The sequence below is a fragment of the Grus americana genome, chromosome 17, assembly GCF_028858705.1.
Source record: "Grus americana isolate bGruAme1 chromosome 17, bGruAme1.mat, whole genome shotgun sequence".
NCBI classification, from domain to species: Eukaryota; Metazoa; Chordata; class Aves; order Gruiformes; family Gruidae; genus Grus; species Grus americana.
This window is the reverse complement of record NC_072868.1, coordinates 5,393,659-5,465,747: the sequence shown is the minus strand read 5'-3', so window position 1 is coordinate 5,465,747 and position 72,089 is coordinate 5,393,659. Positions and strand designations below refer to the sequence as shown.

At 42.5% G+C, this 72,089-nt stretch overlaps 1 long non-coding RNA gene across 1 annotated transcript; it reads right to left on the bottom strand.

Moving 5' to 3' along the window:
• Positions 1 to 11,921: 11,921 nt before the first annotated feature.
• On the bottom strand, positions 11,922 to 37,589 carry LOC129214268 (uncharacterized). The gene is made up of 5 exons (XR_008579645.1): positions 37,063 to 37,589; positions 32,741 to 32,858; positions 20,203 to 20,300; positions 18,770 to 18,910; positions 11,922 to 12,010 (listed from the first exon to the last, which is right to left on the bottom strand). It is a non-coding gene; the product is annotated as an uncharacterized LOC129214268 (long non-coding RNA).
• Positions 37,590 to 72,089: the final 34,500 nt, after the last annotated feature.

Below are 72,089 nucleotides of genomic sequence, written 5' to 3'. Positions count from 1 at the left end.
CTAAATTCACATACACAAACTCAAACTATTTACATCCACACATAACCTACCCATGCTATTAAAGAGAAAAAGCTTCCTCTCAGTTGGAGGAGAACCTGCTGTCGACAAACTCCTTCTCCTCTGAACCATAACCTTTGACTCGTCCCGTGGAGGAGAAGGGAGAAATGCAATCAGGTGCAGAATGCCGATACGTCCCTCTGGGGTGACAGACATCCAATTTCCAAGCAACCATTAAAAGGTCCATATGGAATTTCATGTTTAATATGAAACAACAAGAAACAGGAAAACCCAACGGCGAGCACATGCCGTGTGTTACTTCTGCCTGCGAGCTTGGGCCAGTGTCTGAGCCGTTCCAGGCGCTCTCTTCTGCACTGAGCGCGAGCTGAGGGGACGTTCAGCACGCTTGGGGTGCTCTTACACTTTATTATTATTATTTTAACTAAGAAACTAGCTGCTTGGTCCATTTGAGGAGGGTACGGCTTTGAGACAGATGTGGAAATAATCTGAAGACATGAGGGTCAGGCAGTGGAACATTTCCAACATTGTATGAAACGTTAAGCAAGTGAACAGAAAACATTTATTATTCCATCTTGTAGTCCACAGCAAACTTGGATTTCTGAGGCTTATCTTCATATCCACATTAAAACTGAAGACTGATTCTGCTTTCCTCCGTATTTTTCTGCAGATCAAAAAAAGTTCAAATCTAGACTCTCCCCCATTCATATCAAAAAGTTGTTTTCCCCACCTCTGGCATCAGCTCAGCAGCCAAGAGGCCAACATGCAATGCCAGATACGCTGTTGGACTACGGGGAACTGCCGCAGCCCGTGGACCTCTGGAAATGAAGACGAAATGAGGCTCAGTTGTGTGCAGCACATTGATAAGATTTTGGCCCCCATTTCAGCATGACCCAATAGGTTTAAATTGCTTCATTTCTCAGCCAGCCAAGAGCAAATGGGTGGTAGATGCGATATGGCTGTTCACTGGAAATCACTCTTGATTGATTTAGCTTCTCCTCCTCGGTAGTGTATGGGCTCGGGCACATAAATTACATAGAAAACACCTTTCACGGTTGTGTATAGTGTGTATATATATATGTTGTCACCCCATCAGAGGAGAAGCTTTTATGAAGTATTAGCTCTACGTGTATACAGAACAGAAACCATCATTTTTTAGTTGCTTGACAAAAATAAAGTCACATTTCAAAATAATGATTCTGAGTTAGAATAAAGTAGAGCCAGGTAACTTTTATCGTTTTTTTAGTTAAAGAAAAAAACAGCCATAAAAACAACAAGTGAATTTTCAGGAGGTTTTTTGTTTGTTTTTTGAAAACTAGCAAGAGCTGTGAAATTCAAAAAGTTTTCAGTTCTCATTAACAAGATTTCAGCAATCTGGGTTTTGCTTTTGCCTTTTTGAAAGAAGTTACAAAGATGTTTCATTTTCATTTTACCATGTTTACAGAAAAAAAATTCTACTGTGTAGCACTGCTACATTGTTATTTCTGGGGGATGAGTAACAAGATATTGGAGAATTATTCATTAGAATCATTTGGGTGATTTATTTACTTTCTTGTGATTGGAACAAGGACCTAATTTCAGGCTGTAACACCCTCAGTTTCTACCCACAGACGGATGCAGTATTGAGAACAGTCACTGGAACCTAGATTAAAGACAACAAAGATTAAAATCAGGGAATAAAGCTCAAGTCAAGGGGTGTTTTTGTCTCGGGTTCGTGCAGCACACGACAACGGGGTCCTGACTCCAGACTGCATTTCCCAAGGGACACAGCACCGACAATCGTACGGGTACACAACAGCAGAAACTGCTCGAGCAACATGCCTCAAAGTTATTTTCCATCCTTAAGCTCAAAACTACCACGAGTGGGAAGATTTCTTCTTCTCCTTACCCAAGCCAGCTCCCACTGAAGGCAATGGAGATTTTTTTTTCTTCCCCCCCCAAGGTCAGGATAGGTTTACAAGATTCAGATCTGTTATAACATTTTAATGTTCCTTCAGTTCTGAAATCTGCTGTGCTTGTCTGGTTACTGTAAGGTAAATAGCGCGTAAGTGCTGACTGCAGAAACCCTGGCCAAAGTTACCATCACAATAAACATCTGCTAATTAATAGTTACTAGCAAAATTCCACTGTTCATATCAGTTGGGTAAAAGAAGAATGGAAATTTATCTATTTTAAACATAATATATTACTTGCGCAATGCAATACGAACTCCTACAGCATAAAGACTATCCTTGTAAACCACTGCCAGAAATCCCTACCAGTCTTGCAGTATCCCAATCAACGCCTCCCCAATTTTCCCAACCAAAGCTATGCACTCAGCAAAGCACACCTGCCATAAATCTCGAAGCATTACCAGCTTTCACCGCAAACTGGCAACATTACGGCTGGGGGATGATGTATGGGGATGTCACCAACTCCCTCTTGGTAGGCACATACCCCTTTCCCCCTTTCCCCCGTTGCAGGCATTTTTTATCTGCTTCGGTGACTCAGCCACTAAACATCTCCTGGCCATCAAGCTGAATGACAGCGGGCCAGCGGCGCCTTTCTCCCGCGGTCGGCAGTGAGCGCTCAGCGGCCGATGTTTATGGGAGGGTGGAGGAGGGAGCGGGGAGCTGGGCGTAATTAACGGGACAATTGAATGGGTTATGCCTCTCTGATTTCAATTAACCTCTGAACTTCCCAGTGACAAGATCTCATGGTTACCAACTAACTTCAGCAAAAACCAGATGTTATAACTGGTTAATCCAAGAATCTCAAACAGCGTATAGTTGGGATTTGATGATAGTCTCTTCTGAGATCACTTAATGCTCATCAAAAGAAAAAGGAATAACATTTCCGACTTCTTTAATACCACTATTATGTTGGAATTGGGGTCTGATTATTGTATCGGAGCTGGGGTCTGATTCTGTTCCCACTTCAAATCAACTGCAGAATTCATTAATGGGAGGAAAATTAAGTCAAAAGACCCAGAGAAATATATTAATGACATTAAGGACACAGGCATTCAAAGCTTGCAAAACAGATTTGTGTATACAGAGAGATAAATAAAAGAAAGACTGAGATAAGCACAGACTTGACATCAGAGAATAAAGCAATCTAGATATGTTAAGAATAGAGTTTTCCATGATTTACTAATGTATTCGAAAGAGCACTTTTTAGTTTTAAAATCAGCACAGAGTTTTAGAGATTCAGTACAAGAGGTTCTTTTAAAATCCTGTATGAACTACAAAGATTTCTAGCTTGCAATAAAGCTACAACTGAAAAATCAAAATTGATCAAAAGAATGCAAATTTTAAAAATGAAAATATCTTTTGAATTCTTCTACCTTTATAATTCAGAACTAGAGAGAGAAATTCTGGGTTTGTTGGCCTTTGTTTTCAATACAATTCTGTCACTTAAAATACTGACCATCTCTGATTAGAGAAATAGAAAAGAGGAAATAGATTTAATTCTGCTATCGTTTATAGGGCCGCAATGGCTGAAGAGGATAAACTGTTATCACTTTGTGTATTGGCTTAAATGAATTTGTTCCTAATCTTTAAGCAGCTATAAATGAGAGCCAAATCTGAATTTATGATAGCAGACCGTGCATTTTCATGTAGCTGCAGTTACAGCACGAGGCATGAGAGACACTGAAGGGTGTTGAAGCAAAACCAAAGGCTACGGTGCAAAAAAGATTATAAATATCAGAAGATGTGACCAGACTCATAACATTTTAAACAGATGCGCTATCCTATAAGCAATTTCAAGACAATTTGCAGACAAAATCGGGGTTGATGATACGGCTAATAAATCTCTCTCTATAAATGCATTAATAAAAATATCAGTTTAAAAAAATATGAAGAAAGATTACAAATTTGTTAAAAAAATCTACTGACTGAAAAGCACAGACTATTGTCAACCACTTTTAGGACTTTTTAATGCAATTCTTCATAGTTTAAGTAGTACAATTAGTCAAATTAATCATAACCCTGCAAATTCTTTATTCATAACAGTAAATAATTGTATTTATTAAGTAACTTCCTGCAATGTAAATCTCACAATCTAGACTGATATTATCAAGTGTTTTTCTCAGTGGATATTTAAGGCATCTGCAGTAAATAAGAGCAAAAAGTCAAAGCTTCTTGAAAGCATAGCATCCCACTTTTCAATATTTAAGCAATTTCAGTGGATGCATTTAAGAAATTCCTTTTAGACACCTGAAGATGCCCACGTTACAGCAGACTGCAGGAATGCCCTTCAATTCCTCAGACATTACTAGCCCTATCTAATAAAGCCTAATGTCCCAATGATAGAAGCATCTGGCTCTTCTCTCCTAATCAATAATATTCAGCAAAAGTCCCTTCTTCCAGCAGCAGCATAAATTATCAGATATATGCAAATAGACTTGCTAATGTTAATTGCCAGGGCTGATTGGTGATTAATTTTTTGATTATGATCAATCATTCCGCAGGAATCTTAATAAGACATTCAAGGTAATCTGCAAATTGATAATAATTAGGGATCCCAACCGGTACCGCATCCACATCCAACTATAAAACACTCCTGTGATTGAGCGTGTTCCTGTGAACGACGTTCCCCCCCTTTGAAGAAGAGAAAAGGGAACGATCAAAGCCTCCGGAGCCTGATGGGACCATGCTGTCCCATGTAACAAGAAGTTCCTTTTTTGTCATTTCTATGGTAAGATGGGTTAGGGCATCCTCTAACACAGTGTCCTTCCTATGGTAGGAAATGAAATGGGGGTTCATTTACACGACAATGCTTTAGAAACATTACCCCAGTTCACAGCCTTCCAGCCAGGGAAAATAAGCGATTCGCAGGAGCACAGGATCCCGAAGAAACCAACCTCTGCCGAGCCAAGGAACATCTCAGAGCAGCCCTGCCAGGCCCACAGGGAACACAGTCAACAGCGTGATACAATAAGAATTTCAGGCCACGTAAATTTAAAGAGCGCCAAACAGGAGGTTCGCGTGATGTCTTTTTTTCTAGTGCAGACCAGGCAATAGCATTAAATTTCTAACAATAACTTAGAAGAGAAACGCTTTCCCTGCTTTTCCCTGTGTTTGTATACTTTAGGGTGAAAGTTCAGACGTTGTTGTAAATACAGCGGCTCAAAAAGTAACATGATTTATAATATTTTCTTTAAAAATGAATTCTCTCACAAACATAAATATCCTTACACAACATTTTAAACCCAAACACTAACAATTGGAACCGGAAAGTACAAGTGCCTGGAAGGGGACGCCAAGTTTACCAAACAAGCCCTAGAGACAACCCTGCGGTTCCCCAAACACCGCTACCCGCTTGGGCTGTGCCAGGGAGTTTGTCGAGCCGCAGGCAACTCAGGCAACTTCTGAGCTCGGGCCAGCAATGCTGCTTGCACGTCCCAGCGTGGCATTTCACGCACACATTCGAGCGCTGGCCCTTGCAGAGCGAGCGTTGGACTTTGCTCTACGTTCAAAACGGACGGACAGACCTTGACACCTGCTGAGAAGAGCTGAACAGTCATCGCCCGCCGTCAAGCATGAGTGACGCGCACAAAGTGAGGAACATGGAGGAAAGTAAATTAAGAGCACGTTGTATCTCAGTCCTGGCCCGTCACGTTCAACTAATATCCAAGCTTTTGAAATTCCTGTCTTCACCGCCTAATTCTGATTTGCACAAAATATTCCTTTGTACGCGTCAAGAATGGTGTAAAGGAGTTTGAATGTAAATGAAAATAAATCCCTGAGGTCTACGACTCTTTCAGTTCTTTCAGTGTTGCCAAATGTACCATTTTATGATGAGGTCCAAGGTATTTGCTCTTTTACTTGAAGAGCTTGCAGTTAGTAGAGTGCAAGTAGCTCAGCTTTTCTTTTTATTAGAAGGACAGAGTAGGATTAGCCCCTACTTTTACGTTAAATTTTCTGAAGAGAAGTTAGGTTTCAGTCAAACGTTATTTTGCACCAGAGATTTCTTCTTCCCGAATACGTCAGCTTTTCAACAAGAAACTAAAATCATGGTTTTTTTACTAAAAGTCCAGCTTTAAATGCAAGCTTTTAGTTTCAATAAGGAAAAAAATAAGAGAAAAACCCCCTCAACCTAAAGGAGTGCATGCTTTCGTTCTTTCCTATATAGTAAACAAGAAATGCTTTAAAATGACACGGGTATACATGGAGTTTATAACTATAGAATGCCTTTTAACTAGGCATTTTTAAAAGCCTAGTTCCATTGCTTGTTTAATCTCATTATTTCTCAGCCAGTTACAAGAATTTTAAACATTTATAGAGGGAATTTAGTGGCCACAGCAAGCACAGAGCATCACAAGGAGGAACAAATACATCTGCCTTAGACAAAACAGCCCAACTCTTTTCTGGTTGTCCCAGATCAAGAACTACTCATCTGTTGTCAGGGGAGCAATTCTAGTGTTAAACCGATGTCTTCAATAAACAAATTAGGTCCATACTTTTTAAGTTAACATTCCGTTATGATTTTTTTTTAATTTTTTTAAATTCTGCGTATTTTCTTAACCCAAATGAATTAACAAACGTTTAAGTTATCTTTGCAGCTGAGATTCCTCACTGCTGCCTTTATAAATCTCGCTCGGGAAAACTGAAATGCTAACACGTTTCTTGGATTTGGTCTGTCATTCCTCTCTAGCTCCTCGCACTTTTACAATTCACAAGGTCATGAGTACAAAATGTGCTTGTTAACTTACACAAGAATAAAGCTGTCAGATGGGCTGAGGCCTCCTTGTGTACCAGTTTAGTGAAATATGATTATCCAAGCTGTAAAATGGATAAACCTATTAAATTAATAAATCTGCTGCCCTGTAGCCTACCACTGATGTCATTGCCTTACCTACAAGGAACCCTTTCTTAAATTAATACTTGATAAAGGAATAAATCTTTTAAAGACATACACTAAAGCTTTGCATTGAAGAGTTATCTTTTGTGTTACAAACTGAAAGTATTTTTTACTGCAGTGGATGTAAGTGAGAGAAAATGAATTCCAGGAAAAAAAAAAAGAAATCTTAGAAAAATGTTATTACCCAGCTACCACTGTAGGCTGCTTCTTATCTGTACACAACTAATCACCTCCCCGTTTCTTTTTTTATTCTAATGTGCGAGTGGATTTTAGCGCTCATGAAAGTGAAGGATAATTAGTAGGGTAGTGGATAAAGTGGAAGGGCACTGCCTTATCAAAGGCAGACTGGGTCAGCTACGCATGGGCAAAAGAAATCATGATTCACTTCTTTCGGCTGCTTTGATTTATTACTCTAAAGGTCCAACAACGAAGTTTCACATCAGGGGAGAGAGAAGGAAAAAGAGTTTCAAAGGGTTCATCCTTCTTGACTTTTTAGAAAGGCTTTAGCATACTGTGTTTGCTAGAGCACAATATCACTGCTCCTTCTTATTATTATTAATAATCTATTACACAGATACCCTCACAGGAACAAAAACGCACTCTGCAAGGCACTGACCAAATATATGGCACGACAAAAATTTCTGCCCCTAAGATCTTACAGTCTAAAATATAAAAACCAAAAAGTGGAAGGGAAACGAGCACAGACATACGAAAGGAATCGCTTTAAGATCACATGGCAAACGACCAGCAGAAATACGAAACAGAAAACAGATTCCCTAGCTCCGCACCAGTACCTACAGATAAACGTATACTTCAATAATGTTACAAACGAGACAAAAATAAAATCCCAGCTCATCCAAAGGCTTCCAACAATGTGCTCAAAACTCAATAGTGAATTTGTAAAAGGAAACAGGAAATGAAAACTAAAGAGGGCTGACATGATTACGGGGTGTTAATAAGAAAAGACATAAGCCAGGGGCCTTGATGTACAACTAGACAACAAGAGGTTACGTTTGGAGTCAGGGCTATGCTAATTTGCAAACTTGGGTCCATTTCATTAAGTGAGCCGAGAGACAGGCTGTCTCAGTCCAGCAGAGAGGGATCTCATTATCCATGTAGGGAGCAAGAGATAAGAATCTTTTAATAATTGCTGGGAATTTTTTTTTATGATGATATGGAATGCCAATTTATGCCTCTCCACTCAATGCGGATAAAAACCAGCCCCCCTTCTGGCTGTGGCCATTAGGACAGGGAGGGAAAGCAGAGACTAATATGCTTGCCCGGGAGACCAATGCTGCAAAACTCCATTAAATGCACTTCACAGTGGAAACATGTTTGTTTACAGTGAATGAAAAACTTTGGCAACCCTTTTTACTTAATTATTAATAAGCACAGCTGTAGGATTTAGGGCTCAATCCAAACCCCAGTAGAGTCAATGGACAAGACTCCTACTGACAAGTACCCTTTAGATCAAATCCTTTTCTAATCTCTTGTTAAGGAATGGTTCTGAATTGATACCTCTGCAAAAAGCTAAAGAACGTGTATTACTTTGGCACAAGCATTGTTCACACTCCCTTCCCCTTGTCCCTCTCTCCCAAACACATCCAGTGCAGCCATGAGAAAGGAGCTTTCTAGAAGCCAGAGGTTTGTACGGTTATTCCCCGTGATAAGTGTCGCACCTACGTCGGGCTAAGCACACCACAGACTTTGTGACAGAGACAAGCTTAGTACATAAGGGCCTAATTCTGACTGACTTGCATCTTTCACGTGACCGTACCAAACACAATTCTGGCCACCTCTAAAAGCATTAGCATAAAAAAAAGCAAGGGTAAAGCTAGGCAAAGGTCTCATGCTCATGTTTTACTGCATGATATTCGCTATAGGCTGAGATACAGATGCAATGACTTCCTGAAATCACGCTGATAGCACTAAACTTTTAAGACTCAAGCTTTCTCTCTGCCCAAGCTCATGCTGCAAGGAAAGGAGGAAGCAAAACTGTTTCCACAACCAAATCTGCTCATTTGCTTGAAGTCACTGGGTTGGACTGTACATTAGTGTTGGAAAACACTGTCCAGGGAACTCTGAAGCTGTGCTTATCTCTAAAGCTGGCTGCAGGATTTGTTTTTATGCACCGGGTCAGCCTAAGGACTAGGTACAACTTATCTAGCTCCTCAGCAGGAACAAAACTCTAAGGCACTCTTCAGCTGACCCTGCCTCTTTTCCCAGTTTCTAGTTGTTCATGACCAATTTTTAATTTTCCATATGCCCGTTAACTATTTGAAATGATTTGGCAAACATCTTTTGTAAAAGGCGCTCACAGTCTCCACTTTGCAGGCAAGATTGGAGCAAGGAGGACTGGCAAAACGGAGCTGGCTTTTCTGGATAAAAAGCTCATGTTCTGGCTCCTTAATTAGATGGGTAAAATTTAAGAATCAGCTATATGGGCACAGGTGCTCCCCCAGGATTACAGAAGTGCTTTCTGTGAACATTTTCTGGTATTTACCTTTAAGGAAAAAACTCTGTCTCCACAGATATTCCTGCCTGTAAATCCATTCCTTGGAGCACTACTGGGAAGCAAAGTCCACATGGCCCTGGGCAGCAGAGCTGGGAGCGGTGCCGTGATGTTTACTGCGGTGCTGTGATGTTTGCCACAGTGCCGCGATGTTTACCGTGGTACAGAAACAGCCCAAAACTGTGACTCAGGGTACAGGCCACTGGATCAGGAATGGAACGACCGGAAGGAAGGAAGCACAGAGTAAGTATGCTTGGCAACTGCTGAGTGAACGGAAGGTGTCCCATCCCTGACTCAAGATCAGTGCTGCTGCAGTACAGCCCCTCCTCTTCCTCACAGCTGGAAGAAAAGAGCACGAGGTTTATAGAGAACATCTCACATCCATACCGAAGCAGGCGCCAGATACACACGGTTCCTAAGCAGCTGCTGTTCAGTCCTCCTCTAAATTAACAGTGCCCACATTGATGGGTGACAGAGACTCATACTAATGAATGTTTCTTCCTGGGCTGCTGCAGAATAGGTTTCTTTTCAGAAGCAGTTGATTCTACAAAAAGCAGAGAGACAAAATGAAGCGGATGGCAGAAGGAAGGCTCAGATGACCCAGGTCCCTGAGGAACCCCAAGATGTGCTAGCTGGGAGCATGGCACAGGCCGCTGCTCTTCAGGAGCCAGGAGGGAGCGTAGAGGGATTAGCCACGTGTTTGCTCTTAACCTTGCAAGGACAGTGCTTCAAACTGTCCTCCTTGTAAAGCTCTGGTAGAAGTTACAGTCTCAATTCTCCACTCTTCCCTCCCCCTTCATCACCACTATCCCAGCCCTCAGAGATATGAAGAAATATGAGCAAAGGCTACAGTAGATCATGTCAAACCAATATTAAAGGCCCCTAATGGAGCTTAGATTAGACCAGCCTTCTCAAACGTCTGGATGTTGCCTGCAAACTGAGAATCCCGATCACTGGGAAGGGTCAAATACCAACCTCATGCTTACAAAATGTCCTGAGTTCTCGGTGTCTTGAGACTTATCCTATAAAATGATGTTTGCAGTCCTCTCTTGTTAATGTTTTTAACTAAATAGAAAAGCATCTGTATAAACAATATCATTTGAGGTTCTCTTACTCTATGCTTCAAACCAGAGTTGAGTACCCATATAACATAGTTTCAGGCTTTGAACACAATTCAGTCAATGCTCATCAAGTCAATACGCAAATTCTATCAGTTTTGTAGCTTTGGGTTCCCCACATCTATGTACTTGCTGTATTGCATCATATTTCATCCCAGACAGCTGTGGGATGATGTACATCAGCCTTCACTTTTAAAAGTTGCCCTGTCTCCCAATCCTCCTAACTAAGGAAATTCCAAGCTTTACTTTCTAATCAAAGACCTCATCATGTTAAACATATGGTGATCTTTTCAACTGGATAAATGATGTCCACTAGGGGCTTGTATGAGACCACTAAATTTATTTTTGCTTTTGAATTAAATCACCAAATTTCAGCCTAGGTATTTAAAGATAAAAAACTAAAATTCAAAATCAGACACTCCCAAAGCTTCATGCTGGGTGCTCAGCTCTCGTCTCTCTCCTGTCCACAAGTTCCTGTTATCAAGTTGGAAAAGATATACCCAAGCTCCTTCGGTCTTAATTTATTTGCATTATACTGAGATAAAAGTCCAGCTACAATATAATTAGAATTTAGTGGGGTAATAGGCTCCAGATTTTTTAAAACTTATTTTCTATTAAAAGGAGACCTCTCTGCTTATTTCTCATAATTACAATATGAATTTAAGGTACTGTAAAATTAATAGAACACCAACTCTAGAGACTGAAGTCTCCTACGCAGGCAGGCAGGCAGACAGCCTGTCCCTGCGGTGCCCTCCAGCTGTGACCGTAACCCTACACATGATAACAACTGCTTTACCTCTAGGCAAACTCATTCATTGACCCTTTAAGATGGATGTTAAAAGACCAAGTGAAGCTAATAATGTGTAATGGTTTTTTGTGAGCTGGATCCTTGACCATACAGGACAGATTTTAAATTACCCACCTCCTTACATGCCACAAAAAAAGCCATAGAAAATCCACCCTCTGCTGCTGCTGATAGATAGATACATAAATAGATAAATAGATATACATAAACAGAGAGGGAGATTTGCAAGCTGGAAAGTGCAGATATGGGTAAAGCCCCCTTTAGCCTATGATGGGTCTGATTTGATTTCATGTTTTAGGAGGTTTTGGTAAACATGAGTAGTAAACCCAATCTTCACTGTCCCCTCTTCTTGCAAGGTACCAAGGGCCAAGGAGGGGCCTTTTACCCTGGTGCTGGTGTCCAAGCAGGAATGGGCAGACTGGACCATGGTCTGGAGACCTCACAGCCCACCGTCCTACACCCTTGAGGTCCTGCAAAGGATTTTGGAGCTCTTCCATTTGCAAGTTCTCATTCCAGATGTTAATTTGGCAACAGCAGCACCAAGAGGCCTGGCCAGGAGAGCTGCAGCCATAGCTTGGTCTCTATCAGGGAGGATGTCTGTCCTCTGGCTTGCCTGCATTGTGCATCCAGATCCACTTCGGAAAAAATCTTCTCTTTTCTCTGCCCTCGTTGCACAAATAGGTGTGGTTGTAGCTGGAAGGCAGTGGCTGTGTGCTACGAATACAGGAAAGAGGAGACGGAAAGCAGACTCCCGTTAGTGGCTCCTGAAGACTGAGACATTACGTCCAGCCGCATACCTGTGATATGTACAAGTAAAACAGATTTACGTACACACGCATATTTGCTCAAGTGTAGGATATGATATAATTATACCCAATTAAATAATTTTTCCTAAGATGCTTTTTAGAAATCAAGTTGTTATCTATTCATCAGACTGTCAGTAAACACACCTCTCTCACATACAACCTGTTTAACTTCTGCTCAGGTTACATTACTCATACGCACTCCTTGTGGTAATTAATGTTACCTCTATCAGTTCCTAGCTTGTCAAAACATCTGCAAACAAATAAAAATATTAATAATTGAGGGAATTACACATTTGAGACTAAGTCATGAGGGTTGGTTTGTTTTTTACTCAACTACTTCTATATTCACATACATCTTCTAGAGCTGAGTATGGAGTTACTACGACCCCAGTCCTGGTACTGCTCATTCACGCAGGCACCTTCAGGCAAGGGGCCAGATCCCATCCAGAATTGAGAAGTTCAACTTTACAAAGTACAAGTTTTGCTCTGCTGGGTGTGCATTCAAATCTGATTGCTGTTCTTACACTTCACAGATGCAAATCTACATATATGTGCTCATTTTGGTTTATAAACATACTTATTTTTGCCTATATATACATACTCACGTGTCCTGTAAGTGCATACAAGCAAGCCCTGGCCCTGTAGCCTGGCTGATTACAGTTCTGTGGGTTATGTTAGTTCTGGCTAAGTTTTCAGAAGCTACGTCTACAGTTTTTCCTTGCATCAGGCTGTTCTTTCAGAGGCAGTTAGGGTTGCAGTCATAGCTGAATAATGATGTATTTCCTGGGTCCAGAAGCATCAAGTGGACTGATGGTAAGTGCATTTTGTGATGTTCAGGGCAATGGTACCACTAAAAATCCAGTGTATAAAACTGGAACGCTATCTTAGCCCCTCTGCAACCTGGGCTGTTCCTCAACATCTATCAGCTAGACCCATTTTAATCCTTCACAAACAGCTTCTGCCTTTGTCCTAAATAAGTCATGGAGCTTAAACAATGTTATTTAACCTCCCGTGCCCTCTCCCCATATTTCTACCAAACACCTGTAAATTCATTTCAAAAAGCCACACGTTACCCAACCAATGCTGCCTAAGAAAAGCATTCAGGAGTGTTTATGGGGCAGCTGAAGTGTAATGATTTAGTAGATGTTTATAAATGTTTATACTGCACAGATTAACATTCCCCAGGGGGCCTGTAATGAAGAGAGTGCTCCAACTGGAATCAAACCAGACAGCCTAGGCTGAATGAGCATGAATGAATCCTGCTGGCCTACCCTCACGGGCTGTTTACTCAGTTTGAACGGATTTCCTCTATCCATGCTCCTTCAGCATTTTGGTTTGGGAGAGGCAGAAGAGTCGTCTGGTCTCAGAAGGAGAACAGTTTGGAAACAAGCTAGAAAATCCAGCCCATCACTTGGATCATAGCAATTACTCACAAATTGCACGAGACAAAAGAACAAAGAGCCCAACCCTTCTGCTGTGGAAGTCAAGGCTGAAACTCCCTTTGACTTCAAAGGAAGCTGAGTCTCAGTCGTAGAACAGTTTTCAAACGTCGCACCCAAGTGTAAACACTGAAAATCATGTTGAAGCAACCAAGTCCTGATATTGGACTAGGATCAGGGTCTCGGCATTTACAACTTAGAAGTCTCATGGTAGGTCACTATATTTGATAAAACATAACTTCAGATACTGTGACGCTGTGCCGGAGGTTCACAGCAATGGCTGGTGAGCTGCTTTTTCTAGAGGAAACACTGAGCAATAGTGGTGGACAGCTTCACTGAATATCTAGCTGAAGGTGATGGACATCTTCCATTCAGAGTAAACGAGGGAATAATTTCAATCTGTTCAGTGATGGCTCAAAGAGTAAAAATGTTTGCTACTGGTACTGGGATGCATGTAATGGGTTTCAAATTGCCATAGGTTTAACAACATGAACACTAAACCCAGAAAAGTAAGGCTGGGAACTGGTGGATGAAGCTGTCCCTGCCTTCACACCTCAGAAGCAATGAGCAAGCAGGTTTTAAAGGATGCTAACAGCAGTGATGACCCTGGGAAGTATGAGAGAAAGATCATTTCTTTTGGGCATGGTGCCAGGTGAAGAAGATCAGCCTGTGAAATCAGAAGTAAGGAAACAAACCCCTCTGGATTTCTGCTGTGGCCAGGAGAGCAAGACTTTTTATAAATGATGCATGTATATATATTCAGAAAATGAATCACCACAAAGGGACCAGGAAAGGGTGGGAAGAAAATAGAAAGGATCGTGGCATGGCCATAGCCAGCATGGGCCAATAAAGGTGGCCAGAAACCAAGATTTCTCATTTCTCCAAAATTATTCTACCTCTGGGTCCGATAGCTACATGTCTGCATAGGACTGACAGCAGCATCATGCACTACAGGTGTTCTCAAAATAAAATATGAAATATTCCTTGCAAACTCTTAAACCACAGCACTGAAGGCAGTCACACTGAAAAAGCCTGCTGTGATTCTGCAGCCTCTCTAATGGATCAGGCAGATGTAGAGGGCTCAATACATAAAAGCGTTTTTTTTCAATGGGTTTCTGAGATGTTTCTAAAGGCTCAAAAATAAGTTTGCTTTGAATCTTGGATAGAGACACTGGACAAAAGTAATTTTGTCTGCAGTGGTTTATTTGCCCATCTCATGAAGCTGTCTGAGCTAGTTACAGTGTTTGGCAAACACTCCTGCTGCAAGTTCTACGCTGTAACCCCACTTGGGTCTTTAGACCAGTGGAAAAGACAGATACTTGAAATCTTCTAGAGTGCTGTAACCATCAGGTAATTAGCTGTAGCAGACTTACAAAGTAGGAAAGGCTCATGAGAGCTCTGAAATGAAAGCACAAAATGCCTCCTGGAACTAATTTTAGAGAGGCTTGAAGTATTTAATCCTGCAAATTATTGCAAGTGAGGAAACATCAAGGTACTGCTGGATCTTAATAGCGGCAAACCAGCAGGAATGGTTCACCCTCAGCTGCCTCCTGCTGATGCGTAAGCAATCAGACGTGCTTTACACCACTGACAAGGTGCAGGGGCTGCTATGTTTTGTTCCCAGTGACTTGGAAAGTGGCCTGGAATTGTTCCCCTCTTCCTTGTGTCTGCAAAGGATCCTTTATCAGCAAAGCCAATGCAGCCCTACTTTGCAAACAGCAGAGAATAAAGAAGAGGAGAATAAACACTGGGGGTACGGACAGCACCCCACCACTGCATCATGCTAGACCCCAGTTCCATGGATGCTCTCCATCCTTCAGAGGGCAGGGAAGGGTTTGTAGAGGGGTACAAGGAGGCGGAGTGCTTTACTTTTTCATAACAAGGGTCTGTCTCATTTGGAAAGATGCCTTTCTGATTCCTTGCCCTGCTCACGAGTCCTCATTAATGACGTTGAGGAGATTGGATTTATCCTTTCATCCCTCTAGGAGTTAGTTTCTCCATGTGTCATGTGGGGAAGGTAAACGTCAACCTTGTGAGGGCTGTTTTTAGGATTAGGAAATGGCAGGTACAGGACTAGAAACCAACTTCCTAGGTTCTTAAGCCTCACCTGCTCTCATACAGATCTTCAGATCTGCAACCCCCTTTTTATCTTCATCGGACACCATGTGAGGGAACTAGGGAACTCCATGTTTCCTCCCACTGGGAAGCCACTCAAGAATCCTGTTGCTGTGGTGGCTAAAAAACTTCATTTATTTTCCAGACTGAATTTATTCATAGGCAATTAATACTCATTTGTTCTTGTGCCAAAATATTCTTTTATCTTTAATAAGTAGTCTGTCTAGCTCTGTGAAAGCTATATACTTGATTGCTACAGAACCTAGGAGTTTCCTCTTCCACAAGCTGTAGGAAGACGGTATTTATAACAGAACGTACTGTAATACTCCATGCAAATTTTGCAGGAGCCCATCCCGGTGTGCGCAAGAACCTATGTACTAATTTCAGAACTATTTCCACTAGCAGCTTTCCCAGCTGGAAAGCTTTTCTCATCTTTTAAAAATGAAAGAGAGGCAATAACCTACTGTTTAACATTGCCTTGAAAACTGCTTCCCAAATAGTATAGCTGCAATGTATCTTCCTCTCCAAAACCCACCAGGCACCAAGAAGCATCTCATCTACAGAGATAAGGATTAAGATCCTGCACAGGTGTTTGAACAACAAGCATTTTGGAACTCAGATTTTGTCTCTTTTTAGGCACAGGTATCCTTTTGCACATGCACCATTTATATCTGCAAAACTCAGCGATCGAAACGTCAGAACTGAAGTTAACCGTAAAACCTTATTCATCTGCATGATGAGTCACCCTTTAAATATAGGATTATGTCTTGTTTTCCACCAGATTCCACCTCAGGATGGACAGTGCTTCACTTAATAAGCAGATATTCAATATTTTGTTACAGCTTCATTATTCAGCATGTGGCTTGAGGCCTTATTTAGCACATACTATTCAAAACCTGCTCGGAAGACACAATTGCTAATTTTCTTGTGAGTTTTTCTAGGGCTCTTATCAGTATGGCATATGAGTGCTTCACAACGTTATTTTCTTTTAACAACACCCTGTAAGACGACAGGATATTATTATTCCTGTTTAACAGATGGGAAACTGAAACACAAAGAGATTCAGGTCAAAACATTCTGCTAACATTGGGTACCCAAACTGAGATGTCTGGGAATTGATTTCTCAGAATGTTTAACGTTGTACAGCATCATATGTCAGGAGAAATACCACTGACAATGTATTCTGCAAATGGGAACACAGAAAACAAAATAAAATTAATAGCCAGTTGGGAAAAATTTAGTTTAAATTGACTTCTCTAAGAGTGGATGAGAGTTTTGCAGTATTCAGATGCCTGAGCCATGAGATCCTCCATTTTCTTCTCAATCCTCTGCCTCTTTCTACACTTCTCCCAGCTTCCATACCAAATACAGGCAAAGTCCATCAGACACCAGCCGCCTCCTCTACCCAGCCGTGACTCATCTCCTGAGCTGCTCCACCTTCTGAACTGAAGGAGAGCAGGGTCCTCGGCTAAATATAGTGCATGGTCATGTAATTAAAGGCTACACCAAGCACATGTACAAAAGGAAGCCAAATAAACACTATGCAGGAAACCTTAATTTAATGATTTCCCGACACCCTTTTTTAAATAACAAGCTTTTCAAGGAGAACACTGTCTCCATTCTATATACATATATATCAATATAAATTTTTATATATAACCTACATATAAACTTATATATACAAGATAAATGTGATATATCGGATAAAAATGTTCTAAGTGTAACAATATAAATTCATATATATTTATACTCTTGCTCCTGAGTCATATCAGCTGAAATTTTCCACAAACTGGAAAAGGTACCTGGCATAGAATATTAAAAGCCCAAATGATTCAAGTTTTCAAGATGAAATTAGAGGTGATCAAAATCTGCCTATAGGTTTCAGTTCAGCATTTTGCCTGTGTCTTTCTATTTCAGGGAATCAGGATATACATGCTTGGGTGAATCAGGACTGCTTCTATTTTGTAACGTTCACTGCTGAAGGGATACATAGAAGCAGCACTCCAAACTTCCAGTATGCAGGAAATTCAGTTATTCATTTCATTCTGAATTGGGAGAACACCTATGCCTCCCTTGCCTCAAACTTTCAAATTCCTCTTGAAATTTTATTTGTGTTGCATTTAAATTGTTCTAAATAAATCAACCAGAGCTGATACCAACATGGGAAATTTCAATGTGAATGTTCAGAGTTAGAGTTACAAGGAAATAAAGAAGCAATCCTAGCTACAGGTACATCATCAGCTATTTCTAAAATGCCATTCTAGTAACACATAAATTTTGTAATTAAAAACTTATTAAATGTGCTATGTGTTATTTTCAATATAGCGATACCAGGGAAGGTATCCTGGTTTTCCAGATACTTGTACTGCCTCTCCCACTTAGACATAGCGGAACCCTGTTCTCCCCTCATCCACAGGCCTGCCTTGTTTCATACGTTTGTGAAAAAGGACCCAAATCTGAACATTTTTAATCAAAAAGAAACAACACTAACTAGTGAAACAAGGAGCGGCAGTCCTGAGTTTCCCGTACAGCTGCAGGCAGAGCCGTGCCGAGCCAGCACTCCTGCAGCTCCGAGCACAGGTAACGCACTTGTGGGCAGACACAGGGTACTTTTAAGAGGTAAAACCAGGGACTGGGCAAACCGGGCATTAAATGCGATGGAAAGCTGCACAGTTTGGCTGTTTCACCGACTGATAGTTTGTTCTTTTGTGTTTTCTTCTCAAGGGGGTGAGTAGAGTGCAAAATGTAACTTGACTCAGATGCCTTTGGAGGATACCCTGGGGCTTGCTGAGAACCTGGACTTCTCCGAGTTCACAAAGGACGGGTCAGGAGAACTGCATGAGGGCTGTTTGATGAAAAAAAGAATGTATGGCAGGACCTTCTATTTTGAAGGGAGGTGAGAAATCGGAATCAAATACTCAGTGAGAATGGCTCTTTCCGTAATGCTCAGGCAGTGGAAACCGCTCAGCCCAGCAGCTGCCAGCAGCCAGCGAGGAATTCCCCTGTCATGAGGGCCGTGACTCACGCGTGCCCCTGCTGCTTCTCTCCCTCAGATGTAGGGGCCATACTTGTGGTCTGGGATGCGTCAGGAGAAAGGACCTGGCACAGCTTACCTCTGTTGCACAACCTCTCTGTTCCTGCCCGGAGGCACGTTCCACCCAGGGCAGGGAGCCGCTGCAGGTGACATGAGCTAGAAAATCCTTTTGCAGCTGATATTTCTTCTCTCTCTTCATTTTCCTTATTCCTCTGCTCCTCTGGAATAATCAGAGTAACTCGGTCAGCTCCTGAGCAATCACGATACTGCCTGCTGTACAAGTCAGCGGGATTTTTAGCATCGGTTTCAGCAGTGTAAAAAGAGGCTCCGCGCACAGCAGCACTGAAACAGGTATTGAGGTCCCTCATCAGTTTTGCTCAATATATTAACAACAGAGCTGCTGCCATCGCACCGTGAGCAGTTTGCAACATTTGTACTTTGGGTATTTACTACTGTGCTTTTCACGAGCCCTTTTAATGCCTCCAGGGGTAATTTATGGGGACAGAATAGCATGACAAAGGCAGATCCCACTTAATTTAATCTCTGGATGATGAAAATCGCATGAGAAGAGCAGGTTTCACCTTGTTTCCTCTCCATAAATGGCCTTCAGAAGGTAGTAAAAGCCATGTAAAAGCAAACATAAACACTGTACAAACACCAAGATATTCAGGTTTGTTTGGGTTTTACCCAAACACTGCATGGAGATTTTCAGGTTTCTTCAGGTTTCGGTTCTGTTTTGCTAACTCATTCCATAAAAACATTGCAGGTTTTAGTTACTGTTAACATAACTAACTAGATACATGTACTAAAATTTCTTTTAACTAATTTTACTGAAGGAGAGGATTACTTTATAAAAACAGTTCTTAGTATTACTCTTGTTACTTTTCAGATTGATGAGTAATGTGTGTGACTGTGGTAGTTCTTTTTTCTTTTTTTTTTTTTTTCCTTATTCTTTTTTCTTTTTTTTGGCAGCTCTTACTGCTCCTGCTCCAGAGCATGAAGCAGACTGATCTGGACACCCAGGATGGACCAATTTTCCAGCAACTGACATGCTGGTTATTTATTTTATAAAATAAGCAAATTAGTGAAGCATGACTAACAGACTTTTTGATCCAATGAACACTCATCAGTACAGTTGCATTAAGAATCGTAACCTTTTGGTGCTGAGAGTAATAGCAATGACCTGGGACATTTCACCAAGTTTCCTTCCTCGGGCTGGGCAGTGTAATTTTGGAGGTATCTGTCACACACAAAAGCTTTACATCGTTTGAATGACATTTCTGAAAGGAGTAGCGTTTGCCTATATAAGGCAAATTAAAGAGGTTTCTTTGCCCTGTCTTTTCTCATTAACTGATATTCTGACTCCCTAATTTCCAGATAAAGTCATAGACCGTAAGATATAATGTTTGTCTACTTCAGTTCGACTATATTTCATGTTTTGCCTCATGAGACCCAATTTATTACAGTGAAGGATGTAATATAAGAATATATTTTAAACAACCACAAGTGTACCTGCTTGGCTGCTCGTTTTTCACAAAGTCATTCCAGGAAGCATTTAAAAGTCAGAAGACTGCCCCAGAATTTGTTTGAATAATCCAGGCTCCGTGATTCTGCAAGACAGGATAGAAAGTTAACTTGAGATGTTTCCTCTGCTGCTAGTCACACCAAAATGCCATAAAGGCAGCTGGATCTTTAACACACTATTTTCATACAGTGTTATGGAGAGAAATCCCAATCTAGACCTTCATCCAGCAAAAAACCTGCTCACATGCTCAGCTTGCTTTAATGTTACCTCTGTGTAATCAGAGGAAATAATCCACAGCATATAAAGCTGCAAACATGTTCAAGTCTCTGCAAAATCACAGCTACCCCAGACCTGAGCTTTGGAAAGTTGCAGGATTATTCATAATTTCACCAGCCTGATTCATCAGAAGGGACGTGGAACCATTTCGAGTCACATTTAAAGCTGTTTATGAGTACTGGGAAAAGTTGTCCCCTGAACAAAATGTAGCTTTCTCTCAGCTTCTCTTTCTGGGGTTTAAGGAGAATTAAACCGTTCTGAAACTTGCTGGGAAAAGGCGGGAGCAGGGGGATAAAGAAGGACAATTTATCTTGAAATTACATTGCTCTTCAGAGTAAACCACAGAGAGCTGTAATGGGACAAGTAATTTTTTTACATGGTATAATTAATTAGAACCCATAAAACCCAATTAAACAGCACTTTTGAGACTATCAAGTGGTGCATGTTTGAAACTGCAAATATGACAGTATAAGTACGTTTTTATAGCTGGGCACACTCCTCAGGATTATTTTCAGTGCTCTACTAAAATGGGAAATGGCACCAAGTTTGGCCCCTGCTAATAAATCATTCGGAAACAGGCTATATTAATAATCTTTATGGGGGTAGGATGGAAGCCAGATGGGGCAGGGAGGGGAGTGTGAAGGTGGCATAATATATTGGCCTGGAAAACATAATCCGGGTCAAAGCAGGAATTTAATCTTGGTGTGTATTGGCGAGGGCTTGGAATACACAAGGAGAGGTGCTGGGCTGAAAGGGGACTCGCCCTGAGAGCTCAGGAGGAGCATTTCCAAGGTAAGGAAGGTAACGTCCTACACGGTACGCACCGGCCCGTCGGCGTGAAAAGGAAGCAAAGAGCAACGCTCCAGCGGATTGAACAGCCCCTAGCAAGGCAGGGGCCTTGTCCGCTTTGCCTGTAAATAAGAAATGGTGCTGGGGAGCTCCCCTCGCCCCCCTTTTCGCAGCTGTAACACCCAGCCTTGCCTTACTGCCCTAGGAGGGGTCCTCGCGTGTGTGTGCACACGACAGGCTCGATGCATGTGTACGCGCTTGATATCCAATCTAGTGTGAGTAAAAGCTCGCTTTGCCCTTGTTTATTTACGTGAGGCCCCATTTATGTTTAACTTGGCAGAGCCGAGGCCTGCGCCCTGTGCCAAGCACTAATTCCTTGACTGCCCTGACAGGCCCTGGCGTGCACACCTGAAAGTCATTAGCGCTCGGACCCATTTTGTTCTCACATTTCGAGGCAGTGACCCGCAGCCACGTACAGCTTCAGCAGACACTTTATCATCTCCCCTGTCATCGGCTTTGAGCTCGGCAGCCCGGGCACTGCCAGACCACAGTAAGCAAGGAACTAATGAGGGCTCAGGAGAAGCCTCTATCTTAGCAAGCAGCTCCCCTCTTCCGCATGGAGGGCAACCGATACTCAGCGGAGGCCTTCCTTCTTCTTGAATTATGAGTTTGTTTGGGTTTGGAATATTTTATCCTTCAGAAAATAGCAATGCGATGTGATAAGTAAACAACCCGTGACAGCTGAGCTTCGGTGACAGAACCAGACAGATTAAATTCTAAGAGCCCCATTCAACTGTACAATGCTACTCGTGCAAGCAGTTCCCAAAAAGGATAGCCTTATCTTATCAGTCGCTCAGAAAATTCCTCCAGAGTCACCTATCGACACAGGAAGAAAATTTAATCTAGAAATGCAGAAAAAAATACTTTCAGACGAGGTTTGGAAAGAGAAACGTGGTGAACAGCTGGTCTGGATCGAAAGCGTTGCAGTGAAGACTCGCACCACCTACGAGAAGAACACGGGGAGAACCTAAGAGTACAGAGGAGATAAGAGCTTTCTGCAGAAATGCTATTGCGCTATATGTTATGCTCTCTGAAGGTTTGCAGAGTGCCATCACATTCTTTATTATGTATGGGGAGGCTATCCATCTCTTTTCAAGAGTCCATTTACTAAATACAGAATTTTATAAATATTTGCATTTTGTAAGTGTTATGTCATTTCACCTGCACTGAGACCCTTAAGCTTTCTCCCCTAGGTAAGTTATTTTAAGATCTCAGTCTCCTCAGCAGCTCTAAATACTGCCATTTTCATTTGCTAGAGACATTTCTTTTCCTTCTATTCTCTCCATGTGTAATTTTCCTCTTGTTAAAATCAATAGGAACTAAGATTCTGACAAGCTAACAGCCAGTCCTAGACCACAAACAGGTTTTGGACTAGGTTCTCATGACCTTGCAAAGGAAGGAATGGGAGACTGAAACCACTAGAGAAATCCAGATTTCTGTGAGGGGGAACAGCATTATGGTTTTTTCTACGGCAGTCTCAAGGCTATGCAATTCACAGTCATCACTTACTAAACATTTAAAAAACAAAACAAAAAGTACAAACAAACAAAAACTCATTTTGGATTCTTCTTGGAGGCTTTTTTTCATGACTCTTGAGCCCTGCGCTCACACATGGTAATTTAGCACAAGACCTTACAGTCAGAATACAACCATGGACCTAATAAAATGTGTATATATGCTTTCGGACATTACAAAAGCAGTAAATATATTATATAGACCCTAATATTGACTTTTTTCCTAAGTCTATATAGTTCACACGCAGCTTCTCAACAAGCTGTAGTACTTCAGGTCAGTCATTTCTTTGCTCTTTAAACTGTTGGGCTTTTGAACGTTCTTCATTCTTGTGGCATCCCTGTGAAATTAGCTAGGGCAATACTACCCATTTGAAAGATGAGACACTGGTGCACAAAGTCTTAATGGTTAGAAATTAAAACAGACCTGAACACATAAAAGCTGGGATGATTTAAGGTTAAGTATGTGAGGTCCTTGCTCCAAGAGCACATAATATTAGGTTTTCTCCTAAGAGATTTTCTTTTTCTTAATCCAAAAAAGAAAAGGGTGCTCTGCATTGTATAAGGAGAGATGAAGAACCTTCCTCCCCAATTTAAGCAACATCCATGGCAAAAATAATCTGGCTGGGCATTGCAGAACGGGACATTTGGTAGAGATTCATGCAGGCACATACAGGGTCATTGCATGGTGAAGGAAGGACAGAAAAATTACTTTAATCTTAAATCCTGGTTCAGATGTTTCAAGAAAACAGCAATTTTTAAGGTGATTGGAAAGCTGGGACTGCAGCAGACTGGTGGTTTAGTTAGTTAGGGGGTAAAAGAATATCAGCAGCCATCAACAGCATGGCAAATGCCATTTGTATAGACATGTGTCATTCCTGTACTGCAGCCAAGTGAAACTACAAACACTATTAAAAGTATAAAGAGGCTTTAATTTACATTCCTGCTAAGGCATCTTTATGTTGCCAGAATATTGCAAGTGGGCTTAGTATAAATGAGAATCTGGCCTTAATATTCTCAGACGGAAAAGTGAAATACACAGACACATTGACTCGGATTTGTATTCTCTCTTCTGTTAACCCAAGGTACCTGCACGGATCAAAACTGGAAGAATGAATATGAGTCTTCATGTACCTACATTGCATACGAGCTTCAGTGAGCACAAACAAGCAAGCGAGTCATTTTACGTGACAGTAAAAATGGCCCTATACAGCATCGCATCCCCCAACACCATGGCAATGTCCAGCTAGAAGCACTGCTTGCATCATCTCACCCCTGCCATCAGAGCCATCACGATGCTAAACTCAGAAGTTCAACTCCAACATCCACCTAAACACAAGCCACCCAGGAACCTCCAATACCTTTTAACAAACTTCAGACTAAAAGCCCTGAAAACAACCAGTGCCTTGGGAGAAAGCTGGGTCCTTCACTGGAGAGAGGCACAACAATAAAGCAAATTGCAGCGATCCCTGCCAATGTGCCTGGGGGCAATGTGCCCCAGCCAAGAGTTTGAAGAAGCATCTACCCACCCTGACCATCAGCCCATTTCTAGCTGTGGCCAGTTCCAGATGCTTCTGAGGAAGATGGAAGAACAAACAAAGCCAGAAGCCAAGTTATGCATGAAAGGGGGGGGAGGAAAAAAACAAAACAAACTAAACAAAAAACCCTTCTCATGCCCATGAAGAAGCCCTTAAGCAAAGGGATGAGACTCAGGGTTCAGAGCAGACTGTGAAGAGAGCTTTCCATCAAAAAACAAACAAACAAAAACATTATATAAAAGACACACGAGAGAAAAGGCAACTCCAAACACATGTAAGCAAACTGAGTAAAAACCCGAGGCCTCTGAAATCAATAGTGAAACTCTCATAAAATTTATTTGGGCCAAGATTTTGAAGTCAACATATTTAAGTGGTTTTCTACATTTATTTCTAAATAAGAGAACTGTAGTTCTTGAAATGTCTTCTTGGGATGTGTTAATTTTGATAGGAAAATGAAAGGTGCTAATTTGTCCCTGTCACTGTATAATATTAAACAGTTAAATGTGGTCTGAGTTTGGAAACAGTATATGGCAGACATCCTTAAAAAATTCACTCAAAATGTATTGAAAGAATAATCTTTTCCAAATCTGTCAACAAGATCCTAGCCACTGTTCCTGGCAAGAAAACTAGCTTAATTTGGTAAAACAATCACTTTCGCTCTCACAAACATTATATAACAAGTGGGGTCATGGAAATAAAAATGGGAACATTAAAAAGACCCTTGATAGATCCTCCGCAGTGTGCTGCTGTGTTACCGTTGGGTATTTCCAAGGAACCACACAGGTTTTAAAAGTACAAGTAAGCACGGGGGGTGGGAGGGAGATTAGACTGCAAGCAAGGGCTGAGGCACTGCAAATTCAATTCACCGCGTGGTTTTGCTGTGAATGCTTTTCCAGGTCTCACACCATTACATAGGATGTAACATCATAATGATGTCAACTCTTGGACCAAGGAATGAGCTGATTTAAGTTTTATGAGGGGAAGGATGAATACTTTCAAAGGAATGGTGAGTCGAATAATACAGAACTGGTAGGATCACAGTTCAGGGAACTCACAGTTACGCTTTGAACTATTTTTAGCAAGGTACTGCAAGTTCAGGGATAGTTAGTATAGAGAGGGCCTGCACAGCTCAAGTGAAGCACAGCCTCTCAAAGCATTGACAATTTTCTATCAAATTTTCCAGAGAGAGAATCAAAATCTCTCTTCCCTTTCACTGAAGGTGACTGTTGTAGCGAGGCTGCTGCTTGCAAACGGCCGTGCATGTGTGTGAATGAGCATCAGAGCCTGTGCAAAGGAGCCTTCCCTCTCAGTCCTCCACCCTGGGACGAAGGGCAAACACCCACCTTACACTTGAAGCAGCACAAGCCCAAATTTGCTTTCTTTGGGATCCAACAAGCCACAGTGTAGCGGGGAGGGGAGAGGGCTGCAGCAGGATCCAGGCTTCCTCCATCCCTGCCCCATGTACAGCACGACGCAGTCCCTCCTCATCGCACGCCATCTCTCCTGAGGGTGCTGTCACTTTGTTTTGCCCACCCAAGGGGGTACTTGATCGAATCAGTTTTAGCCCCAGCACTTTCAATCTGCAGGGAAACACAAAACCCCCTCAAATTCAGGTATAAGAGAAACTGTAGGTAGGTAGGTAGGTTTTCCATCAAAGCTGTTGCTGTTCCTGCAGTGGAGCATATCAATAAAGACCTTCCCCCCAACTCCCTTTGGAAAGTCACTGCAGATGCTAGTTTCTGCCAGCTCTTGTTATGTTTTTCCTTCTTTTAATGCATACTTCAGAATATCCAGTTATTGCCGATCACCAGGAATACACAAGGAATGGGTTGCTTTATAAGCTTTACCACAATTATGGATAATGTTGGAAATATATGCTGTATATTTCCAGTATGGTGGGACTACTACAAGCACAGAAAATCCACATTGAAGGGGATTTCTATGCAAGCTATGCATCAGATGAAGATTGTATTGCAAGCTTGAATTACTGATTCAAGCTGCTGCTTCTCCTCTCCCCACCCACTTCTCTAATAGCTTTTAAACTTAAATAGTCATATAAGTTAAAATGTTCTTTTATAGGGTGAAATAAACAGATTTTATGGTTCAGAAACTGCAAGTTTAGAGATCAACACTTTACCACTAATTCATGCATGTTCAAGCTAAGGAAATGGCTTGTTTTCCTCTCTACAGTTGTTGAGATTTTTTTTTTCCCAAAAAAATTCAAGATGCATTTTAAATTAAATGTTATGAAAATTGTGGATGCAGACAATGCTTTCTTTTGACAAAGTGCATCTAGCTTCCTGCCTTCCAGGTCCCGGTTCCCATGAAATCAGAGGGAAAGTACTGCCGAAAACCTCAGAGAGGCTGGAAGTTGGTACAAAACATTAGAACTTATTGTTCATATTATTGATGAGGCCCTTTTTAAAAAAAAACCACAAAAACACCCAAGAAAACAAAACAACAAAACCCAAAAAAACTGACAGGAAAGCTTTCATGTGCCACTCTGGAAATCTTAAAAAATCTTATGAGTGCAAATGTAATTTACACTTAAAACTTCTTTTTAGCTGTCAAAGTGCTGTCAAGGACATTTAGCCCCAGCCTGGTCAGTACCATCCTTTCCAGGGGGATAGTAGCAGATACCAGCTCCAGCTGCCACAGGGAACCTGGGGAGAAGCAGTACTGCCAAGCCCTGTATCTTATACAACACATTTCCATTACGAGAAGCATCCATCGGACTTTGTGGGCAGCCCTGGCATTTCGGTGAGCCAGGGGAAAAACCATCAGCCAGAGATGATAATAATAATAGGAGGGTATAAAACCCAAGGAAGATACAGCTTGAAAAGCTTGGTAAGATCTGACTGCACAGAAAGTTATTTTCAAACCCAGGAAGAGCAAGAGCTGTATTTTGCTGTGCAGCAGGGAGACTCTGCCCTAAATGGTCTAAAGAAAAATTGCAGTGCCCTGATTTTTTATCGTAAAACATCTAGCTGTTTAATCCACCCTCATCGCTATGATTTTTGAGCATCTGATAGATCTAGTAACAACAGGGGAGTGTTTTTCCTCCCATTTATCAGCTACATTAACCAGCATTTAAGTGGTTAAAAGAGAGGCTTTGTTTCCAAGCAAAGATAATCCTGTTCCTGAGGACACCAGTAATGGTGGTATATGACAACATAATCAGCAGCACAAGGATATAAACAACTCCCAATTATCCCAAACCAAAATTTTTGAACATCTTGTTACATTTTTTCCTTAGGCCTTAAAATTACTGAGTTGTTATGGTTGGATGCTTTGTGGTGAATAAATCTAGAATAATTCCCTGGAAAGAGTGAATTGCCGTCGAAGTGCTGTTAGTGCAAAAGACCACAGTACCCAGTTTGCCCTGGCTTTCCCATCCATGGGGAAAAAACCATACCATGTTCTCATCATGTGGGGACGGGAAAGAAATGGGGAGGAGCGATGGCGATCTGATTTCTAGGAAGTGGGAAGGAGTTGCACACCCTGCTGCAAAACAGGCAAGGAAGAGAGCACAACAAGAACAACACACAACACACAACATTGGGATTTCTTGCACACTTACTTCTGTCAAAACGCCAAATTCTCTAGGCCTCCAGGTAAGTAATAAACAACCAACTATTAAAAAACCCCATTGCACACAAACACCACCTGAATGAAGTTTGAGAGGATCAGTAGGTACCATTTTCCACACAAGGTGCACTGAGGCACTCATCAAGGCTAAGAGCTTTCACAGAGATAGGAACACAAGATTTTGTGCTAGAAACAGAGATGTCACAGAACATGGTATTCAGATCTGAAGCCAGATCAAAGTAACCACGTTGAGAGCCAAATCCAGGCTTGGGCTTTGAATATACCTCCAAAACATGGACGTTTTTGGATCTAGAGTTTGGGTTCTGTCATCCATCTAATCTTGAAATGGGTGGATCAAAGATGTTCAGTCTGAGGCTTAGCAAAGTGCTAACAGATAGTTTTGAATAGAAATGATTCAGTAAAGTGCTCCAAGCAAGGAATAAATTTGTTGGTGGACAAGTTGTGAACTGAAAGAGAAGTCAAACTGGCTGAGGAAATTACTACGTACCTATTGATTGCTTTGGTACGTTACCTTGCGAGGTTGGCTTTATTTACAAAAGGAGGGAAAAAGAGGTACAATGTGGTTGAGGATTTGGACCAAAAAGTTGGAAGTAGTGCCAGAAAAGACTGGAAATTAAGAAGGATGTCCAGTGGTTTGAGAGCTGCCTTGGAACTATATGTTTGGTGCTCCATCCCAAATTTCCTGTATGACCTTGGCAAAGTCATTTAGTGTCTCAGCTTCCAACTTCTCAAATAGAGGTAATAAACCTTGTTAAAAAATCTTGGAGAGGGAGGTGAAGAACTCTCTCTCACCCTTTGCAGTCTCATCACTTATAGGTGGCCTGATATACTCATTGAACAAAGGAGACTGGATGGCTTCCTGAATTATTCAAAACAGAAATACAAAAATACAATTATAGGAAAGAACTGATTGCAAAACACTTAAAGCTATAGGGACAAGCCTGGTGATGGATTTTCTGACATTTCTGTGCTTTAAGGAAGCCATGCGTCTGTTCAAGCTATAGGAAAAACACAGACAGAAAAAAATTGCACAACTCAGGCTGGCACTGGTATTTGCTCTGTAAATGGCACAAATGCTAACCTTACTTTCTACATTGTTTATGCCAATGTAAAGTTGAAATAACTGTAGGCCACAAAGGAATTAATCCTGACATGCATGTGCGTGAGATGTGGTCACATCAACTGTATCATTTATTCCAGAGCGTGCATTTTCTTGGCCACCATTTTTCAGCCTACTCTAGACAACTCCAATGACATTTTTGGCCAGTACAAACTTTTGACCTGATGTCTGTGTAGATCTGAAAGGAATTTCCCTTTTAGTACACATGATCTTCCATTAAGCAAAGCCAGTTTCATGACTCCTGGAAGAATTAAGAGGTACAAATACCCTGTAACTCTGGATCCCTGCAGTTAATATTGTGGTCTCCTTTTAGGGGACAAGATAATTCTTTCACACCTAGTGCAGGCGGGTCATTTAGGGATAGCCTTAAACACTCAATGAGTAAAGGCAGGTTTCTAAATAATTCAAAATGGAAATCTCAGATGTTGTTCATTCTTCTGCTCTAAGTGACCAAGTGTTATGCAAATTTGGGAGTGGAAAAATATGCACTCAGCCTTGCAAATAGAATTACACCACAGATGGGTTGCTGTGTTCTGGAGAAAACAAAGGATAAAAGTACGAGACCTTATCTACAGACCTTTCAGGTTTACTAATCATGAAGAACTGCAACATTTCTCCTGCTGTTACATACATTCTCTTCATCAGCAGTGACAGTTAGAGAGGGCCAAGCATTTCTACCACTGTGTCATCCTAACTTGGCTCGTAGCACCTGCTGATGAAGGCTTTTTCTTGAGGCATTGCTACCTTTAATGGAACAACGCTCATAGGCAACTGTTCTAGTATAGAAAGGAAGCAACCTTTTAAACACCTGCACACTTAGAAGCTGAATTTCCATGGAAAGCCAAGTGAATGCATTAAATGTCAAGCTTCATACAGATATTTAGGCAATAAAAACAATAAAAATAATTAATCAGTAACATCAGAACAATGGAATTAATCTGCAACAGAGACATAAAAAAATTAAAACTATGACCTTACAACAAAGTATGGCTGTGAAAAGACTTGGGAGTTGAAACTCTTCTCAACTTGTGATGTTCAATACTTCTATTCAGCTGCTACCTAAGCCTGATAGGTCTGAAAAATCATGGCCACCTATTACACCTATGTTAAAATTCCCCTAGAAGCCTACATAGTCCTTCGCTTATAGCACACAATTGCTCTGCTTGGAGAGGGTAGAGCTGTTGCGTTTCTGCTGGAAATGTTAAGACAAACATGTGGAAAACAAAGGTTATGTCCTAAATTTCACTCACTCATGGATTTACACTTCACCTTGGGAATGGAGCTCCCCTTTAAACACATGAACTCTCTCCCCAAAAAGCCCCACCAGTGTCCTGACAAGATGCAGGGGAACAAAGGCAGCCCTTAAATTTCCTACACTGAAGCCGAGAGCTTTCCATTGTAGAAGGTAAATAATTCTCCCCTTCCCGCAGTTAACTCTTCTCCCTGGCAGCATTACCTCTGGTCTGCCCGAGTGTTCAGGTGGGGTGATGTCTCGGAACAGTTAATTCTGCTAAGGAGACGGTGAGCCTTTGAGGTCTGCTACAGTAAGGCATGTACGTCCTTTGAGGCGCGACCCCCCCATGCCCATATCGTGTGAAAATGGGAAGGACATGCCTTTGGGAGTACAGCCAAAGGCCCACGTTAGTCATCAGGGGAATTATTCCTCCTGGAATCCATCTGGGAATTTTGGATTAAAGCAACTCATTGTAGCTTCTTCACAGCACGCTTTGGGTCTCCTTGAAATCACCTATATTTTGGGAGAAAATGTTTGGGTCTAAAACGTGTTCCTTCCTGCCTCCTGCAGGAGAGTTACTCGGCAAAGGAATGCAATGCCATGCATATATCATGTCAGGTGCGGACAAGGTATCTTCATTTTCCAAGCAATGTCCAGCTGGAAACAACTGAAACCTCTTCAGCCACAGAGACATAAAGATACATCAGAGACCATCCTCACAAATCACATGCATCTTTATGCAAAAGCAAGCAAAGCCACGGTTAGCTGTTTCCCCATGTAGTGGAGAAATTCCTGTACGGATTGCACACCTTATTAATTCTAGACCAGTGAACTTTCCTCCTAGTTTATAACAAAGCGTCACATTATTAGTCAGGTTTTCCAGCATCTTTTGATAAAAATGGTGTTTTTATTGCTGCATAAAAAATACAAGGCGAGTTAAATGTTCAGTATTTTCTTATAAAATATTTAGGTTTATAAACTGTTGCAAACAGGCTAGTGTTTATGTAATATTCACAGACATCTGTAATGCCTCTCATGAAAGCTAATGTATAAGCTCTTAGCTACTGCAAAAGGGTTTTAAAGATGCTCTGCCCATCTTAAAGTGCAATTCTACATAGTCTGAAGAGGTACTTTGATAACAATTTGTTTTGATCTTAATGTTTATTCCTCTCACTGCTGTCTAGGTTGAAATTTGCTTACTTTATGAGTGAAGGCCCCAGTGCATTTAAAATTTAAACACCTGACTAGGACACCCTTACTCAGCAAAACACATACACATGCCTAATTTCAGGTACATGCTTACAGCCTTTAAGTCTCAGGGCTCAAATCATATGGCCACATTATTTAACAGACAGAAAAGCAGTTGGGAATAGAGGCATTTTTGAGGCACAAGACTGTAGTTCACAAAGGAAAGCAGCTCTACTGACTTGTTTTCTAGGTATTGCCCAAGCATCACCCAAGTATCTACCTGTACTAAGAAAAAACTGCTGTTTCGGTTTCTGAGTTGTTGTAAATATTTTTGTTGTTTGTTTCTGCAACAATGAAGTTATCCTGTAGATATTTTACTTTTGTTCGTTCTTAGTAGTTAATAAAATAAAATAAAATAAAAGCTACTCAGACTACAAGCACACAATTGCTCCGGCATCCAACAAAATACAAAGCAGAGGTGGGATTCTCCTTCCATCATAGACTGCAAGATGTCATATTTGCACCTTGTGTCATTTTCATGTCAAACAACAGGAATTGTCAAGAATTTTTATCATTTTGAGCACTTTTAAAACGGAACAATGTCAGAGACACTCTCCTTGGATTTCTCCTTCACCTAATTTAGAGGCAGCACAGCTGATGCAAGAAGACCGTAAGTCTCAACCACACAGCCTAATGCCAATAGCTGAACAGCACAGCCTGAAGAGAGTTATGGCATTCCCCTCAAACGTATTCCTACCACACATCAAGTGTAAACATCGATCAAATGTGGTTCTGAATCAAAAGGCTTGCAGTGAGGATCTCAGGTTACCCTCGTCTGGCTCCATTCAACGTCTTCAGAACAGCCCTGCCAATCAATCGCGTTATGACTTCTGCAGACGGAGCATTTGCAGCATTTCATATTTTAAGGAACTAAGTGGTTGGTGATGCGTACCAAACCGCCAGCTTCACAGAATGACAAGCTTTCTGCTTCCTCACACAAGTCTAACAGACTGGAAAACAGCAATGCAAGATGCCTCAGTAGTGTTTCACCACTATTTAGGAGCCATTTCCATATCTACCTCTATCTTTCCATATCTACCTCTATCTTTCCATATCTATCTTTTTTTCAGTTCCAACATAGCAGATTCCCATGCAATTGGCAATGGTCATAGCTGTGATCTCAGCAGGGCAAGCACTTACCACGCTGCAGAGGCATCGCACCAGGTGAAGAGAACCACATGCTGGATGGCCATTCCAGATCTGAGGAGAAAGCACAAGCTGCTGTCTGGGACCCTGACGCAGGAACAGAGCAGACAAGCTGTGGGCAGATACAAGAACATGAAACAGAGAGCAGATGAGTGTGACCCAAGCAGACCCCATGAAAGAAACAGCTCTGAAATCCTAACCATGAGATCTAGAAGTCCCAGGCCTAGCTGTGAGGACATGACTTGCACTATATGCATTGAGCTACTGGCAACCTTTCTCCATCAGGTAATGACTTAGTTACTACTTGTCTCTTCTCTATTCAAACTCTACTGACAGCCAATACTGCAATGACATTTTGAAAAATGTATTTGCTCAGGGAGCCTCTGCAATCCTCATACTGAGTTACTACACTTCAGTCTACCGTATTAGAGCCTCAGACTGTTGTACCAGTGCTTTCGCTGGGTATATTGCCATTTTATAACTATAATCTGTACGCTAGATAAATAAGGTGCATCCCAACAATCTCTCCTACTTCTTTCCTCATCCTTACCCTGGTAGTGCTGGGTTTTTGACCATTCAATTGTGATCAAAAATTAATATGATGGGAGTCAATAAAGTGCTACAAGGAAGTTTTATAACTCAAGTCTCCCAGCCAAAAGACTGAGTAAACCGATACCAAGCATGGCACCAAACTATTCTTCATAAATAAAAACAGGATGTGAAAGTAAAGGGGCATGAGCAGATGTAGGATACTTCAGGAGAACTTCCTTCCCCTCTAAAGAACACAGATGGTTCCAATCTCAGAGCTTTCTCTATTTATAGTGACTGATACATAGTTTGTACTTGATTTTAAGGAAAGCTACAAGGAGAAGTAACTTAATGTGCTGTTTCCCATGAAACGTGGCAGAACTGGTATTTGTCAGTGTGGAGCACACGTAACAGTGTTTGCCTGATTGGAGGGGAAAACCTGCACTCAACACAACATGAAGTCAGGGCGCACTTAAAAAAGGAACTAGATAATCTTATGTCAAACTATCTTACTCAAACGGTGCACAAATGTAACTCTAGACTCACGTTGTAGCCTGTGTTTTCCTTTTTACATCCCCTTTGTTTCAAGGGTGTGAGGAAGCATTTACCACCTTCTGTTGTCTGCATCATGTACTTAGAGATAATCTGGGGATTTTCTGGTTTAACCATGTCATGTATAATTGCAAAAAGTGTAGGGGAATGGAACTGACCTCAGTGTTCTCCCCCTCAGCTTTTCTCCTGTGAAGAAAAACAGATTTTTGCTTTGATTCCCTGTGCAATTTCTAGGACCTGTGGTCATGGCGAGGATGTTACATAGTACCAAAAGGTCTACAGGAATCCCAGGACAAGAGCTATTATCCTGAGAGAAATCTTTCAATGTCCTTAAGTGTTTTTTTGCGTAGTTTCTACTCCTGTGTTATGTGGAAGCAAACTAGTTTTCCCCGTCACTGGACAGATCTGCCACCTTATAGATCTGTGTCCTCAAGAAAACTCATCCTCTATAGAAAATGTAGAAACATGTCACCTAATTTCTCACCCGATACTTGCAGAATAAAAGGCAAAACAAGCTCAGCATATCATATTTCTACTAAACTCACCAAAGCAGTATTTCCTTCAAAGATCCAGCCCTTCTGGAGCTCCTCCTCCACCCATATCTAACTGGCCACCTTCTTCCTGCAAGCCAGGACTGATGAAAGTGACAGCTGCCTTCTGATATCTTTGTATTTTAATATACAATAATTTCATCTCTAGTATCCAGACACAGTGGACGGAAAAGTGCCTACTGTTTTGGTAGATAAATGGCATCTGGTACATCAAGCAACACAGGGCCCCAGAAATACCTGCACAGCCAAACAGCTGTTCTCAAAGGTCCTCTGCATAATGCTCATGCCACTGAATATGACCTTCAAAAATTCCTTCCATAGTAAATTAACTTTCCTCAAAGCATGAATTTATATAAGGAGGAAAAAAAAAACCTACCAAAACTGAAGAGCTTTTCTTTTCAGGACAAGGACGTTCTGATAAATTAAAATAAATTTATTCTTTAAAATAAATTTAAATAATTATAAGCTGAGGAACACCTTGAGAAGATTCCTTTCCCTGCCCCTTTTAGTTTAAATTAATGAGGGACACTAGTTAACAATGCCAATAATAGGTTGTTGTGGTAACTAATTATGGCCACTACAACCCAGCTCTAATCAGACAGAAAAGTATCAAGGGTTGGCCAGCGCAATCATTATAAGATTGATATTATTTAAAAAAAAAAAAAAAAAAAAAAGAAGAGAGCAAGAAATTTAAAAAAGGGACCTTTGTTTATTTGATTAACTCCTTGCCATCTATTTTAATTCTTTCCTCTTCTTCATGTAGTCATTTTCCACTCATCTCTCCGAGCTTCCTTGCTTGCTTTGCTTAGCAATGCATGTCTTGCAAGCACATGAAAACTCTTCCTATGGTACCAATCATGCGTATTCTTGAAAGGCAGGCTTACCCTAAAGAGCACTCAGAACAAGATGCAAGATAAGTGGATCCAGAAAATGATTAGGAGGCATTATAGTGAGACAATTATGATGAATATAAATAAGCTGGAGAGAAGAAGTATCATTTCACTGAAACATACAATTTTAGTGACTCAAAGTCATTCTTGGAGACAAACCTGTCTTCAGAGACCTTTCAGTACGAGGACTTTTGAGGTTGGATCAGTTGTGATCCAAGACAGCAACATCCCAGATATTTTCATTGACCCTCTTCATATTTTGCAAAGGCAAATTTTAAATTTGAGAATTGCCATTATCTGACCATCTCCTGGTGCAAAGTTAGTAACAGCCATCTCTGAGAAGGAGAACGCTCTTAGAGCCATTTAGTCCATACCCTCTCTTGGTTTTACTAGAAGCCACCGTGCAACACTCTGCAGAAATACTTAAGCTAATTCAAAATGAGCTAGCTTGAGTACCAAGAGCAGCATAGACATGCTAACCTAGCAAGCTGCCCAACTGAACCAGGTGGAGTTCCACACCACACAACTGTGGATGCTGCAGTGGGAGCAGGTAGGTCAGGGACCTCCCTACAGTACAGCACAGCCTCCTCGAGATGCTGCACTCCTATCCACTTCATCCTGAACAATCAAAGATATAAAAGATCATGCAACACTGCACGTTTCAGACATGGTGAGATCAAGTCAGACAAGTAAGGATTATCCCCCACTGTTTTGAGCTGGTCACCCAAACACTGCCAGTAACTCTTGTTAGCAATGACCTACAGGATGAAAAACATCGAGCGAACTACAGTAGTTTTGTTTTGAGGTTTTTATTGTGGGTTGTTTCGTTTTCTCCCTCTCCCCCCGCCAAATTACTAATTAAATTGTTCCAAACTGCTGTTAATTGGCTTACAGTTCCACAAACATTGTCAAACTGCTGGTCAGCTGGCAGGCACACCGTGCTTTCCCAACAGATTTATTTCACAGCTGGTTTTGCAGTCTGAAAGGTCCTTCCCATTTCCAGCTCTGCAATCCTTCCAGGCAGAAGGGAGGAGAGGAACAGACAGATGCCTGTCCACAGACATGTAACAACCCTAGCAGGTTCTCAGCATGTCAATAACAATCTAATCAGGCTGCATTATATTGAAGGGAAAATGAGATTTCTGACTTTGCCAAAACACTTCACACATCCGCTTGCCCTTACAAACACATACAACACACTCCAGTTTCCAGATGCAGATAAGGATAACCACAGCGTGGAAAACAATCCAAGAACTAGTCTAGCCAATTCCTAGCTGGACCTCAGCCTCTTTCCATCTCCTCTCCTTGCTCTGGAATAACAATCGCTGCCTGTAAATTTAATGAAATTTCATGGACAACTCCTCCTTTGTGTTTGTCACAGACAGTGCCCTGCTGCTCTGAGGATACGTAGGAAAGATGACTCAACAAGCTGTCCCACCTCACCTATCCCCCAGCCTTGGTGTAATCACAGGGAAACCTGCCAACCTAGCAATGCCCAGGGAGCAGAATTTTGTCCTGGAAGAGTCCTGATGGCACCTCTTGAGAAAGAACATCTGCAAGGACCTCTCCTGGCCATACGGCCGACGGACCGTACAGAAATGTCATGCAGGTCACCCAAAAAGTAATGCACCAGGCTTTTCTTCTGCTCGGTGTAATTCCTGCCAGAGCTCCCTCCTTGGGCAAGGCTGATTAAAGTTGACCTAACCCAGACTGTAAAACTGGGGGTATCATCCCCAGACGACCATAGTGAACCTAAATTAGCCACTGGCTTGTGAATTGGTGAACAATGACCCACCTCAGACAGCAGAGCTGCATGCTGGCTCCTTCTTCGGCATGCTCTGAGGCAACGACTCATACCCAGTAGCAATCTGTCCCTAGCAAAAAACATAAAATTATAAAATAACGCAATAGGATTCTGATTCCAGATTCACTGCGTGGAGGAAAGAGGAGGATATTTTATTTCTTTCCTGGCTGATTTCCTAAAGAAAAAAAAAAATTACTAGCTCCAGTGAATGAAAAAGAACCTTTTAGTCCAAACGCCTCAGTCAGGTCATCCAAATTCCCGGTTGCCTTGATCTCTTTTCCAGCCAATGAGCTTCTCTTAAGCCCTGACTGATGGTGTCGTATATTTAAAAATGTGTTTATTCTGACAATTTGCTACGCTTTTATGTAAGAGGACAGGCAAGCAACCCATCCCCAAAACCTCAAGGAAACAGCACAAGCCTTGGCTGCTAGACTAGTTGGCTCCCTGTGGACTGTTGATTCTTGGACAAAATGTTATTCCATCCTTAAAACATGTACTTACTCTGAAAAAGAAAATGCACACACAAACATACAACTAGGCATTAAGAGCTTTGGTAGAACTGTGACTCTGATCTTGTGACTAAGGTGTCAGCTGCTTCTGCAGAAGTGGACATGGGAGTGGAAAAAAAAGAAAAGAAAACCAAAAGAAGAGCGAACACTGAACTGCCCACAGCTGGACTGAGCTGAACTTCCACTGCTAAGCCGCTAACACTAGGTTTTCCTCATTGCTTCAGTGTCAGTGAGGTTATGGAAACCAGAGAGGCAAACAAATGGGAATTTCTAAACAGATCAAGGGCTAAAGGAAGGGAAAAAATGGGTGTACGGGAGAATATTCGGAGAACATCCGTTCTGTGGAGAGCTGCGTGTTTCTCAGGGTACCCAAGAGAAGGGGAGATATGCCTACACAAGAGAGGTCAGCTAGTATCAGATCACATCACCCCTTTCCTCTTTCCCTTGGCTGCCTTCTGACACTCCCTTCTGAGTACATTTCCCTTCGGTTGTGGGAAACACAATCCACCAGCCCTCTTAAAAAGCATGTTGCAGTGGCACCGCTTGAAACAGAAACCAGATTTCTGCCTTCAAGTCCCTTGCTCTACCCCCTACTGATCAGACCTAGCCTTAATCTGAACAGCAGAGAGAGGATCCGGGCGTCAGGCACAACCCCATCGTATGCTGAGAGAGCACATTAATTACTCCAAACACAGCTGGTGGGGCTCCCCGGCCCCCCTTCACTCCCTTCCCCTCAGGAGTTCACCCCTGGTTTCAACACAAATGCCTGCACAGCCACGGTGGAAACACACTCCCAGCTCTGCATACGCACCCACATGCTCAGGGGTCAGCAGCCCTGGAAACGATGCCCAGACAGCAACATGATGAATGGAGCACAGGGACTAGATTAAAATAGACCTTCAAATGCAGTTCAATTTAAATAAATCCCCCTATTTTTGTTGCCATTGACTAGCTTAAACTACATTTAGTCTCTGCCATTTGTCTTCTTTTTTAACGACCTACTTGTGGTTAGCAGAGATCGCCTTTAAGGAGTAACAACAAAGGCACATGAGCTCACCATCTCCTAGGCTACACCCCCACACCACACGCTCTCTCATTCCCATGGGTTGCCCCAGTGAAGTTACCTCCTTGGATCCAGACCAGAAGCTCCTGGGATGTCCACCTACCACCCTGCAGTGCACACCAATACCTATCCTGCAGCCCCCTCACACCCACCCTCATCTCACACCAGAGAGTCCTGGGGGACAGTCCTGTATTGGGATCCTCTTCCCACAGCTAGGTCCAGCACCAAGATCAAGCTGGCTACATCAGCACCCTACCACAGCCAGCACCCTACCCAGCTGATGGACCAGGGGAGAGAAGATGCTGAAGATTTCGCTGAGGGCTGGCCATGGGAGGGGACACAACCTACACTGAGGTGGCAGACAGCCATGCTCATCTCCAGAGTCATGGGATGCACTAGCCAGGCTTGAGCGAGCCCCTGCCCAGCACAGCCAAGCTGCTGGAGGACCCCTCGGTCGAGTCCACATCCAGTACACTGCCCGCGGTTCACAGCACCCACCCTTGGGACCCAGCTGACCTCCTCCATGCCCAATACCAGACTGCTAATAAGAAAACAGGAAAAAATAAGAAGTTTATACCCAATATCTTCAGATGGCATCAACTCTGGAGAACAGCCAGACAGCCATCCCAGACCAGAACCAATCTGGCATCACCAACTATCTGCTCGTCAGAGCAGAACATTTTTAGCGGTAAGTAATTTGACATCAAATTCCCCGTTGCCAGAACTATACCAGCATGAAGCACCACTGTCACTGTCAAAGGTGTCCAGGACAAGAAGAATGCATCTGGGAAATATGACATTCTTGTACACGATGCTGCTGTAGATAGGACACGCTTTTCCATCCAACATGACTGCGATTAGCCCTGGATTATCACCAATCTACAGGGTGCCCTGCAGTAACAGCCCAGGATCCAGCTGATCACCTGGGACAATGCACGTTAGCAATACAGCCACATGGGCAGTGCCCGCGAGTCACACAGGTCCTGTACCCACCGTCTGCGACAAGCAGACGTCTCCTTTCCACCACATGACAAAATACCTAGCATCTATCAGTAACGTCAATGACATCGTCTCTCGGGTATCTGCAGCCCCATGGGGCTGACCTGCACAGCTTGTGGGTAACCCCGCATTTCCGATCTCAGAAATGTTATCAGTGAACAGATACATATTTTAAAGTGCAAAAAGACTCTGATGTCAACATATAAAACCTTTTTCCTGCCATCAAATCAAAGCAGAATAAATTGGCCACACAAAGAAACCACTGGCAAAGTGAAAAACCCGGGGATCCAGAAATCCATCCTCCACTCAACATCACTCCAGGGGACTGCCTGCTCCATCATGAGTCGAAGAACCAAGGAAAACTACTTACTTATAAAGACTGGTAAACAATAGTCAAAATTCACTGTATTTTCATCCTTTTTGTTCTGTTTTGTGGTGGTTTGATTTTGTTGTGGTGGTTTTTTTTTTTATTAGGACCTCTGTGACAGTCAAATGCCTAATTGAATAAATAACAAATAAATAATAGATTTTTCTTCTCTAGATTTCGTATCTTAAGACAAACATGTGAATTCTCCAGTCTCTGGGTGCATGCAAAATCCTGTTTGTGCAGCCAGCTCCTGGGGACTTGAAGGCAATGCAGGGAGACACATGGCCACCACGGGACAGCAGTGTCAGAGAAGCACTTCTGCAGATGGTGCTCGATGACACCATCAGCTCCTCTCAGGTCCTTCTAGTGCCTGTAGCTTCAGAGCACTTCACCTACAAAGCCCCGGCTGCCGAGTAGGATAACATTTTACCCACTTAATTTCTTTCTGCTTGCTTCGTCATGGTTTGGTGTAAGTCATTACGGTCTCACTTTGCAGCAACCAAATCCCAGGGTTGCTAGAGCTGTGCATGATCTCAGGCTACCTAGCAGCTTCCTTGCCAAAAATTTCCTGCAAAACCTCCTACCTGAGGCAGTCCTGCGTTTCCCACACACGTGGATTTTCCTGAACCATTCCAGACGGGACACATTCAGACAGCGCTGGAAGGGCTCAGCAGCCTGGATGCTATCAGCAGGCTGGGAATGTAACCTCCAGGGCACTGTACCAGGACTGCACAGATCCCACTGATCTCCTCCCTTTTAACTTGGCGGAAAGCTAAAGTTTTCAAAAACAATTCTCTTTAACCTCCGTGAAGGAGGAGAGATCTTGGGGATTTGAGCACTGATCGTCTTAACACTGCATTAGCGGTGAAGGAGCTTGTTTGAGATTCTGATCAGTGAAGTGCAACTCAGAGGAGCGGGTCAGAAAATGTCAAAGACGCTGAAGAAGATGGTTGTGTTTCTCAACGAGCTCCAGTGCTAGGAAGCAGCTAGAAGGGAGGGAAAGGGTGTACAGTGACATGGAGGAAGGGAGAGAAAGCCTTAGCCAGCAAGACGAGCATCCTGAGTCACTCTGCTGGGGAGGTGAGGCTGCTTTGCCAGGGAAAGGCTGACAGAGTCAGTTAGATGCCTGGAGTAATTCCACAGCAGGGAAGAAGGAAAAAAAAAAAAGAAAAAAAAGTATTTTTTGGGTTTTTTTTTAACAAAGGGTTTGTGCAACTCCAGCCACAAGCAGAATACAAAATCCCACTGATGTGAACCCCGGTCACCCACCGCTCTGACCACCACGGCTGCCCCTGTTCATGCGAACAAGCGATGAGGTGAGCGCAGTCTGTGCCAGGTATCTGAACGAGCCACAGAGCAGCTCCCCATGAATCACCAGAGCGCGCGGGGCAGAGCGCTCCGGCCACTGTCCTGCGGCCACGACGAGCATCGCTCCACCGCAAGCGTCGAGCAGAGCCGTGTGCTCGGTCCCAGCCCCACCGCTGCGGCCGCTGGGAGAGGGCTGTGCCCCGTCCCCGTGCCAGGGACACCTTGCTGGGGCTTCGACTGCCGCAGCTGTGAGCATCTCCAAGATCAACGTCTTTGGATGAGAAAGGAGCTTGTTCTGCTGACTCATAGATGTGATTTTTATAAAGAAGCAGTCAATTTGCTGAACTCTGATTTCACTTTGCCTAGGTCTTCCCAGAAACTTTCTGCAGCTATAAGCCATCTAGGTTATTAATATTTTTTTTTTTTTGGCTATATAGCCATCCACATTTCACTAAACTTTTAATTAGAAATGAAACAAACAATGAAAATCAGATTTTTGTTCTATAGAGCATAAAGTGCTACACTATATACCAAGGTCTCTTGAAAACGTCAGTTACCCTACTAGCAAACCTTGGCTTTTTTTTTTTTTTTTTAAAAAAAAACTGTCAAAAGTGCAAAGTGAATACAAAAACCTGAAAAAGAAAATAATGTCTTTTCCATCATTATCTAAGCACTAATAGAGCACAACGTTTCATAGCCCTCTGAGAACTGGGGTAAAGTTGGGACCGACAACAGGAGGAAACTGTATTTCCATTTGGTCTCGTAAATATTTTTCTTGCAGTGCTTTGCTTCAGCACCGAGGACCGAAGGACCTAGGCACGACAGTGTTTGTAGGCAGCAATAAGATCTTTCATTAGATCAACCGGAATAGCTGGAAAAATTAGATAAGTTTCCAGGTGCTTCCTAACCAGTCTCTCTTACACAGTCACTAAGACAGGTCTATTGAAACCCCTTGAGCTGAAGGATTCTGTGGGCTCTGCTTTGGTTTGCTTTCAGTCCTGGTTTCCAGAAGCGTAAGTGCTTTTTACAGCTTACTTGAACAAAGGGCGAGGATTAGACCTCTCCAGTTGCAGAGGAGTGTCTGCCCACCCCTTAAAATCACTCCAATTACTTTAGTAGTTTTGTTTTTTCCCAGGTCCGTTCCTTTTCATTTGTGAAAAGAAATGGCCAGAAGAGTGATTTAGAAAATAAACACACACACCTCCCATAAAAAACCACAAGCAAAAAAATCCCCTTTTATGGTATATCACATCTCTTCTCCTTAGTCCCTTCCTGAGTCAAACTCTCACCGAAATCCACATCAGATGAAGTTAGATTGTTCCCAGCACGGTGACCCTGTGGCGTAGCTGCTGGAGAGCAATGGAGACGCCGCGGTATTTCGTGCGCCAGCGACGGAGTCACCAGCTGCGTTCCAACCCCATGAACTTCACGGAGAGAGGGGGAGGAGGAAGGTAAGGTACTACGCGGCATGCTTCTCCCAGGTGCCACAGACCTTCCGTTCTGTGAACTCAGCAGATACGAATGGAAATCACTGATGAAAAAATGGGACATCAGAGAACACAGAGCCCTCTTTCTGATCTTACCCGCAGCTTAGTGGTGCGTGGGACTTTTCTCATACGCACTGCAAGCATGGCTGAAGAAAAATAGCACTCGGTGCTGTTAAAAATGACCTTATTTAACCTTTGAAAATAAAAGCAATGATTATGAAAGAGGTGACAAGGTTGTTCTGGATATTCTAATTGAAAATTGCTGCCATTTTCCAAGCTCCTCTGGACATGTGGCTTCAATTAATCAGAATTCAATGATAAATAGTGCTGGGAATGAGAATGGGTTTTGGATTATTTGCTCTAAGCAGAAGAGAGTCAGCAAAAAAATCACTGAGGGGCTGTGAGGCAGGGACCAGCCTACCTTGGTGCACGGACACCTCACAGGATTTTAGTGTCAGAAGAACGAGCAAGCACCACGTCCAGAGCCACTAAAGCCATGCCCAGCTCAGCAGCCTGCAGAGCTCTTTCACACACCACCGGCAGACCTCAGCAGCGGGGTCGGGCTTGGATGCTTTGGCAACAAGCAGTGCAGAAAGCCCAGAAGACGACGGACTCTGGACTCTTTCTTTGGAAGAACAATGGGAAAATCATCCAGCCAGGACTTGAATCAGTAGCTGGTCCTGACACCTGAACTACTAGCAACCACGAGGGCTGCTTTAAAGAGAGAAACAAAATCACAAGGTTTGTCAGCAGATTTTCATTATGAGGAAGCTGAGGTCAACCATATTTCTAAATTAATTTTCTAGTACATATTGGATAAACTTTAGGTAATTGTCCCTCCTCCACGCCACCCACCCCTTTTTAATAAGTACAATTTACTAGAGTTGCATAAAAATGAGTAACACATTAGTTTCACTCAGACCCAATATGAAATGAGTCACTTCTTTCCAGCACATGACCAGGCTATTATGTCTCTCCTAAGCATACTACAGAAAGATAGAGAAAGATGTTCTTTTTTTGCCCAAAACAGGCACTGTAAATCCTCTGCTTCTTTAAGTGACAATGAGTTCACCTCCTGAACAGGTCCATTTGAAACGCACCTTTCCCTGTCATACCCACATCCCCACAGCTATGACAAGCCCTGGGAAAGGGCACGTACTTTGTTCTCACTCACACAAACCATGTCTGTCTCTGGTTGACAAGGGGAAAAAAAGTCTTTTTGACAATGGGGCCCCGGAGGGAATAAACACGGTACCATTATTTATAGATCCAAGGCTCGATAGTCCAATCACTAGATTCTCCCTCCCCTTCAGGCTCTGTGCAACCAGTATTTATTCTTGCCCTGTTCTTGGCTTTTCTGCCCCTCTCATCTTTCCAGCTCTCTACACCTCCGACACACTCTCTTTAGAAAGGGGGCAGGTTCTGCCTGGGACTGTGAAGTGCAATGTTTGTGTAAATAATATGATTACACTGAAAGTGCCCTTCTCTCTCCCCAGGATCAGCATTACCCTTTGGTTGTATCCCTTATGTTTGAGCTAGAGGAAACATGGTGTAGGTCAGGGGTTCCTGATTTTCTCATAAATTAGGCTCAATTTAAGATAACTTGGCCAAGTAAACCAAGAAAGTTATTCTCTCTTAAAACAGAAATTGGTATTTAAAATTAAAAATGCAGCAGAAACTAACCCTCCAGCGCAGGGTACAGCCCTTCGACCTTTGTGCCTCACACCTCAAAGCCAAAGAGGATATTTTGCCATCCGTGAGGCAGCACATGCTCTGCAACGCTTGCAGGAACTCGGCAGGGTTGGGGAGCTGCCGCCATCTCAGGAGCATGACACCCAGTTGCTTCCATGCCCCAAATTATTGTCTTAACACATGAGCGAGGCAGGAGGGGTCAGCACTGTCTTGCTCTGCAGTGGCAGCAATGTTTCTGTATAACTTTTGTCAGGTGACATTGAAATTAGGGTGGATTCACTGAATTACTTTTTTTTTTCCCCTTTGCTAAGTTCGCCTCTGACCAGTCCCTCTTGAACTACATGGAAAAACTGCAAATAGACCAAAGTGGAAATCAGAGCCAGGATTAATGGTAAAAAACAAAACAGTTATTAACCTATTTACTTTAACAGAGCCTGACAGAAACAGGTTATTGCGTCCAAAATCTCAGCTTAGGGAGAAGCTCCTATACTCCTTTCACATCTTTCACATCTTCTCTGGCCTGCTTCTCATCCCAGTTCACAGAGCAGGTTTTAAACATACTGGTGGACGCTCCCTGGTGTCATTCTCGCCGATGGCTCCAATCGCTGTCAGCAAACATACCCTGCCAAATATCCCTGCGATAGTCTAACCTAACCTTGCCCTTCGCCGCCATCCAGAAACCAGCCCATAACTTACGGACTATAGAATACATCTTTTTTCTTTCCAAGGAAATCTCTTTACTAGACCAACTGATACAGCAGGAAGAGACAAAACACCTTGTTCTCAAGGTCAGGAATGGGAGTAGAAGATTTTTCATTCACGCTGCAGTATTAGCTCGTTCACTGGCATCGTATGACTGCATTTGCCGTGCTTCCAAATCCATATGGAACTTTCAGTTCTCTTAAAGCAGTAACTGATGTCTTGATGAACCCACTTTCGATGTGGGGATATTCACTGCAACGTGACTATCCAACGGCATTGATAGTAATCAAAGGATTCACTACGTGTATGAATAAGCCTTATTTTGGTCCCAGTAAGGATACTTCAGTGTCCCACTACGAACAGAGATTTAAACTCTTCTTTTCCTTCTTAATCAAATCTTAGTTTTAAGAAAAGTAGGGAAAAAGAGTAAAAACCCTAAAACCTTATTGTCACTGAGTCAGAGGCAGGCACAAGGGGATCTCTTCACATTTTTTTTGTTTGGTCCACAATATAGGAGGAATCATCAGTTCACACAGGACAATCACATTCCTCTAGATTTACACAAATGCGATCAAGACCACAGTGCTGGTAAACATTCGCCAAAGCTGCTCTCCTGCCTTCACATCTGCAATGCAGATCTCCATGACACTGCTACAAACTCAACTCCCACCCACTTAGCTCAATCCACGGAGCCACAAATAGGTGATCTGAAGCTCCTTTTCAGATCCCAAATCTGGGAACTTCTCTTGTATCACTGCAAGCTTGAGCTAGCAATACTGAAAACCCATTTTTTTCTTTATCTTTTTATATTAACTGTATATCACCATCTTCTCACTTCGTAATCTGAGCCAGTTTTTAATCCATTGCCTTCCAGTACCTCAGTCCTGAGAGTACACTGAGGTCATGTTTCCTATATTTTCTTTGAAATCATGAAACCTACGGGGGAAGAAGGGGCAGAGGGGGGTAGAATGTATTTTAAGACCTTCCATAACTCAAGACCTGGAGCTATAAGAAAGGACTATGCGTTGCAGCACTGATGATCGAATCATGAGTTGGCAAGACTGGGCTTTCATTCAACTGAACCACAAATGCACTTGAAACAGTGACTTGCTTTTCTCCTTTTGTTTCAGATCAGCCCAGTATCTTTTCTGACATAAAATGACCCAGGTCATTTCTGCTCTGAATCATCAGCAAAGAAGGGAAAGGAAGAAAAGTGAAGGTATCACACTCCACATCTTTATCCCGCAGCATATTCCAGAGAGCACAACTTGATCATAACTTCTCTCACTCTCCCATGACCTCTTGCAAAATAATCCCCTCCTCACATCCCAGTTATAAAGCAAAGCAGTTCCTTTCACATTTGAAGTGCACGCTGCCTGCGATGCCAAGATAAAAGTCATCCAATAACGCACAGAATTTCAGCTTGAGAAAAATGATACCTCAGCCAAAAATGGCAAGGGCCACGCAGTGAATGCAACTTGCCCAAGGTTATGGGGAGATCCACATTAAGGAGAACTCAGACTCTCCCCCCCTACGCTGCTTCAGCACACAAGCGAGGCAAAGAGACCGTTGCCCTTAAATTGTGGATACTGAGGCTTCACCACAACCAAACCGCACAACAGCACTCATCCAAGGGAGCTGCCCTCCCCTTCCCAAACCTCAGGAAGCACTTGTAGGACACGGCTGCACAGTGCAGCTATCCCAGACCAGTATCCAGATGACGCATCCACATGCGGCAGAAAGCCTAACACGTGCCCTAAAGCCGGGTGACTGTTATCAGTTACGCTTTGAGGCTGCTTCTTACTGAAGCCCAAACAGGTGGGAAGCCTACCTGTGTGGAACCACGCTTCCTCCTCTCTTTTCAGTCACATGGACACAGCAGATGGACGTAGGAGCTACAGCAGCCAGGACTGTAGCCTCACTGGGAAGTGTGGAAACCCCCAGCCCTAGGAATGGCAGGCACGGCATCATTTCCAGCCATGCTCCTCTTCATCCCCAGCCATCGTCACCCACCTTCCCCTCAAAAGGATCACACCTATCTCACTGCACAGCAGAGAGGCAAACACCGAGCTGAAGATGAGCAGCAGCATTTCAGGTTCCTCTTTGTATCAGCAGCAATGCCTGAGCCAGGTCTGGATGCAGGTTTAAGCTCTCTTTGGTTGCAGAGCGTATCCAGTGGAGAAAGTACATCTTGATCCTCTACCAAGGACCTCTGTTAGCCGTCAGACTCACACAGATTACAGCTAAGGAGGGAGAGAGGAGGAGTACGTTACATTTCTTTCCTTTAGACAACGCTTCAAAATTCCTGTGTTCGACTACGGAAAACACAAATGATGTGGTTGTTTAAACTGATCACCCTGGCAGTGGTTTAAAAAGAAACAAAGCAGAGCCAGGAAAACCCAGATTTATAGAGCTGCAGCCTGTTTCCTAATAGCATAAAGAAGAAAACCTGTCTGTACACATGTTTTTCCAGCCTCTCATATTTGTCATCTGTACTGGTCTTGCATCCAGGGGTATTTCTCCACGATACCTCCAGATAAGCTGGAGTATAACCACAACCCTTTTTTTGTACAAGCCAGAGCTATGGGCCTGCCCTTCTGTTTGCTCTTAGAAACAACCAGTAAGGTCACCGAGCAGGAGAAACGCTGGGCCAGTCCCTCCTCGGGAAACCCCAGCTACATTTCCAAACAGCAAATTACACAAGTATAACGACTTGGCAAATGGGACAGGCCTGCTCTACTGCCGGGCGCTTACCTTCCACATAGCCTTCATCTGTTCGTTTTCATCATTAGCCGTTTTACTGCATAATCATGCCTTTAAAAAAGTGCAATGCCTTCTCCTGGTAAGATCACCCTCGGGAAGCCAAAGCACTTCAAACGCAACGGTTGGCATTAAACAAGGAGAGTTATTGTTACGCTTCTTGCCCCTACTTAAGCTCGATTTGGGCATAGATTGGAAGCGCAGATCAGACAGACAACTGCTGAAAGCAGAGAAAATACCGAGGTTTCTTGTCCAAGGCAGAAGAGAGGGAGGGAAACGGGCTGGAGGTGACTGTTCCTCAGCCGGCCTCTGCTAATCGAAGCGAGCCATCCTCATCAATATCACTTTGCTTTGGCAGCTTTTCAAGAAAAGAAGAAAAAAAAAAAAGAAAAGAAAAATCACACTCCCCTCGTGCAACATGCTTTAATTGCTATGTGTACCGCACACCAAAGAGGAAATCCAGGGGGTTAGCAGTAACGTGATGAGCTGCATCGCCTTTAATGCTTTAAAGAGAAAATTCTTGCAGTTAGGGAGCGGGAAGGGGGAAGGCACATCCCCCTCTGACCCACAGGGCACATTCTTTGCCACTCCATCTGCCACCCCCAGCTGCTAAATCCTCCGTCACCAGCACAAGGTGATCTCAGACCGAAGCACGCTGCTAACACATGAAAGGAAAGAACTTTGGCTGGTTGCCTCCTTACAAGCCCCGCTCTCCCCACCCCCTTCCTTCCCTTCCTCTCTGACACGTTTAAAGCATCTGAACGCCAAGGTACTGAGATATCACAGAGCGAGCTTCCCTTCCCTATCCTGCTCAGATGGCTCTTGTCAGCAGCTCGCTCCAGCCCTCCTCTCAACCTCCTGTTTTCCATGAGGGCTCCCCTCCCTCCTTCCTTCCCTCCTGCTCTGGAGCCGCTGCTCTGGAGCTCCTATTATTTCCTTTCTTGGAGCCTACAGTCTGGAGCCAGCGAGGTTTGTCTGCTTCCCTGGGCTCAGCTAATAAATTGGGATCAGGGGGTCACACAGCAGGGGACTTGGAAGCCTGAGAGCCTCTGACACCATTTTTATTAGTTTTTACTATACATACCATTTCAGGAGCCGGGATGCCATCCCAGTGGGGCCCTACCCATTGCTTAGTAACTAAGGTTTTGTAATCTAAGTTTTGACAAGGTCATTTTTTACCTTGGGAGAGGGTGGGGGAGGGAGAACCCCCACGTACATTAATTACACAAACACTGTGGGGACAATGCAAATAGGAACCCATTTCCCTTTTGCAGCAGGCCTAAAGAACGACAAAATCTTTTTACTATTGGGCTACTGCAAGCCAAACCGGCCAGGCTGTTTTAAACAGCACACTGATACTGTCCCATCCGCTGCTCGCAGATCGGCTGAGTGCATTGCAGCCTTTCCCCTGTGCCTACCCCTATATAAAACATGCCGTCAACAAAAGTGACCAAACCTGGCGGTGGCCACAAAGCCCTGATTCCCAGGTTATATTAAATACCCCCATATCTCTGCTGGCAGCACAGGGGTGACCCCGATCACATTAAAATTAAGTAACAAAACCTCCACTGGCTTCAGCATCACCGTTCTGATTAACCCTGTGTTTAGTTAATCGCTGCTGGGTATAAATTACCTTTTGGCAAGCTCTAGTCCCAGCAGACAGAGGTGTGAAGAGCCCAAACACCCACTGGCCCTTCAGGTCAACCAGAGACAGGTTTTTTTCCCGGATATAATGTTTCTTAGGCTGACAAGCAGGACATTTAGAAAGCATGGGAGACAAGGAAACACAGCTACCGAGAGCAAGTCAGCGCTGGGCCAATTTCATGAGAGCAGGTACAGATCAAAGCCAAACCAGTGGAAGCTCCGTGGTGACAGCACACTGCCATCGCTGTAGGGAAATGGTGCAGGCCTGGAGAAGCGAGCTGCCCGACCAGCCCGACTCAGCTGAAGCAAGGCAAAACAGTCATTTGTGTCTACAGGCACACAAGACAGTGCAGAGAAGGAGCCGGTCTGCCAAGCTGGGCCTTCTCTAGTGCAGTTAGTGCTGCTTTCTTCAACTGCAGCTTTGCTGTGTTCAATAACCCTGAGCATTTTTAATTTTTTTTTTTTTTTTCCCATCTGCTGCTCTGATAAATTCATTCTGGAAGGAGGAAAAAGGTCCTTTGGTCACCGCTACCTTTCCCTTCCACCCTCTCCCCTGATCCAGAGCTGTGTGAGGTGTATGCCTCTGATGTGGTTAAAGTAGGACTGAGATTGAGTAATGCTTTGAGGTCCTCCGGTATGCTTTTTGCTGGCTGTCACCTCATCGGGCTCCAGCATATGCTTTGAGGTTAAATCCCAGTGTTTGTGTTTTGGACCTTTGTTGTGGTTGCTTGATTTCTTCATGATGGCCTTGGCTCTGCCACCCCACAAGCAAATGCAAAATTCACAAAGTGGTGACTCAGTCATTTTATCCACTGGCAGCAGCAGCGGCTGGCAGGGGCTCAAAACAGATCAGAGAACAGGGCAACAAGTGTCTCCAAGATGGATTTCAGACAAACAAGGAAAAATGAAAAACCTCAAAAAGCAAGGAGAGAAAAAGCCTGATATTAAATAGACAGAAAAACAGCTGGAATGTCAAGTAGAGACTGAAGAGATCAAAAGTAAATCAGCTCTGCGATAGACAAGGAACTGTGCTGTGCTTCTGAACAACACTCAAAATATGGCAACTCACTGGCCCATACGGCTTTTTCCATTGGTTTAACCCAGCTTGCACGTCAAAAGAAGTTGCTTTTTGCTGCCAGCACTGGAAGCTCAAAGCAGAACCTACTGATCAAGCTGTTTTCTTCCTGCTTCAGGCACCAGCCCTAAAAATAAAATGACCCCAGAGGACTCAAAAGCTGGCTTGCTCGTTTGGCTGACAGGATACGAAGTAGGATAGCGAGGCTCGTGCTTGTTCTTCTGCAGTTATATGGGCTCTGTGGCATTTCAAATAAAAAAAAATACGTCCCCAGATAAGAAAGGGGAACTTCATCCTGACCTGGTTTTACATCACGGTAACACCTTCATCCCTGGAGGAGAAAAGAGTGATCTCTATAACGTAACCTCTCCTGTCTCAAGGTATAGTACTAAAGGCACCGATTCCGTGGACGTACAGAATTGTGAATAACATCAACGAGCGATCACAGCACCAAGCCACACGTCTGAACCGAAGCTGTGAATTTTCCAATAAAAGCAAGACATTATGAGCTATGACGCACGCAAAAAGGACATTTCTACATTAACCATGTTTCAGGCTGAACACGCGAGAAAGTATCAGATATGGACTTACATGAAAAGGTACTCTATATTAAAATATCAAGTTTGTAGAGGGAGAAAAGATGGTTTTGTGCTTAAGCACTTAAGAATCACGATGCCTGGATCCTGTCCTTGGTATGACCCATGGTCATCCTGTGAGACCTCAAGCAAGTCTTGCCTTGGCTATGTAGTACTTGTGAAATCACTACAGAGTGTAGTGATTTCTTTTTTTTTTTTTTTTTAAACAGTGCATAGCAATTTACATTCAGAGAGCTTTATAACTCATTTCTGTCTGTTTGATCTCCAGCCTCAACTTTTCTGGCAAAATAACAATTAGAGCACAAGTGCTGAGCCGGCTCTTTGTCGCTGCCCATGCCCTATCAGACTCGGAAAATGACTGTGACTCAGTCACCTAAGCTGCGTTCTGTTTATTCAAGTGTAAACTGGGAATCATTATAATTGCTTTCTAAGCATTAATTGATTATTCTTCATAGCACTACTATAGAATTCCTAGAACAGAGAGGAGGAAAACCAACAGGAGGAGCAGACAGCAGCAAAACTGCACACTGCTAATAATTTTTAGTTTACTTTTTTAATTCTTCTGAGCACTGAGATGCAGGAAGTTCTTTCCACTCCTATCTTGACTTCCAACACGGCGTGCCATGGTTTGGTCTGTCACTTCAGTCCATCCCTCTCAATTTTTCTTTGTTCAGATGCAACTCCGGCTCAGAAGTGAAGGCCTACATGCCCAGGGGTGACTAGCAGGGCTTCTCCTGACTCCCATGAAGACACGTCCGCTTCCATCACTACCTGTATTTGCTCAGATCAAGGAATCTTCTCTTTCCCTATCGTTAGGGGGCAAGATAGTCAGACGGATATCAGGAGATGACTCCTGAATTTCTAGGTGCAGTTACCTTCCTCTGCAGCTTCTCTAAGCATTTGTGTGTCTCCAGCCACCGCTCTCACATACATATGCACGTCTTCTCCAGCTGGCTGAAGTCCCTCTATAGCTCTGCACGTCTCCCTGCCTGTTAGAGCAAGAGGCTGGAAAGCAACTGTGACCAACACACTAATTTGTATACAGAGAAATTAATCCCCTTCCTTCCTGGGGCTGAACTGCTTTCAGTGCAGTACGGATGGATCAGCAACTAAAATCCCAGAGCAGGTAAGGAACCCAGTCGGAGTGGCAGTAAATGTGTTACATGGGCAGATTAACTTCACACCCTTAATCATTTCCAGCAACAAAACAACCGAAACAAAACACGAGTCAAACTACAAAACTCAGGTCTGGTTCGCCCTCAGGAAAACAAAACAAACAGAAAAAATACAAGCCAAAAAAAGCAACCTTTGTAAATCACTTACATGGGAAGAGGCAGATACATACTACAGCTTGGTAATGCGGTCTCCTTTTCTCTGAGTATAGTGCTCAGCTCCTAACAAATACTGCTTTACAGAGTCACAGTTTTAGTTTGGATTTTTATGGTGTTAGGCTAAAATTATTTTACTATTATAATTATTCAGTCACAGGTCTATTAGTCACACAATACCAAGTGCTATCACGGAAGATTAACTGGAAATATGGTCTGCACATTTTACTCCTAAAAAATCAGTTTCCTCTCATTTCAGGTTACAACATGGAAACGTATTGAAAAGACAAAAAGAACAGTTAAACATTATAAGCAGGACTGGCTAGTAAAGATTCAAGCAGATATTCTCAGCGCTCTATAAAACACTCGCAGAGTTGTCCCACCTGAAACCTAGAAGTTTCTCATGGCAGAGGAGAAAGTTATTTGGGAAAAATACACAAGTGAAAAATCAGACGTTTCTGCTAGAAGGCAGCAAGCTGAACACTCATTTCTCTCCTCAGAGAATGTTTTAATGGAAAATCTGACTGATCTGGCAGAGACCATTCCAAGGCAGTGATACTGAGTCATAAAGCAAAGCTGTAGCTACCATGCAGCCTGCTCCAATGCCCCTGAAGTCAATAGGAAGGCTCTGGAACAGGCCCATACAAATTAAATAAAGTTTGCAGCACGGCTGTTATTAGCCCAGACCTACTGGAGGAGCTGGCAATGAAAAGCTGCTGCTGCTGCTGCTTTCACAAAGACTCTTCTCTCGCTGTTATCAGTGTCATTTCTGTCCAAGGATGTTCTGCAAATTGAGACAGGCATCAAACTGAGGAGCGTTCTTTGGACTTTGTTGTTCGAAGAGAGGGGGAAAAACCAGTTTCACAGCTGTAGGTTGAGCATGAAAAATGTGGCAGGTGACAGAAAGCGGGTCACCACATTGCGAGAGCGTCTCTGTTTGACAGTGTATGGGCTTGGTTTTCTGTTATTTTGTGTGAATTCACTGCTGGTAAAATGGGAAAAAATGCTAGTCTATTTGCATCCTGGGATGAGGAGCAGCAGCAGCCATCACTTAATAGGAAAAAATATTCTCGTTCGGATGAAGAAGGGAACGAAATCTATATAAAGCACAGGCAGTAACAGAAATCAGACATGGAAGCCTAAGTCAGGAAATAAGAAAGCTCCAGAAGGGACACCGAACAAGCCTAATTGATCTCCTGACATAAGGCACATGTCTTGGAGTCAGACATCTCTTTCAACAGGGGGCAGGGACCAAACAATGTCAAAGCACAATAATCTGCCAATTCAGGAGGACAGAGAAGAGACAGAGACGTGATTGTATGTTATAGGACAAAAGAAAAGCCACAAAGGGAGCCTTTGATGTCCATCTCTCAGCTCTCAGTTTAGATGCCCGACAAGAATAGCAGAGGTGGTAGGAGCTTCTTGTGTTGTAATGCTCAGCTCTCACTTGGAAGGACCCCGGAGAGGTGAGGAGAGCACCCAGCCATCATCTACAAACAGCGGCATCAGTAAACCCTGCCCTTGATTGATTTCCTTTGGAGGCTATGGTCAGGAAGGCACTGAATGCAAAAGAGAAGATGGGCAGAAGAAATTTAATTAACTATACACCCATGCCAAAAGGCTGGGTAATAAACAAGAGGAAATAGAATTAGTAATTTATGAGCACTAATTTGACCTAGCTGCTATTACTGAACCTCTAGAATGATTTGCTTGACTGAATGTTTAAATCAGTGGTTGTAATCTACTTAGGTAGTGCCCAGGTCTTAGAAGAAAATGAGTGCAAAAGATGGCTTTACCTATAACCAAGTCACCAACAACTGAAAAAAAAAAAAAAAGCTAACCTGAACACTTCCTAGTTGATGACCCTGATAAGGCAACAAGATGACATATTAGTTGACATCTCCTACCATCATGCTAGAAAGCAGGATGACTGACAGAAAGGATGAAAAAGTAATCTACTAACCTCAAGGTCTCCCATGAAAGATCAATGCTAACTCCCCTTAGAATTACTAAATAACCTAGCTGTGAACTAGGTGGTGGTGAAGTCACCAGGCTGTGGAAAACCTCTCCAACTTTCCCTTGGCAAACAGGGGAACCGATCACCCAAGAAACATTGGTAATTATGAGTCAATCACACTTGTTACAGGCGACACGATCAAACTATCTAAACTAGTAATGATACATCTCGGAGCCCTAAAAAGTTTTCAGCTTTGTGAAACTGTTACAGGCAATTCAGTTGAGGAAAATGGTCTCACTGACCAAATATTACTGAGAATTGTTTATGAACATCTTACTAAAAGCCCTAGATGCCACAACCACATAGTCAAGAGCTGAGATGATACTTGTCAAATAACTAATCTATACTAACAAATTGCAGAAACCTAATAAAGGCAAGGAAAATTATATATAGCCAGTAGGACAAAGCATAAAATAGACCAAATCTGAAGTTTATTAGGAATCTTAAAATGGAATTTGTGCTTTGAGCTACCATTGAAATGCAAAAGACTACTACCAGAGGAAGACATTTTTCAAGACAATGCACCTATGCAATTCTCATCTAAGAGTTCCCAAACAGGGAAGCAAATGTTTTCAGCATGCCTTGGAAGAAGGAAGATTCTAGAAAATAAACCTGATGTTCTGCCAATGTCTTAAAAGACAATGAACGTTACTCTGATACTAAGACTGATGAAAACAAACTGACCAAAGGAATAATGTGAACCTCGAAGCATGGAAATGGACAAAACTATAAGCAATCAACATGAGTTTATGGAAACCACAGCCTACCAAAACTATTTATCTAAGAGATTATAAATGGAGCTAATATAGTCAATACCTTACGGTCAGATTTCTATGAGGCATTTGAAATCAGATTTATACAGAATTGAGTGTTACACAATGGATCAAAAGGCATAGGTCTATTGTACCCTTTGGCTTTATAACAGGAGGTACCAAGAGGGCTGGGAACAGCAGTGCAGTGGAAGAGCTGACTGCCACCATCAACTAGGGAGTGTGGAGCAAGGCATCCTGCAGCCTCTGTTACAGCAGCACCACTACCAATACTAAGGCTATTTAAAGGCCTCAGCGTCGATAGGTTTTTCAGACTTAGTAGAAGCAAGAATGGTTTGGGCTTAACAAGATTTCACAAATATGGCAAGGCATGTTTGCTAGCCTAGTTCATTGTCTCCACAATTCCTCCTCCTGAGACATAGACAAACACCTGAGGAATGGCAACAGAAAAAGAAAATGCCTTTTAAAGGCACTATAATTCTCTGAGGCAAATTAGTAACCATGCTGTCTTTTGGTAGATCCCAGTGGTGTCCCATATCCATATCAATACTACGTATCTCTCTTTCCTGGTATAAAATGACCAAGTTTTTCCCTTGGCTTAAGCCATACCCATTATTTGCTGCCACATCTTGCTCATCTCCAAAACACACTCTGAATACAAAGCTCTAACAAGCTATAGGGCCAGTATCACTGGTATTGGATGATCTTCCAGAAAGCAAAAAAAAAAAAAAGCTTTTGTGCAATGATACATACATTTCTTTGCTGACAATCCTGGAGAGCAAGAAGTGGCAACCCTCATTCACTGACCTTGTAGCATGCATGGCATACAATGACCTTGAACTTATTTTTAACCTCTTACATGCCATGCCTTGATGCCAGCCCTGCAGGGTTATGCTAGTTAAAGCTTCAGTGATTATTTCAAAGTGACAGATGGAGTGTCAAAGCAAACAGCATCTGTCCAAAGGGCCTCAGTAGGTGATGCTTCACAGAGTATCTCCTGAACATCCGCAGTAATTAAATGCTTAAGCTGAACAAAATTTAATTTTGCAGGCTGTGTTGAATCAGATATAGTTCACTGCACAGAGGCCCTTGATCTGCTCTGCGCTCCCAGAAAATAGTGTTGCTTCTCCCTAAGCCCTCTTCACCCTGAACTTCAGAACTGTGGCAGCTTGTTTGTTCAAAAAATAGACATTTAGGGGCTAAACACCCAATCTGGAAGCCAATGAAGTTGTTTGCCCTGTCTGAAAGGAGACCACAATCAGAATTTAAAAGCATGAATCTCCTCTCCGTTCTTTTACGGAAGGAGTAGGTTAGTTTACCAGAGTGGAAGGCTTTTTGGTTTTGTTTGTTTCTTGCAGAACTCGGTAATGATATGTTAATAAACTTGGATTCTCTGTGAATCTCAGGCAAGCTGAAAAACATCAAGGGATGTTGTTACTCAAGAGATGTTACTGATGGGAAAAAGCATGAAGAAATTGAGAAGTGGGAAAGGCCAGAAACTTATCAAAGTGGGAGACATCTGAGTTTGATAATCAACAATCTCAAAAGCCCAGTGTATGGATAAAATATGCTCCCTTCCCTTCCACAGAAGGAAGGCAAAGCTCTGCAAGTCAGTACCAAAGACACAGTAGAGATCATTTAATTTGCTTGCATTTACACATACCTGGAGTGGGATCCACAATTCACTCTTTTCCACTCGTGGCATTCCCAGGAGCTTGAATTGACACTGACATGCCCTGTAGTTCACTTGACTCTCTCATTTTAACAGTACAAGAAATGCCTCATTTGGGAAAAAAGTGATGAGGATGTTAGCAATTTTGAAGAACAAGTACAAGCCAAAAAAGCAGCCGTAGAGTCAAGCCAAGCGTCAGGAGGCAGACAGGTCTGTAAAGAGGAGATAGCACTTAAAACAGATGATGGCTGTCAGACTGACATATCAGGCCTTGCTGTAATAGTCATGGAGTTTATTGTAGCCACAGTTCCCTGGCTGCAGAAGAAAACCATTGATATGTCCATTCCAAGACAGAAAGGGGCAAGGAAACGAAAACCCTTTGTGCTACATGGCAGGGAAACGTTATTATGGAGGGACAATTTTCTCAGAGTCCCGAATATCTGGTAGGCCTGATTGTTCTGAACAGGGAACAGGTCATAAGATAAATGTTCAGCCTTTGACACTTATTACTCAGAGTGCAAGGTTCTCATATGGAGGTTACCATTTAATATTGGATTACGTTAATGTATTACATTGCGTCGCTGATAGGCTTTTTTCATAGGTTTTCATGTTCATTGCCTAGCTCTCTGTAGTTTATATTATTTTCTTCTATCTACCTAATCTATCATAGTTCTCAGGCACCTATCACTTTGTGATCCTCTTTCTATAAGCAGTAATGTATTTCTTACACATTGGACACTTGGTTTCACCAGTTACCTGCCAACGCTGGTTCTTTCCCTCCCATTCTGTTGGGGAACCCAAAAAGATGCATGGTTGATTTCATCCTCTGCCAAAAGCTGAGGCTGCTGGTCTGGGAACTGCACGTATTAGGAAATCCATTTGTGCTCCTTCTTCTTACTCAATGGCTTTTCCTTTTCCAGCCACAGAGCAAAAGACTGCAGGTCACACCAGAAGAGGGTAATCATTTTTTAGTTGACAAAGTTGGGGGTGAGTAGGAAAAGAGCTGAAACAATGGAAATGCTGATCTCATTCTAAATCATGAATTACATTTAATTTTCTGTTGGTCTTTCTTCATTGCTCACTACCCTAAACTGTTCACACATCTAGTGGGGCAAGTTCAGAGCCAAAAATATCAGCAGGGGTCGTAACTAGAGAATGGGCAGAAGATGAACTAATGGTTAAAGTCAAGACTGGCATATGACCACAAGTCATATTGGGATATAATCATCCAAGACCTTCAACTCTCCTTGCAAAAGTGTGATCACACTTCAAAACACCCAGCAAATTTGCTGTCCTAGATCTGAGCTCTGACTTACTGGGACCCATGATGTCATGGCCATCTCAAGTTTGTCTTACCTCTGAAATTAAAAGCTTTTGATTCTGGACATAGTTCGTGTAATTCTGTATTTTAAAAGATTATCAAGATAGACTTCTCCATGTGACAAACCCTAGGCCCACTATTACAGAAGGCCAAAACCCTCTGATCAGGGTAAAACCTGCACCAAATACTACTTTAGAAAGCCAGAAAAAATCAGGAAGGAAGGAAGGAGAAAAAAAGAAAAAGGCTGTGAGGAGGAAAGGAAACTCACAACACGGCTAATATGTGAATGGGGGATGGGAAAAGAGAAGATGAAATAAAGGCCATGTCAAATGACTCTGCTTTCCCCTCTATTTCGTTTGGAGAGAAGATTAGGTTACCACAGTTCAACAGGACTCAGTTTGCTTATTGCTTTGGGCATTAAGAACTTAATGCAAAAGTAATGAAGTTAAACCTGTGGCATAGATAATGGTCATTAGCAGCCTTCTTTCCCTGTCATAAACCTGACCCTTGTTAACTCCCATTTTATCTTTCTGTGCAGATGATTTTGAGTGGGGCAGGAAGTATTCTCTATTCTGTCCAGTTTGGGGAAAAAGTCAGCTAGTGAGTATATGCACTGATATTTCCCAAACTGAAGCCCCTCTCCCCCACATTACAGCCCAGGCTGTGCTACAAACTAGAGGGAAACGCTAGGAAGAAAGAGCAGAATTGGAGCCCTTGGCAGAAAAAACCCAACTTGCAGCAGTGACGAGAGCTTCAAGAAGTCAGCTGAGATTGAAATCTCCTAAGAGGAGGATGTTAGGGAAAAGGCACAGATTAAAAAGTTTTAGCGTGAAACAAAGCCTATTTACTGCTTAACCCCTTTCATTTCTGTCCTCCACCTCCAGGATAATGGAGCTCTTTCCCCACTCATTAATTAAGTTCTTTTAGAGTTTATTGACTGAGGGTAAGATTGCCCCTGCAAACAGATCCTTGATAGCTGTTGCAACGTTTCTGTGCCGCTGCTCTGACAAAGGGAATCCTTATCCAGCTCTGTCAAGGAAAATCTCCCCTGGATGAGAGAGATTGGAATAGAGCAATACGACCAAATATCCTAATTTTTCAGTAGTTAACCAAAACTCAAATTTTCTTTCACCAAAAAGGAGCATAAGTATAGGGCAAAAGGAACCCATTTTTCATGATTGCATCATCACCACCCAGGTCTGAAAAGATGCTCTAGTTCATCTGCTTTTACTAACTTTTTTTAAATGTTTGCCTAATAATAATGGTCAAGCTTGTTTTTCTTGGCAATTATGGAGTGGATTAATTAAGGTAATAAACTGAGGTGACCATTGTCTTTCTACAAATGGGGAAGGGCTATATAGCAACTTAGACCTAAAAGATAAAGCAATCAATTCTGAGGTTTCATTGCCAAGTGGATCAAAACGTACCAGAAAGGCAATAACAGAGCCCTCAAGCCAAGTGCAAAATGGCATTACCTTCAAAGGAAGGATGATCTGGCCCTCAAAGTGAAAATGCTTCATAATAATATCAGTCATCACAAGAGTTACACCTATATTTGAGTAACAGGGAGTGGATTAGTCATCGCTTGATGAGCAAACAAAAAATGAATTTTTGGGTTGTAGTCCCAGAGAATTATCTGTTTTCCTGTAAATTCACTAGAAGGGAGGAAAACCACAGAATAAAATCTCAGCTTGGGGTAATTCTGTATTTCATGCTGAAAAGGGGTCTGTACAGGACATTGCTGAATAGACAGATAAACCAGTCAAATTTTAAGGTGTAGAAGCCAATATGACTGCTTGAATCATCTCCCAATCTCCTGTTCAGTTTCTCATCTACTTTATTTACACAGACATATGTGATTTTGTTGCCAGCTGGTGATTTGGCAATAAAATGAAATCTGAGCCTAATGTGCCTAGAAGATTTGTTTGGAAAAAAATAAACCCAAGATAAAAAAAAACCAAACTAAGTAGTACTTGTTTATAGAAACATTACGGTACCTTTGATCCTTTCTTCTGTTCTGCTTCAATATGCTTGAGTAAAAAGAAAATACGCTGTAAATTTCAGAGAGCAGCATGGGGGCTCCTATGTTTGTGTTGCAAAGACAGACTGAAGCCTTTAATCAAGACAAACTCCTGTAGGGCAAATTTCCCAATCCAGCATTAGTGTGGTGGTGTTGCTAGGTGGATCCCCATCCAACCGATCTACAGTTCTTGTAACTCGGCTGACCCATTTCTGTGGCAGGGCAGCCCTGCAAAATCATTTGGGCATGAGAGAAGGTGGGGAGACAAGGAGGTGACACGCAAGGAATGAAGACGTAAGCTAATGAACACATAAATACATGGAAAAATAACGCAGGACACTTCAAAATGGCTGGGACGCTGAACTACAAATACCAAAGCAGAGAGATAAATACCATAGAAAATATAGCATCCATATGAAGAATGTTTCACATACCCACAACCCTGAATAAAAACACTAACAGTAAGTCCCTTGACCTTTTCTATACATACACGTCAGACAAATACGTACACGCTGTTCTTTAAAAATCTGATATTTATTATATCTCACATCAAAGCCTAACTGCACATGGAGAGATTCTCACAGAATATGAGCATGCAATAAACACAGGGGAGAAAAAAAAAAGTCACTAAAGCTGCCTTACAGGCTTAGCTTACCAGTCAGGTAATAATACCTAAAATTGTGGATACTTTTGTATTTGAAATTGCTGTAATAATTACACTTAAAAAATCCAATGTGCAAATGTGCTCTTAAGGTTTATTAGGACACCACCTTCATAACCCAGATGTTTTCATTGGGATTCATGCCTTCACAGGAAACCAATGGCTTTTCAAATGCTTGTCCAAAGTGCACACGGAGCATAGTACTCTGCTGTGCTACAAACTGATGTATGTTGGGAAATAAAGTACGGTATCCAAATAAGAATACCTTTTAAAAAATACAACAACATTTCCTTTAAAAACCCTGTTTTCAAGGAGTATCATGTATTCCTCTCAGACCAAAATCTTGTCCCTTTTCTCAGAACAGCTGTGAATATACTCTTGATTCTGAATTCTCTGTGATCAGATAAATACTTACGGTTACAAACTCTTAACAAAAAAGAACTCCAGAATGGCCAAGGGAAAGCATCGTTTGTCTCTGCAAGGATCCTGTGCATAACTGAACAAACGTAAATTCATTTTTAAAATAGAAGTTAGAAAACATTACCAGACCCCTGAGTTATGGAAAATAAGCAGCTGTACTGTAACCCAGCACCCAGCGTACCCGAGAGTCATGGAAGAACACGTGGAGAAATGTATACTGTTGGGGATACTGCAGTGGGAAAGGGTTTAATTTAGCTGCCTCCTCACACCGACACGCCAGAGACGGTGTGGAGGCTCCCGCAGCACACGTCAGGAAATCCCGCAGCGACCACCTGATGTATCTACGTGGTTATTTCCAAAGTCTGCTCTACGGTTCCACATTTCTGCTAGGTAAGGCCTTTGCATGCGGATGGTGCTCCATGGAGGGGTGAACTGATTTTTGTTCTCTCAGTTAAGGGGCCACGGCGCAGAAGTGGCTGATTGCTATCAGTTTAGAGGGAGCAGGAATCTGGGCCTTCTCCAGCTTTTAATGACAAGTGGAAGCCGTGTGCAGTCTCCTACAGCCATCCAAAGAGACCAGGAGCTGCAAGGTAACTTCCCCACCCATGTGGAGGAGTTTAAAGCCTGCTGAGAACTTTCCCCAGCCAAACATTCGGGCTCTCTGCGCTGCAGTGATTTCTGCAGCCTTCTATATCTTTGAAACATGAGCAAGTTATTGTTGGCATACAAAGAAGCTGGCAAAGTGTCATCCCATGATTCAGCATATCAAGAAGCAAGATAGCATAATGAATCATTGTGCAAAAGGGTTGCGCAATACGGACTGAAACAGTCCGTATAAAAGCACTGTTGTATTGGAATGGAAATGGATTTTTCATGGCAGACACCCATCTGCCAAAAAAAATGTTGTATAACTAATGTTTTATGAGCAGAAGATCCAGAGGCAGATAGAGGCACCGATGCTAGGACCTCGCCTACTGTGACACAGACATATGAGAAGATACTTTGGTTTGCCAGGATGATTTGTTTGCAGTTGTAACATCTGGTACAGAAGGTTTTGAAAGAGTTTCATGAATAGGAAAGAGGAGAAAAGAAGTCCTGCATCTGATTTACACTGCCCTGTGAACTGGAGATAATCCATTGGAGTCAATGGAGATAACCTGGCACAAAACCATCCTCAATGCAAGGAGAACCAGAGCCAAAGAGCGTCAATGCACAGAGCCTTACCATGTTTCCTTATCTAGCCCATGGGAAAGTCTGCAATACCTCAGGCTGCTTCAGCTATTTCCAACATACAACTGTCTTTTCACCCCGATGGCATTTCCCAAGAGCCCCCGTCCCCAGTAAATTCCTCCCCGAGTGCTCCGACAGGGTCAGACACCGGCATCGTAGAGGATGCCAACACCGCAGCCCACAAGGGACCATGCCTTTTGCCTGTTATCGCCCCTGAATCTGCCGTGGGAACGGCTCTCCAGTTGGCTAGCTGGCTATGGTGAGCTGGCCTCCATCAGGAGAGCACCCTCCCATCCTTCTTGCCAGCCTTTCTTCCTTTCTGGCAAAAAGAGAGCATCATTCCTAGATGAAAGGCTCCAAAAGACTCTTTTCTTTTAAAATTTAAAAGAACATCCAGCCTTTAAAAAGACAACTCAATAGGGTCTTTTTGTCGAAAGAGCGGCTATCCTTAGAAAGGAAACCCTGCTATTTCAGGATTTTTCAGCTTGCCTTAGCTTCGTGGACTACTACTAAGAAGTCTGGCAAACGTGCCTAAGAAAAGCAAGTTCACGCACCCCATAAGGCTGTTTGTTCATCCGAGTGGCACTGCTGAAGGGGGGCAGCACTGCCTCTAGAAAAAACAAAAAAATCTAAAAATTTAAAGGCACTGGGCTTTCTTTGTAACTAGTGTTTGAGAACTGATATTGCACAACCACCAAGCAGCACGCTTCTGTCCTGATCTCGGGGACGAGGACTGCCTGCACCGGCAGCTGTGACCCACGTGGACCGAGACCAGCAACTCATTTTGCTGAAAAGCCACCCGGCTGTCATCAGATGGTCACGGGGACTGACCCTGGCCAGACTTGCCAAAGAGAAAAAAACTCCGCAAATCATTAGCCATACCCCTGTGCATCCTCCAGGCACCCAGTCCCCATCCTCTACTTCTTTTAATTCAGGTTATTGGTTTCAATGCCTGCTTAACTTCTGCTTTCCTTGCCTATGTTCCCTCTTTGCTTCGGTTTCCTCCCTGCTTGCTTGCCCAAAGAGCTGTTTTGCACCATTTTTCATATTTTCTTTTTGTATCTGTTGACTGGCTCAGATGCTATTAATTCTACTTAATAAAGATGGGAGACCCTGGCAGCGAGGGAGGGAGGGCACACTGTTAGAAGTAATGTAAATAGATCAAACTTTCACCCTACACACATCAAATTATGGGAACTTAGAAGTAAGGCAGCAGTTAAGGGCCTCAGCCACTTATATTGGCAAACCCATCTTTCCGAAGCATGCAATTTAGATTTAATAATATGCTTAATGAATGGTAATTAAAAACAAATTGCAATTAAAACACTATTTAATGAGGTTTAACAGTGATGTGATAGATATGTATCTATCACCAAGTTCAACTTCAATAAATATTTTCTTAATAACAAACTGGCATTTAATTAGTATGGGAAAAATGTTGCTGTTAAATCTAAATTAAATTAAAATATACTTAGGGCACTTACCCACTTAATAGTATGTGTTAATGAAAAATATTTAAAAGGCTTTTTCTTTTTTTTTTTATTAAGGGTAATGCTTACAAGAATTAAATAAAAGGAATTTAATTGATTGCAGAATATGAAGGCATGATCCAGCCCTACACGTAAACCATTGATTTAAGAGTTTCCTAACCCACAATATCTACACTACGACACATGTAAATGAACAAATAACCTGGCTAGAATTTGAAGTTTAAGATTTAACAAATGCGACAGTTTACAAAGTCATACTCAAAATTCCCACCGCACCTTTCCCACTAACCTTTCTATGTCATTCTATGATCCCATTATCATAAATATCTGAGCACCTGCCAAAAATTTTAAAATAAAGTGTTTTCTTTCTTCCTGGAAATATAAAGTTTGAATATTTCATAGATCTTTATTTGTTTAGTGGGCGAGCGCAGGAGAAGTTGTTCAGTATTTGGAGCTTAGCATATGTCAACTATTTTGTTTGAAACTTAGGTTTGTGAAATCTTTTTTTCTCATAAAAAGTATTTCAGTAGCTTAAGCCCTGATCCTATCTGTCTCCTGTGCTCCCAAGACTCCTTATAGTGGCTGATACTTTAATTGCTCCAGCACTCATTACGACTTGGACTAAATTCAAATAAAACGTTTTATAGTGAAAAACAGCTTTCAGGAAAATGCAAACTTTTTGCAAAAAACATGGATCCCTAAAACATTTAGTATTTTTTATGAACTGGCTGAAACTAGAAAGGATTTATTTTGACAGAACTTGTGGAAATGTAAAATAAAATCTGAAGAAATATTTTATAATTCCCTTTTTACACCTTTCTTTACTGAGTATTTCAAGACACAAACTGGGAAAAGCCCCAAACCAAAATGTTTTCCTCACAGATATGACCGGGACTTGTTCTTCTGCATCTTCGCACTACCTAACCAAGAGGCATCTGGTTCACAAGAAGGATGCAACAATAAGACAGATTTACAATATAAGTGCAAGTGCTTGCCTAATGAAAAAAAGAAAAAAAAAAAAAAGGAATTTTCAGTGTTTCACTCTGCAGAAATTTTGTACGTCGCATATACAGGTATGGTTTTTATCATCGCTGACAGTATGTAACATACATATTTGCAGACAGAAACAGGCTTATAAGAAAAAATGGCACAACATTAAATGTTATTTAAATAAGATGGAAAATACATCAGGACAATATTTGCCCTGAGTTCACTATGGCTTCCTTTTCTTCTTTGCAAATGCAAAAGACTTACAGGAACTAGATGTTAAAGATACAATTTTAGCCCTTAGCTCTGTTCCTCCTGAAGACAACATCAAGAACAGGAGATGATAATCATAAACCTGGTCTCTCTGGATAGCTTCCCACTTAATCCCACCAGCAGCTGCTTGGCTCAAACCTCTTCTTTCTCCTTACATACCACAGACAGACTAGACTGAGGACTACTAGTTTTAGATTTCAGTTATTTTCTGTTGGACATAGAGTGCCAATCTTGGTTTAAAGCGACTGGTCCAACGTTGCACAGTATTATTTTATAAAGCAAAAGAACCAGCCGTAGAAGAGAGGCAACGGATAAGCAATGTGAGAATGAGTTACCGAATCTGGCACATAATGTTACGCCACACATGAACGGAGAGAAATAGTGTACGTACCCAGCCAACTCACAATTGATCCTGAAAGCTCAGATATAGTAGTTGCAGAATGTGAAGGATGTTTTCCTGGCATGTTCCAGCTCCAGATATGATGTGGATAACACTTAGCATTAAATAATACTCTTATGATTCCAGTTTTCAAGCATTTCACAATCCACTGCTGAATGTGACATCCTGGATGAAACAAATGACTTGATTAAGGACTTATTAACATTGAAACACAACTGACTTCATGAATTATGACAGGTCCTACTGTACATGTCACACTGCATCAGAGCTGAAAGCAAAGATATTGTCCTTACTTCAGAAAAACACGACTCTTTAGTTAGGGAGATACCCACTCCCCAGCAGCGGGCACAGAGCGCGCCTGGTTCCAGCAGGCAGAACGGAAATTCACACCCAGGTTTTCACTCCAACGTCTCCTAGTGCACAGTGGTGGCTGTTGTACATCTTGCCATGTTCCTACTTGGGTGGAACAAAAAAACCCCCCACGTTTAACTTGAATATAATATCTGGATACCCCACAAAATTAATAGTTAAGCTGTTGTGCTTTGAAGAGGACGATATTCCTCTGCTTTCTCCATCTAAACTACTTTCTTAGAAGCCACAAAGACCCAATAGGGACCTTGGAAAGATAATTTACGATACGGCTTATTGGATAATGGTGGAAACGTCCCATTTTGTGCCAGTTTTGATGCCAAGACCTCAGCTACGATACAAACACAGCTTAGTGTCACCGTGTCCACAGCATACCCAGTCATCTCATGAAAGCTCCCAGTCACAGACAAACTGTGGAGCTGCCCTCTGAAAAGTCCCAGGGAAATCTGTGCGGTTTTTGCTATGTTGGTACCCACTGCAGTACCTACGGTGGTTGAAATGAAACTGTAAGTCAATCAGATTCATTTTCCTAAGCACCTGGAGGCTTTCTAAAATTCTACTGAAGATGCAAGAAAAGAAAAAGGAGCTGGGAAGCACAGAATCAGAAGCTATGGAAAATAACTTGGTTAGGGTTGGCTAGACTGCACCAAGCTTGCCAGCTATTCTCAGCCAGGACACCTAATGCTCTTACTAAGGGGACAGCGAAGGACCATCCACTGATGCCACCAAAGACCTAAACAGTCAGGAACTACCCCTCCTCCCTCGAGTATTTTCCACCAAAAATGGCAGAGAGGTGCTGATTAAAGAAAGACGGTGCTGTAACACCCTCAGCTTGTGGCTAGCAGTCTGGCATCTCTGGTGATGCTCAGCTCAGGCAGAGACAAACAGAAGGCCCATGCCAAGTTGTTCTGCAGTCAGTGGCCTGTTGCCAGAGTGTCATTTTTCAGAGAAAGGACACAATACCAAGCAATCTGGCTGAGAATGAATAAAAACATCATCTGCGTTCGCTCCACTTCAAGGGCTCGTGCAGTATTGTTCTCCTTGTGTGCAATACAAATCCAATTGATCCAACAGACCCATAAAAAGATGCTTCTCAGGGACCTATTGGTCAGTCTTCCAACCTTGACAAGGAACTCACATCAAACTATTACATTTTATAGCAGTGATTAAAAAGGGTTCGTTTCTTTCATGAGCTGGGAATGGTTTATTTTTTGCCTACTGGAAATTTGTCTCTTCTTTCACCCAGTAAAAAAGCACAAGAATTAGACAATGAGACAGCATGGAAAAGAAATATGCTTAGCAGAAATAGCAAACCATCAGATTTGCACATTGCTGGAGATACAAAAGCAAAGATGATTGAGAAAAGGCTGCAAAGCCAAAAAAGCACTGACAAGATTTATCTGCCATCTGCAAAAAAGAAAGGAGCAAACAGAAATAAACACACGCGTGAGAAGGCAAGAGGAATGAACAGTGGTTTATTATCATGGGGGACCTTTCACTGGCCGAACTCTAAAGACTTACTGATACAGAGACATGGTTTTTGAAACAAAGCGTATGTAATTTCTGTCCTCAGTAACCATGCCCAAATATGCACAGTGAGACAACTTCAGCTTGGTCCCTAACCAGGAAAGGCATACAAGAGGTACCCAAGGGGGATAAGGATCACGACTGGTTTTTATGTGTTTCTCTAGAGAGGGGTCTCCGTGTCTGACTGGCCATTTGCACGCCATCTGCACGTGCTGTTGGGACATAAAGCTGGAATAGACAGTTGTGCAAGGTAAAGAGGATCTTATTTTTTTTTTTCTGATTAGCCTGAAGTCAAGATGCTAGGCACTTCTTGAGAGTTGTTTAGCCTCCTCATCTGCTAAAGACAGCAGCGGATGTTGGAGGTATTGAGTAACATGCAGAAAATCCTAGACAAATGGGCTGGACCAGCTGGTACTAATGGGAAAGGGTGGTAAGGAGCTGGGAAAAGAGTAAAGCTCCCTTTGCCATCTCGGTGCATTCCTGCCAACAGCTACTGATACAATCTCATTCTAAACACAACCCTCAAGACTAGATTTTCATGCTTGGAGGGAGATGAGGAACAGCTTACAACAAGCCTCCATGAACCATTATAATGAAGAAACTGTAAATATCAGATACAGCAAAACACAAGCTGGCAACAGAGGAGAGCATGCATTCCTCCCCTACTGTTGTGCAGGGAACAGAGGCTCTGGATATTTAAAATGAGGAGCTTTTTTTCTGATTTCCCATGAGAGGGTTCTGCATCCTCACTGATGAGCCAAACATGCTGTGTCAGGCAACTCCGTGGGCAAGAAATGAATTTGTGTCTTGGAAAAAAACAAACCAACCACCGGAGATTACCATAGAAGACCTCTGTCTTTTGAAAGCTGAAGAATGACCCAAAGAATAAGAACAAACAGCACTGGAAGAAGTCATGCTCCTTTTCTCCCATCCTTCAAGTCAGGATACGCTCTCCGTAAGCCATCCCTGAACATGATACGGTAACCCCTGACTTATAAATAATTGCCAGTAGAGATTCCACCACCTGCCTTAGCCATTAGCATCAGAAGCCATGTAAACGGGAGCTGCAGGGGAGACATAATTGTACTCAACACTATCTTGCTCTGCGACCTGAAGATTCACCCGGCTCCACCCTGGAAGAGGAAGGCTGCGGCTTTACGCAGTCCAGTCTGGCACCTCACTGCAACAGCCAGGCATGGTACCACGCTGACGCTGTCCTACCCAGAGAGAAGGGCTGGGACTGACAGCACCGTGGCAGAACTGCATTCAGCATCCCAGGTACAGTGCACAAACCACACGTGTGATACATCACTTTAAAAGGGGCTGCAGAAAGAACTTACCATAAAGTTTCCATTCCAAAGCACTAAAATCTTACATTTGCTTATTAAATTTCAGTTGAGGCCCCAGGCAACTGAACAGAACACCCGTCTAGCTAGCGCATTTTGCTTTGCTTACTGCTACTGACATACAGCCATAACTTACATCAAGAAATTGCAAAGCCTAGGAGTTTAATCTTGGCTAACCATCCCTTCCACCCCTGGCTTTCAGGGTAAAACTGACATCACGGTTCGGGGTGGGGTATTTTTTTTTCCTTTTCTTTTAAAAGCATTATGGGAATGTGGAACAAAAGAAGAATAGCATATCCTCTGTTTAAGAGTCCCTGATTCAAAGACCACTTGAGACAATGGCAGGATTCTCATGTATTTTGTAGGTATTTAATAATAACCCAAAGAATCCAAGTGGAAAATGGGTGCTCTCGGGGGGCCTGCTGGGGAGCTGTGCTCCCCCGTCGGTGCTTTCACACGGCTGCACGCACAGACGTGCGGCATCCCTGACCGGCCTGACACCGTGGCAGCCCCGAGAAATCCCCTGGCAGCCTGAACTCAGACCCGCAGCCTCACTTAGCCGTGCACCAGGGAGCTCTGCGCCGCATCAGGGCTCTGCTCCTGCCGTGAATGCTGCAAAATGGGCTCCGAGATGACAAAACTTGTTGCAGTTGTAGTTCCTACTCTTTGGCAATCATTTTCGATGGTACAGACTTTAAAGCCCCGACCCTCTCTCATGTGGTGTTTCTATAATGCTTGGCACAGCAAGGAAGGATGAATTTTCTGAAAAGTTCAATAAAAATCTGATTCCCCATAAGCTAAGCTTCGGGGGCTCAAGGAATTGCCAGCACTAAGTGCTCAAAACCTGTCAGGTCTTAGAAAGGCTTGAAATTGGCTTGAAAATCATGAGGGGAAAAAAAAAAAGTAAGAAATGTAAGGTACTTTTTATTTGCTTTTTGATTTTGGAGCCTAGAAGATAACAACCACATCAGGTTTCATGTTCTCTTCCACCACACCATGAAGACTAGAAATGTGTGGCTTTGCACTTCTTTAGGGAAGAAATGTGCTGTGGTTTATTTTTTGTATGTTAAAAGTGAAAGTTCAAAGAAACAGCAAGATTACAAGAGCTCAGGCTCTAAGAGAACCCCCCAAGCATTACTGGAAATATTCACAATAACGTTACCAGGCTTGCTACCTCCACACTCTTCCTCCAAGGCCAACAGTCTCCACTCACAGCCGAGGATCTCCTTCCCTCAGGCAGTACTAACAAAAAGGGTTAAACAGTGACAAGGAGAGACCAACAAGCTTGTAAAACATGTAGTAAAAGGCAGCCTAAGGGCACTCAGCTGTTGTTGACCCCCCAAAATTATACTGGATAATTAATATATCAGCCATTTTTCAGCGTTTGCTAATTCCAAAGGTTTATTCCAGCTGGTCAAAACCAGAACTAGCACATCTCAAACAAACGACAGGAGCAGCACACGCTGGAATCGAGCAGCAGCAGAGCAAAGAGCTAAAGCATATGCTTCACTCTGATGACCAGGAAGGCACACGTGCTTAAAAAGTTAAGCATGGGATTAAATATTTTGTTGCATTGAGACCAGATAAATTCTGTAGTTAGTTTATTGTTATCGTTACTACGATCATCATTACTACTGAACAGAGAACGGTCCACGTTAAAGCTGGTAACGTTTTTCACGACAATATTTTCACGCACTTTATCCAGAATATACTGGCATCTACCCATTTCAAGTTAAAGATTCAGAAGAGCAAGATCAGCAACTGCTGATTTGTTATGACAAACCAGAGCAGGTCTAGCTGCTATTTTGCACCCCAGGAATGGTTTTGATAATCTACCGTACTTAAAGAAAATGGTGCTAAACACTAAATGATGCAGCAGAATGTGCAACAAGTAAACACTAGCAGGAATATTTGGATATGCAGAGCAGCAGAATGAGGGGAGTTCAGGCATTCCTATCTTGTTTGGTTTTAAACACAATGTTCCTGCTGTAACGAGATGGTTAAGAACAGATGTTGACATTCAGAACTCTTTTTTTTTTCTTTTTTAAATACTAATACTGGATAATATAACAAAAGACAAGAGGATAGTGCTCCTTTACAGAGATTTATTCTTTACTTTTTTTAAACCGACAGGCATTTCAGATGTTCAGGAACTGTGGCTGTAACACATCTGTATTTTTATTTAATTACCTTTTTCCTAAATGAGATTACAACATGGCACGGGGTGTCTTTCAAACCAAACACCTGTAGTCAGAATTAGAAGCTTCACAACTACCACCGCTTAAGTTCTCAGGGGTTGGGGAGGTGGTGGGGAATTGTTCAGCTCCGACTGAGGGAAAGCTGGCAACCTCATCAGCAGCGTTATCAAGGCCCCTCCAGATCTGAATAGCTTTCCTGTCTGCACATTTTTATATGTATGTATATATATTTATTTATTCATTTTATTTTAAGGCTAGTTCCAACAGGAAAAAAGTAATAGAACAGTGAGAATTTCCTGTGACAGTATAACCAGAAAAAAAAAAAAGCCCATTAAATAAAATAAACCTAGACAAAGCCTTATGTGAAACTGAAATAAGGCCGAGATGCCCCAGGTGCAACATGGGTCAACTGTCCTTACAGCTCAGCGCTGGAAACGTGCCCAGCTTTTGTAAAAGGTCCCAAAGCCACAGTAGAAGGCTCAAGATGTTGACTGGCCTTGGGCTACACAGTTGGCTGCTGCAGAGGCAGCGACCTTTGTTCCTGACACAGGGCCGGATTATTTTATTTTATTGTTTTTTTGGTTTTCACCAGAGTTCTTCCTTCTCACAGGAAAAAGAACCGCTCAGCAGTTGGGGTTTGCAGCCTGACATTTTGGCATCTGATATTTTTTTTCACAGGGAAAACTCTATTTAGAAAATGGTTTTAAGCCCATTGTTCATACCGGTTTCACGTGGCTGGCAGTTTCAGGAGATCGTGGGCTGAAGTATGGCTGTGAAGCCCTGTCAG